Source organism: Hevea brasiliensis, chromosome 17 (genome assembly GCF_030052815.1).
Source record: "Hevea brasiliensis isolate MT/VB/25A 57/8 chromosome 17, ASM3005281v1, whole genome shotgun sequence".
NCBI lineage: Eukaryota > Viridiplantae > Streptophyta > Magnoliopsida > Malpighiales > Euphorbiaceae > Hevea > Hevea brasiliensis.
The window spans coordinates 55,075,362-55,147,450 of record NC_079509.1 but is presented as its reverse complement, the minus strand read 5'-3'; the positions used below and the strand labels follow the sequence as shown (position 1 = coordinate 55,147,450).

The 72,089-nt window shown below is 32.0% G+C and overlaps 3 protein-coding genes across 5 annotated transcripts; all 3 read left to right on the top strand.

Annotated features, from left to right (window-relative positions):
* The first annotated feature begins 22,740 nt into the window (after positions 1–22,740).
* On the top strand, positions 22,741–25,003 carry LOC110640917 (AAA-ATPase At5g57480). Its single transcript, XM_021792457.2, has one exon. The coding sequence runs from the start codon at positions 23,125–23,127 to the stop codon at positions 24,685–24,687; it is 1,563 nt and encodes a 520-aa protein (XP_021648149.2). The 5' UTR covers positions 22,741–23,124; the 3' UTR covers positions 24,688–25,003.
* Positions 25,004–34,272: 9,269 nt separating this feature from the next.
* Positions 34,273–56,969, top strand: LOC110640922 (uncharacterized). 2 transcript variants are annotated; one of them, XM_021792461.2, is made up of 12 exons: positions 34,273–34,435; positions 34,889–34,981; positions 36,136–36,264; positions 36,511–36,811; positions 37,027–37,145; positions 45,038–45,170; positions 47,886–47,962; positions 54,357–54,554; positions 55,251–55,440; positions 55,649–55,827; positions 56,054–56,154; positions 56,240–56,969. In XM_021792461.2, the coding sequence occupies exons 1-12, from the start codon at positions 34,421–34,423 to the stop codon at positions 56,379–56,381; spliced, it is 1,677 nt and encodes a 558-aa protein (XP_021648153.2). In that variant the 5' UTR covers positions 34,273–34,420; the 3' UTR covers positions 56,382–56,969. The 2 variants fall into 2 exon arrangements, with proteins under 2 accessions (XP_021648153.2, XP_057995233.1); XM_058139250.1 differs by lacking the exon at positions 56,240–56,969 and having other exon boundaries at positions 55,649–55,921.
* Positions 56,970–64,160: 7,191 nt separating this feature from the next.
* On the top strand, positions 64,161–69,924 carry LOC110652228 (uncharacterized). Of its 2 annotated transcripts, XM_058139182.1 has the most exons (7): positions 64,181–64,573; positions 65,299–65,410; positions 65,791–66,136; positions 66,203–66,462; positions 66,690–66,795; positions 68,623–68,680; positions 69,568–69,924. In XM_058139182.1, the coding sequence occupies exons 1-6, from the start codon at positions 64,491–64,493 to the stop codon at positions 68,646–68,648; spliced, it is 933 nt and encodes a 310-aa protein (XP_057995165.1). In that variant the 5' UTR covers positions 64,181–64,490; the 3' UTR covers positions 68,649–68,680; positions 69,568–69,924. The 2 variants fall into 2 exon arrangements, with proteins under 2 accessions (XP_057995164.1, XP_057995165.1); XM_058139181.1 differs by having other exon boundaries at positions 64,161–64,573; positions 65,791–66,462.
* Positions 69,925–72,089: the final 2,165 nt, after the last annotated feature.

Here is a 72,089-nt window from a genome sequence, read left to right as displayed (position 1 = left end):
TGATCCTCCAGCCGAATGACTTGTATAAATTTTAATTTAAAATGAAATGAAGCTCCCTTTTTGTTCAATGAGTGGATGGGATCGGAAAGTATCTGTATTGCATAAGCTCTTGATTGTCTGAACATATCACAACAACTAAAAGTGATTATTAATCTAAGTGTGAGAGGTCGGGAAATACTATAAGCATGAGATCGGCTGAGAACAAACGCTAAACGAGACTTGATTAAAATTGGAAATTTGATTTGAACACTTAAGATCGGAATCATCATTAAACCGGATTGGAACCTTAACTTTATTATTCCCAAACTTTTGAAAGGGAGATCGGCAATAAGACTGATAACATAAAGGTCTAGTGTTGGTTCAATTTCGTTTGACAAGAGAGATCGGGAATGTAATTGACTAGTCAGGAGACTTGACAATTGGTTTGAGAGATCGGTGAGGCTTTAAATGATAAGGGGACTTAGCATTGATTCGATTCCTTTTGAGGAGAGATCGGAAATGTGATTGACTGGTTAGGAGACTTGACAATTGGTGAGGCTTTAGACTTAGTATTGATTCGATTCCTTTTGAAGAGAGATCAGAAATGTGATTGACTGATTAGGAGACTTGATTCAGGGGATCGGTTTCAAAGTTTATTGATTTCGGGGATCGGCCAAAATATGGTGTCGACACTAGGTTTAAGGAGGAAGTGGATATTTTCGTCCCTTAGAGAGGGTTAAGGTTTTGAAGTATTTGACTAAATTAAACTTGTCTATTTATGTTACTTAAAGTGTATATATGAATAAAGTTGAAATTGAATGAACTTGCATGAGATTTGTAATTTTAACAAATTAGGGTTTGAACAAAATTAGGGTTTGCTCATACAATAGTGTATGAACATTTTAATGGTCAATTAGTGACCATTTGGTTGTGTTTGAGTAGGAAATGAAGTGAATTGTGCCATGAGAATTGAGATTGGGTGTGCTGCCTTGAGTACCCTGTAGGTTTGGATGTGAGTCCAGCATGTTTGAGCAGCTGTAACTTGGGTTGTGTAGGTTCAATTGGTGCAAGGCTAATTGGACATGAAATTAGACACATAATGGCACAACTTTGATGAAGGAACCCTATCCAGAAACTAAACTTAGGATGCCCTAAAAATTGACCAAATTCGGGTAGCACTAATTCTGCCCAGGCAAAATGACCGAATAAACAGTGTTCATTCATTTGGTCATAACTCAGTGTAGAAAGGTCCAATTGACCTGAAATTTATATCAATGGAAATCTGAGGCAATTTAGAACAACTTTCATATAGAATACAAACTCAAATTTTGGACTTAACTAAATGAAATTGCTAGCCAAAGTTGGACTACCAAATCTGGCAGAACCAAAAATTGCCTAGAAATTCTGGGTAAAGGCAACCTGACCAGTTATGGTGTAATAGCCATAACTTGAGCTAGATAACTCCAAATGGGGTTATTCAAAAAGTGAAATGTAACTAAACACAATGAGGAACAACTTTGTTGAAGAACATTTGGCCAAATTCTCACTATAGAATAGCCTAATGGAACAGTGATCTCTAACATCCAAAACTGAAATTTCTGATTTATTCTCCATTAGTTAGAAGTATGGATTGGCAACTAATACCAACACTTTTGGAAACCAAAATGTGGTAAATATATGTGAGTAGGACTCATATAGCTATTATGCATTGGAAAGTCAATAATTTGACCTAAATAGAAAAATGAATAGTAACCTTATATGTAAAGCATGAAAATTCAAACAATAACTTTGTAATGTACCGTAGTACACCTAGTAAGATTGGTTTGGATAGGTTAGCATGCCAATAGGGTTCAGTTAGCAGTACTACACATGACATTATGCCATTCTGTGATTTTATGGCTTTTAGCCATTCTGATATTATGGTGATACTTGGCCTTGTGCCTAAAAACTATTGCAGCTTCTTAGCTATTCTATTGCACACCGAGAGATACATACGTGACCAATGGTGTGACGGCCCGAGGTACTTGGTAGCCAGTGCCAGTTTACTCGTTTATCCAATCCAGTCATCCAGTATAGGTTACTTGGGCAACCAAAAATGGAAGTTGATAAATTTAATGAAATAATTGATATAACAAGTGCCAAATAAATAAACTACAAATATTTATAAAAAATTTGTCTTCATGAGACATCAATATATATACACTGCATATTTATTTTCTTTTAGTTCTTTTTATTTTATTATTGGCACCACTAAGCATTATTGCTTAGTGCGTTGCTTTTTGCAACGCGCAGATTTTGGAGAGACTGACAGAGAGTCCAGTGGACCACAGACTAGGTGAGGCCGTCCACAGTTCTGCATAGTATCCATGTCATCTCACATACTTCAACACATTGGTAGGACACTAGGTTCCATTTTGGTATTTTGTACTGTTTGTATTTTGTAATTAAACTTTTATTTTCTCATGTATAGTTGGAACTCATATAATATATTTTAGTATTAATGCAAATATTTGTAATCTGTGTTTATAAATGAAAATTGAGTATTTATTTATGATTTGTACATGATTATCATATGAAATGAATGAATGACTGACAAATAGAAGAATTTTTTGAGAAATGGTTGAGAAATATTGAGATTTTGTTGATATAATGGATTTTGAGAATGATTGAAAATGTATTTGAAGTGTTTTTCACAGGTTCCGAAGAACTATTTTATCTATTTTTAGTCGGTACTCTGCCGGATTTTCTATAAAATTTGCGGAACCTCAAATGAATATATAATTTCAATAAATGACTTAAATGAGTTAAGATTTCACAAATTACACTTCATAACTATGAAGAAATAAATTAAGAAAGGATAAAAATAATTGAGATAAAATATGGTGTTCCGGTACACTGTGTGGCATATCTTACTTGGCTATACAGTAGACGGGTAAGGGGTGTCACATTATCCCTCTAGCTTGTCCAAACTAAGATCACCAATGGGCAGCCCCCAAATTAGCTTCTCAATCCTTGCCAACCAATTATAATTTAGGTTTTTGCTTTTAGAGAGGTTATATATGTGTATAGGACACTAAAAATAATTTCTAGCAATTTTAATTCAAAGGAATTTGTGTTATTCTCTTTGAATTGATGAGAAAGCAAGAAGAGGAAGAGGGAAAAGTGTGCCGCCACCTTTAAGGAAGAGAGAATGTTATATCTTATTCTTCTTTCTTTTCCCTTTTATAATTAGGTCATTAAGTCACTTAAACCCTATGCCACATGTCACCACCACATTATATCTTATTATTAATTGACTTAATCACATTAAGCCAAGTGTCAAAACTAGACTTAATCTTGACTTTGATCACCTTGCATGATAGGAAGACAAACAGCAAACTTATATGATGCCATGTGTCACCATCTCATGGTGCCACATGTCACCATCTCATGGTGCCACATGTCACCATGTGAAATGATCAAATTACCCTTATGTTGTAATTTTGAATTCTCAACCCAAAATCATTATTTCTCCTATTCCAATCAATTTATATCAAATATAAATTAATTAATCTCTATTAATTAATTTATCACAATTAAATTCATATTTAAACATTTTAAATATAAATTTAACTTATACTATACATCCAATAACCTAGATTTGGTTTCAAGTCATGCTAGAGACCTTGCAATCTCATTGCAAATCAAACCTATTTAATTAATTAATTAAACTCTTTAATTGATCAATTAAATCACATTTTACTTGGTGATTATCTTGTGTATGTGTGTGACTTACTAAGCTCATCACTAATTGGCAATGAGATATGATATTAACTCTTAATATCATCACAACTCTTTCTTACCATAAATGATTTCTCTAAATCATTTTAGGCATCTCATAGACCATGGTTGACAACTAGCATAGCGTGCCATGGCCACCTAATCAGTAATAAGGAATACCTTAAATGAACCTATAATCATATATTACCATGCACTAGAATCTCTCTGTTACAAAATCTCAATTCGAGCCGAAGTCATGGTTAATGTCAAACCCCATTTGCTATGAACATTATGTTCTCTTTTAATTCTAGTTCTTGATTAATTAGATTTTCTTGTCAGAAACTCTTTTCTGACTAAATCTGTCTGTCCTGGCCAGGAACTTGAAACATCAAAAACAATTAAATGAATATAGGATTTTGTCCCTATTTACTTAGGGTAACAGATTCCATCTTGATCAACACCTATCTCCATATGCAACTAGTAGCAGCCAACACATGCCCATATACCCATACACAGTACAAATATGAAAGCAGTATCAAACTCAAATCACCTATATATAAGATAACTATGTTATCTCAGGTCTAAAGATTATATGCACTGATATGATATATGACAATGCATTGACAAAAGTAAACTCTATGTGCTTGTCATATGCATCACTAATTCGGCCTACTTATCATGTATAAGTGTCTATCATGTTTATTATATGGCATGAGACTCACCTTTTGATCTTATTTATATCTCATATAAATACCTTGGGAACAAACATGATTATAATCTTTCTAGATAAGTTATGTCCTGTGTGAAGTATCCTCGATTGTGAACCAATTTATGATACTTTGTGCTAGAAATCTTGTCACTCATATTCTTAATAACTTAATAATAGAATTTCTAACGAAATATCAAAGGACCTTTTCTATTACACATAAATATATTATGTAAACGGAAAAGTAAAATTGACTTTTATTAATAAAATATGTACAAGATAAATACTAAATGATATGCTCTAGGGCATACTACTAGCAATCTCTTACTAGCACTAGAGTCATTCATTACAATAACTTAGACCCATCTTCTCAAGATGTCAGTCTAACTGAGTTTGTGACATAGGCTTCATGAATGGATCAACTAGATTTTCAGCTGATGCTATTTTTTGTATGACTACATCCCCTCGCCCAACTATCTCTCTGATAATGTGATAGCGCTTTTCTATGTGTTTGGGTTCTTGGTGAGACCGAGGTTCCTTAGCCTGTATGACCGCTCCATTGTTGTCACAGTAGAGAGGAACTGCTGACTCAATGGAAGGAACCACTGTAAGTTCTGTCACGAACTTCTTTATCCAAATAGCCTCTTTTACAGCATCTGATGCAGCAATGTACTTGGCCTCTGTAGTGGAATCAGCAATCGTACTCTGTTTGGAACTCTTCCAACTAACTGCACCTCCATTACAAATGAACACAAACCCAAAGGTAGACTTTCTATCATTGATATCTGATTGGAAATCAGAATCAGTATAACCATCCAATTGTAAGTCACCACCTCCATAAATCAATAATAACTCCTTAGTTCTTCTCAAGTATTTAAGGATATTCTTGACAGCTATCCACTGTTCCAAACTTGGATTGGATTGAAACCTGTTAGTCAAACTAACAGCATGTGCGATATCCGGCCTAGTACACATCATTGCATACATCAAACTTTCAATAGCCGAAGCATATGGAATCCTAGCCATTTTATCTCTTTCTTCAGGTGTCTTTGGAGACATCTCTTTAGAAAGGTAGATACCATGTCCTACTGGTAACAATCCTCTCTTGGAATCAAGCATGTTAAATGTCTTTAATACCTTTTTCAAGTATAGATTTTGGGATAAACCAATTTTTCTTTTCACTCTATCTCTATAGATGCGAATTCCAAGAATATAGGTTGCGCCCCCCCCCCCCCCTAAGTCTTTCATGGAGAATGTATTTGATAACCATACTTTTACAGTTATCAACATACCTATGTCATTACCTATCAACAGAATATCATCCACATATAAGACAAGGAAAGTGATAGCACTATCACTAACCTTCTTATATACACATGGCTCATCCATATTTTTGATAAAACCAAATGACTTAATGGCTTCATCAAAATGGATATTCCAACTCCTCGAGGTTTGTTTCAACCCATAAATCGATCGCTTTAGCTTGCACACCTTGGAACTATCATGGGATTCAAAACCCCTAGGTTATTCCATGAAAATGTTTTCATCAATGTATCCATTGAGAAAAGCTGTTTTGACATCTATCTGCCAAATCTCATAATCATAGTATGCAGCTATTACTAATAGAATCCTAATTGATTTAAGCATGGCAACAGGCGAGAAAGTCTCCTCATAGTCGATTCCTTGCCTTGGGCGAAACCCTTTCGCAACTAGCCTTGCTTTATAGGTCTTTACCTTTCCATCAGAATCAATTTTCTTCTTGAAAACCCATTTATTCCCTATAGGTATAATACCTTAAGGTGGATCAACAAGGTCCCAAACTTAGTTCTTATGCATGGAATAAATTTCGGATTTTATAGCTTCAATCCACTTTGAAGAGTTTACATCTGATATAGCTTCTTCATAGGTAAGTGGATCATCTCCATGATCTATTTCTTCATGAGTAAACAACTCTTGTTCATCTTCAAGAAGAAAACCATATCTCATTGGTAGGTGGGATATCCTGATCGATCTGCGAGGAATTACTGTAGATGTTTCATCAATAGGTGTAGGTTGACTCTGTCCATTTGATCTGTTGGTTGGTCAGAATTCTCCAATTTTAACTCTATTTGCCTTCCTTTGCCTCATTCTTGAATAAACTGTTGTTCAAGAAATATGGCATCTCTGCTTACCACAAATCTTTGTAATGCAGGCAAATAAAAATAATATCCAAAACTTTCTTTTGGATACCCAACAAATCGACCCTTTTCTAATCTGATTTCTAATTTGTCAGTCTTCAGTTTTTTGATATAAGCTAGACAATCCCAAATCTTAACATGTTTAAGACTCGGTATTCTTCCATGCCATATCTCATAAGGTGTGGAAGAGACTGATTTATATGGAATCCTATTCAGAATATGCAAAGCTGATTCTAATGAAAATCTCCAAAAGGAAATTGACATATCAGTATAGCTCATCATACTGCGTACCATATCTAATAGGGTGCGATTTCTCCTTTTAGATACACCATTCAGTTGTGGCATTCCTAGAGGAGTCAGCTGGGAAACAATGCCATGCTCTTTCAAGTATTCATCAAATTCAGTACTTAAGTATTCACCTCCACGATCTGATCGAAGAGTTTTAATACTTTTTCCTGTTTGATTTTTTACTTCAGATTTAAATTCTTTGAACTTTTTAAAGGATTCATGTTTGTATTTCATCAAACACAAATACCCAAACCTTGATTTATCATCAGTAAAGGTAATAAAGTAATGAAAATCGCCTCTAGCCATTTCTTTAAATGGACCACATACATCACTATGTATCAATTCCAAAATATTTTTAGCGCTTAGCCCTTGTCCAACAAAAGGTGATCTAGTCATTTTGACTTGAAGGCAGGATTCATGAGTTGGAGTAGGTTCAGAACCTAATGAGGATAAAATCTCCATTTTCTCCAGCTTTGCAATCCTATCTTCTGCAACATGACCTAATCTTAAGTGCCAAATATATTTTAAACTTGAGTTGATTTTCATCATGGCATTACATTCATTTAGATTGCTTGCATTTAATTTATGTTTATCATTATTATCCAAATAATAAAGACCATCATGCATATGATTTGAGCCAACATATTTATTTCCAAAATAAATATTGCAAACATCATCTGTGAACTGAAATTCATAACTATTTCTAGTCAAACTAGATATTGAAATGATGTTATTAAAAGCATCAGGTACGTACAATATATTATTTAAACACAAAACATGTCCACACATGTAAAAAGATTTAGATCCTATGGCTAAAGCTTCAACAGTTGAGCCATTGCCAATCCGGAGTCTAACATTTCGAGCATGCAAACTGCTACTGTTTACTAGTTCCTGCATATCATAAGAAATGTGAGAACTGGCACCAGTATCTAAAACCCAAGCTATAGATGAACTATGAGCATCATCAGCATCTAAATAACAAGATATAGACTTACCTTCTGAAGGTGTGTCCTTCTTATCCTTCAAAGAAGCAAGATACTCTGAGCAGTTCCTTTTCCAGTGCCCATCCTTCAGGCAATGGAAACACTTTCCTTTACTTCCATCAGCTTTAGTTTTTGCTTTCTGTTTGGCTATCTTTTTGGAAGTTCCAGGAACCTAAGGTTTCCTTTTCTTATTGCCCTTCTTCTTGTTGGACTTTCCAGCAGAAGAAGATGCAATCAAAGCTACCTTTTTTCCTTTGTTGCCCGGCATATTCTTTTGGATAATAACCAGCATGTTAAGTAAACTAGCCAAGGTGTATTCCTGCTTAGTCATATGGAAATTTGTCACAAAATTTCCAAATGACTCGGGTAGGGACTGAAGGATCAAATCCATCTGTAATTGGAAATTCATGTTAAAGTCAAGATGTTCCAGCTGCTTTATAAGCCGAATCATCTTGTGGATATGATCCCCAATATTTTGTCCCTCAGATATCCTCATTCGAAATAGCTGCCTAGATATCTCATACCTAGCATTCCTGCTATCCTCACCATATAACTCTTGTAGGTGAAAGAGGATCTCACTCACACTCTGCATCTTTTCATGTTGCTTCTGTAACTCATTACTCATAGAAGCAAACATGTAACATTTAGCTCTTATATCATGCTCCTTCCACTTGTCCAAAGTGTCATGTTCCTCTTGAGTGGCCTCTGGAGGTAAGGGACCAGGAACCTTTGAGTCTAGTGAAGGAACGGAAGCGTGAAAAACACAAGATTATACCATTGAATTCAAAAATTTTCACCTAGGGTCACATGCACCATGCAAGATTTATTTTTATCTATTTGATTTCAATGATAAACAACATATTAAAACTCTTTTAATATGTTTTTGGATCTGTATTTGCCATTTAAGATTTTAAAATTAATCAGATTAATTTTAGAACCCTAGATTAAATCAAGAACGATTACACTAACCTCTTGATGTCTTTGCGATGTCTGCGCCTTTGGTCGTCTTGAGGACACGGATGTTGTCCCTCTAGCTTGTCCACACCAAGAACACCTATGGCAGCCCTTGAACAGCTTCTAAAGCCTTTTCTATTAATTAGAAATTCAAGTTCTGCCTTTTAAGAGATTAGAGATGTAAACAGGACACTAGAAACAATTTCTAGCGTTCTTAATTCAAGAGATTGATGGCTAATCTCTTTGAATTGATGAGAGATGAAGAGAAATAGCTGGAGAGGCTCAAAATGGCGTGACAATTGAGAGGAGAGGCTGCTGGTTATGTTTTCTTTTCATAACCACACTTAAATAGCTAGGTTAACACATTAAACCCTAGCCACATGTCACCTTTTGATTAGCTCTAGGTTTAAGTGACCCAATCACATTGTGCCAAGTGTCAAACCTATATTTAATCTTGATTTTAATCATCTTACATGATTAAAAACATTTGGCAAGCTTATGTGTTATGCCATGTGTCACCATCTCATGGTGCCACGTGTCACTGCAAAAATGACCAAAATGCCCTGTGTCTTAATTTTGAGTTCTTAACCCAAAATAATTATTTTCTTCTTCTAATTAATTTATATCAAATATAAATTAATTAATTAATCTCTATTAATTAATTTCTCATCAATTAAATTCATATTTAAACACTTTAAATATAAATTTAATTTATACTACACATCCAATAATCTAGATTTGGTTTCAAGTCATGCTAGGGACTTTGCAATTTAATTGCAAACCAAATCTATTTAATTAATCAATTAAACTCTTTAATTAATTAATTAAATCATATTTAAATAGGTGATAACTTGTGTATATGTGTGACTTACTAGGCTCATCACTAATTGGCAATGAGACATGATATCAACTCTTAATATCATCAGAACTCTTTCTTACCATAAATGATTTCTCTAAATCATTTTATGAACCTCATAGACCATGGTTAACACCTAGCATAGCATGCCATGGCCACCCAATTAGTAATAAGGTTTACCTTAAATGAACCTATAATCATATGTTACCATGCACTAGAATCTCTACATTACAAAATCCCAACTCAAGTTTGAGTCATGGTTTATGTCAAACTCCATTTGCTATGAATATTATGTTCTCTTTTAATTCCAGTTCTTGATTAAAAGATTTTCTCATCGAAACTCTTTTACGAATAAATCTATCTGTCCTGGCCAGGAACTTGAAACATCAAGAACAATTAAATGAACATAGGATTTTATCTCTATTTACTTAGAGGAACAGATTCCATCTTGATCAACACCTATCTCCATATATAACTAGTAAGAGCCAACACATGCCCATATACCCATACATAGTACAAGTATGAAAGCAGTATCAAACTCAAACTACCTATATACAAGATAACCGTGCTATCTCAGGTCTAAAGATTATATGCACTAATATGATTTATGACAAAACATTGACAAGAGTAAACTCCATGTGCTTGTCATAAGTGTCACTGGTTCGGCCTACTTATCATTTATAAGTGCCTATCATGTTTGTCATATGGCATGAGACTCACCATTCCATCTTATTTATATCTCATATAAATAACTTGGGAACAAATATGAATACAATCTTTCTGGATAAGTCATGTCCTTATTATGAAGTATCCTCGATTGTGAACCTATTTATGATACTTTGTGCTAGAAATATTGTCACTCATATTCTTAACAACTTAAAGTGTCACTGGTTTGGCCTACTTATCATTTATAAGTGCCTATCATGTTTGTCATATGGCATGAGACTCACCATTCCATCTTATTTATATCTCATATAAATAACTTGGGAACAAATATGAATACAATCTTTCTGGATAAGTCATGTCCTTATTATGAAGTATCCTCGATTGTGAACCTATTTATGATACTTTGTGCTAGAAATATTGTCACTCATATTCTTAACAACTTAAGAATAATATTTCTAACAAAATATCAATGGACCTTTTCTATTACACATAAATATATTATGTAAACGGAAAAGTGAAAATGCCTTTTATTAATAAAAATATGTACAAGATACATACTAAATGATATGCTCTAGGGCATATTACTAACATCTAGAACATATCCAATATGTTCTAGGTTCAGAAAAAGTTTTAAATTTCTTAGCCAATCAGAAAGATTAGGTCTCATCAACCTATTATGATCAAGTATGCTCGCAAGGATATTGGATAGTGGTGGTTGTTGTGTGCTCATTATTATCAGAAAATTAACTGCAGAAAATAACTAGATTAATTAGTAAATGTATCAAGTAATTAACCAAAATGATTATGGTCTTTTTATCAAATTGGTCCTCCCACTAACTTGGCTAACCCTACACTTCCAAAAGTAGGAAACGAAAATCCTAGTTGGATGGATTTCTAGTGGGTGATTGAATTCTTATAGTCTTATTAATCATCCTCAGGTACATCCATTATTGGAATTACAGTAAACTATAAGTGAGCAACTCCTTGCCCATCACATCTTATGTGAGGTTCAATCATTTATCTAGCCCCTAATGCTCAAAATCTCAGACACATCCATTATTGATTTATTTTGCATTAGTTAAGTTGATCCTATTGAGCCAGTAAACATGCAAATAATTTTAATATCCTCAGGCACATCCATTATTAGCCATCAACAATTTACATATTTACAACATCTCGTACTTAACAATTATTCTTAAGAAAATCTCTTAAATTAAATGCATCACATGCAAGTATTTAAAATTTCTTCAAATAATTGCCTCAATGGAGGGCCCATGATATAATTACTTTAATTATACCATTTCTAACTTAATCATTTATTTGGAAGATTTAGTGGTTGGCTTAATTACTATTATGGTCTCACTTTGCACATTTTCAAATTAGCATGCATATATCATATGCTTGCATACATTTCCATACATCTCATGCATACATGGATAAACAATTAATATGGTATGATCATGGACTTTCTAAGGGATTCAATTCTGAGCCACTAAGAATTGAATCAGGGCATTCCTAGGTATATTTCATTCATTCATTTTACAAGAGTTGCTGAAGGAGTACATAATCAACACTTGATCTTGATTTTCTCCCACTGGTCCCACTAATGCTCTTGACCTCCTTTATCTTCTTACTATCCAATTACATTGTAATCCTTGGGATACCAAGGTAAATTTACAAGAATATGGGCTTTAAAGTCCTCAAATAAATGAAATTACAACCCAAATTATTACAACACTTATAATACATGCCACTAAAATAAAATTAATTATTTTACAACCCAAAGAAAAATAAAAGAAATAAATCCAATTACATTGGTCTTTTATTGTCCATGATCATCCATCATGCATATTAAAATTTAACAATTAAATAAAATATACATACTAAAAAATTAAATTGAATATCACATATTCAACCAAAAAATTCAGATTTGAATCTCATTCAAACAAATTTAAATTTAGAAACTCTTTCCAAATTTAATACCTTGAAAATAATTTTCAAAAATTAATTGTGTGATTAAAATTCTTAATTTAATAATTTAATTAGATATGGGCCTAAAGATATAGAACAATTATATATTAAAGCCCAACAACCATGCGCATAAGTGAAACACACCCTTAGGGTGTTTATCAAATTCATGCCGCCACCATGGTGAATCCAAACAGCTTTGAATCATTCATAATTTGATCAAATCACACAATTAAATCTCATATTCAATCCTAATGGCAAATATAGTGGCTCTGATACCAATTGCAGGAGTAAAAGCATGGTGATTAGTTCATTGGAGCATTGAATTTAAAAATTTTCTTCTAGGGTTTCATGCATTATGCCACATTTCTTATGTGCCTAATTAATTTCAATGCTCAATTGTATATTAAAACACTTTTAATATGTATTAAAATCTATTTTTGCCAATCAAGATTGTGAATTAACAAATTAATTCAATTAAAATCTAGTTTAAAAGAGGAGTTTGAGCACTAACCTCTTTGATGCACTATGGATGCAATTGGCACCTTTATGAAGTACCTAGGACCCTAAGTGTTGTCTCTCTAGGTTGTCCACGCCAAGATCACCAATGGGCAACTCTCAAATCAACTTCTCTAGCTTTGCCAACCAATTATAATTTGGGTTTTTGCTTTTAGAAAGGTTGTATGTGTGTATAGGACACTATAAACAATTTCTAGCAATTTTAATTAAAAGGAATTTGTATTATTCTCTTTGAATTGATGAGAAAGTAAGAAGAGGGAGAGGGAAAAGTGTGCCGCCACCTTTGAGGAAGAGAGAATGTTATATCTTATTCTTCTTTCTTTTCCCTTTTATAAGTAGATCATTAAGTCACTTAAACCCTATACCACATGTCACCACCACATTGCATCTTATTATTAATTGACTTAATCACATTAAGCCAATTGTTAAAGCTAGACTTAATCTTGACTTTGATCACCTTGCATGATAGGAAGACAAATGGCAAACTTATATGATGCCATGTGTCACCATCTCATGGTGCTACATGTCACTATGTGAAATGACCAAATCACCCTTATGTTGTAATTTTGAGTTCTCAACCCAAAATTATTATTTCTCCTCTTCTAATCAATTTATATCAAATATAAACTAATTAATCTCTATTAATTAATTTCTCATAATTAAATTCATATTTAAACACTTTAAATATAAATTTAACTTATATTATATATCCAATAACCTAGATTTGATTTCAATCCATGCTAGGGACTTTGCAATCTCATTGCAAATCAAACCTATTTAATTAATTAATTAAACTCTTTAATTAATCAATTAAATCATATTTTACTTAGCGATTATCTTGTATATTTGTGTGACTCACAAGGCTCATCACTAATTGGCAATGAGATATGATATTAACTCTTAATATCATCAGAACTCTTTCTTACCATAAATGATTTCTCTAAATCATTTTAGGCATCTCATAGACCATGGTTGACACCTAGCATAGCGTACCATAGCCACCCAATCAGTAACACGAAATACCTTAAACGAACCTATAATCATATGTTACCATGCACTAGAATCTCTCTGTTACAAAATCCCAATTCGAGCTGGAATCATGGTTAATGTCAAACCCCATTTGCTATGAACATTATGTTCTCTTTTAATTCCACATCTTGATTAATTAGATTTTCTTGTCAGAAACTCTTTTCTGACTAAATCTGTCTGTCCTGGCCAGGAACTTGAAACATTAAGAATAATTAAATGAACATAGGATTTTATCCCTATTTGCTTAGGGTAACAGATTCCATCTTGATCAACATCTATCTTCATATACAACTAGTAGGAGCCAATACATGCCCATATACCCATACACAGTATAAGTATGAAAGCAGTATCAAACTCAAACCACCTATATACAAGATAACTGTGTTATCTCAGGTCTAAAGATTATATGCACTGATATGATATATGACAATGCATTGACAAGAGTAAACTCTATGTGCTTGTCATATGCATTACTGAATCAACCTACTTATCATGTATAAGTGCCTATCATGTTTGTTATATGGCATGAGATTCACTATTCCATCTTATTTATATCTCATATAAATACCTTGGGAACAAACATGATTACAATCTTTTTAGATAAGTCAAGTCCTGTGTGAAGTATCCTTGATTGTGAACCAATTTATGATACTTTGTGCTATAAATACTGTCACTCATATTCTTAATAACTTAAGAATAGAATTTCTAACAAAATATCAGAGGACCTTTTCTATTACACATAAATATATTATGTAAACGAAAAAGTGAAATTACCTTTTATTAATAAAATATGTACAAGATACATATTAAATTATATGTTTTAGGGCATACTACTAACAACATGATCCCGTAGTATACCTAATAAATTACCTTACTTCGCCTACCGATAATCTATTAAATATACTATAAGGGATTTTGGCAGAACGATTCCATTTAACAATTTGACGTGGTGATAAAAATTTAAACTAAGTGTTTTCAAATCAACTATATGTCATAAATCTTATTTAAGAATAATTAAGCATTTTCAAAATTTTGCAGAAAATCTGCGTGATTACGGCTAAAATTATATAAAAACAATTCTTCATAACCTGTTGAAAAAAAAAAAAACAATTTACAAAAATATATCATATCCAATTGAAACTCAATCAACTCATTCTCAATAAATCTTATAATAAAGAAAATAATTCATTATTGACAATACTCAGGAAGAAAGTTAAATGTTTGCATTCATTGAGATAACAAAATTAATATTACAAAAATTTACATTTGATTATAATCCCAAAATAATATTACAAGTGATTATGTACAACTGCTCGAATGCAGTTACATACATATAATTACATTATTACACCAAAACTTAATGTACAATGGTATACCTATCATATACCCGAAGATAGTCACAACTTCGAGTGATCTTACTCAGCTACTTTATATTTTTTTTCACTTGCAACAGTATACAAAGCTATCGCTGAGCGGTGAACTTAGTGGTGCACAAACTAATAATTTAAAACTTATTATAAATCATGCTTTGACAAATCATAACAAAAAGAAAAGCTTAAAATCTTTAAATTCTTCAAAATTCATAACGTCCAAAATCAATATTTTCAACCATACTAATCATTCGTTTGAATGACATTTTGATCAAATAATAACAATTTATCCACACTTCTCTTGAACTATGAAAATAATATAATATTTTCCAATCACTAACAAATATTTATTTCGATTGTGTTTTATCAAAGTATGCATAATTTAAGGGTGTTGCTAACAATTCACACAGTTAGACCCATGACACAAAATTTCACGATCAATGCTATGTTGTACACCACGATAAAGCAAACTCTCCCAATAACTGAGGCTAAAGAGAGGAACAAAGACTAGCTAGTATATATAAGTACTCATCCAAACTCTTCATCAACTGGCAAGCCATAGAGGAAGGAACTCAACCCCAAATAAGTGGAGGAGATATCTCACTAGACAAGCTAATGAGAAACACAAAGCATACTGCCATATCAACTTTGGTTTCAAAACATATTTAAAGAAATTTCATTCACAAAATACATTTATAAAATCAATAAACACATTCAAGTATAGTAAATTCATGTACAAGGTTGGCAACATATCAAGTTCACAAAACACTTCTAAAGACATTCAAATACCAGCCCACCCCTTGCTACATTGAAATTAAGGGCCAACAACCACCTTTCCATAATATAATTTCATTTCATAATTCATAATTTTTGAAACAATGTAAATAATTCTCTAGATGCATAGGAAAAATCATATTTAGTTCATACAAATTTCATTCAATAATTTAAAGCTCTCAATGCAATAAGAATCATAAAATATTTATATAAACATATTCAAATGCATTTCAAAGTAAAAAACAATTAAAAGAGTTAGTTGTGTACAAACCTTATTTGACTTATCTATTCTTGACTTAATCCTTCCCTTCCTTGGGAGGCTCCTTTCCAACTGAAACACATAATTAAAGTGTCTCAATACTCATCCTAGATGTTACCAATAACTAATCCAATAATTACTATCCATACTTAAGTTATTTATGAAGTGTCCTAAGGTTTGAGTTATTGTATTTGATAATATTGTTGTTACTATTCATATTACTATTCACTTTAACAGTTATGTAAAATGTTGACTTCTTTTTCATAAATAATAGGTATACCAATTTTAAACACATGGTTATACCATATTTTGGGTTACAAATTTATTGGCATTGGTTGCCAATTGCAATTCAAAGCTTATTAGGAGAAATTTCAAAATTTTAGATTTGGTTACTTAGGTTTACTGTTCTATTAGACTGATCTACAGTAGAAAATTGGCTAAACTTTTTTCATCAAAGTTGTTCCTTAATGTGTCTAGTTTAACTTCCCTTTTGAATTACTCCATTTAGAGTTTTGTAACTCAAGTTATGGCATTTTTACCATAACTGGCCGGATTGGTCATTTCCAGATTTTCTGGGCAAATTAGGTTTCTGGCAGTTTTAGTGACCTAAACTTTTTGTTAGTAATTTGATTAGGTTATTGTCAGAATTTGGGTTTGTGCTTTTCATAAAAGTTGTTCTTCTATGTCTAAGCTTTCCAATGGTTCAAAAATCAGGTCATTTGGACCTCTTTACACAAAGTTATGACCATTTGAACAAACATTGTTCATTTAGCTAATTCTGCCTAGAAACAGGGCACCAATTCCAAACCTAGTTTTAGACCAACTTATGGTCAGTTTTGGGCAAGGTTTCTTCATAAAAAAATGTAGCATTATGACCCTAATTTCATCTCCAATTGACCTCACACCAACTGGAGCAACACAATTCAACTTATGGCCTGTTAACCTAGTTGGACTCTTTAGTCCAGAATTCAACACTTCAACCATGACCAATTCTTTCTATTTCATTCATCAAATCACAATTATATACACACTAATTGACTAAAATTAAATATCAAAACATCAATTGGTCAATAATTCTCAAAATCCCCAATTTCATTCAAAATCTTAACCACTAAAAACCCTAATTTTTCTAATTGTCACAAATCATGCAATTCACTTCATCCATCACACATATAAGTTCACTTAAGTTCAAATTCATGTTCAATTTAAATTGAACACCTCAAAACCCTAATAGTTCATAGCTGGCCGAAATTCTAGGGGTCCTATATATGCATGATTTTCCAATTTATCATCTTAAAATCTCACAATTATACTCACTTTCAAAGAAAGAAGAAGAGAGAAGGCTTGAATACTACTTACCTCTAAGAAGCTCCTTCTCAATCTTCTAAATCTCCAAATTTCTTCTAATTTCTTGTTTCAATTCTTCTTTTTTAGGGTAAATTAGGAGTTTTCTATGGTTCAATGTTAGGGATTGAGGAAAGAATTCAAGTTTTGAAAGCTTGAACTCACTTATCAATGGAGGAAATTAGGTATAGAGAGAGAGAGAGAGAGAGAGAGAGAGAGAGGGATTTCGACAATTTTGGGGGAGGAAAACAATGATTTTAATTTTTTTTTATTCATTATCATATTTATACTTATCCAAAATTTAATTTAATTAAATTAAAATTCTTTATTGTGTCATGCTTACTTAAGAGTGATGTCATAATTCTATTAAATTTTGGAATTTCCTTTTTCCTTTTCTTTTCTTTCTCCATACCTCTTCATTTTTAATCTATTTTTCATAATTTTAATTTTCCATATTTTAATGGACATTTAGGCCAAGAGTCACCTCTAAGGGTGAATTGACCATATTGCCCTTTATCAGTCTGATCAAATTTTCTAGTAACACTGAGTTACTTCTTGAACTTTGATTCAATTATTTGAGCTTGTTCTCTATTCTTTTCTGTGGTTTTCATAATACCATTAGTTTCACAATTATCTTTAGGCCTAAGGTGTCACATGGTCCCACACGAAATTAGGGTAGCAACTGAGCTCACAGTCATTTCTCATTTTGGTCACCCATTGCCTGGACCTCAGCTCATTTAACTGATTATGCTTTGTTTTTCTTATTTTCATTTCACCTTCATATAATTTCTATTAATTTTTATTTATGGCTTTTCTAGATGGCTTAAATATGGTTCTAAACATCCTGACTGTCCAAACAGACACTAGTCACCGGAACAGTAGAATGTATGAAACTGTCCAATGTGAGGGTGTTACAAGATTCAAGTCCCTCTGCTGAAAAATATACTTTAGGCTTTTGTAGTTAGTGTATACCTCACATACTTCACCAAAGAGATAGTGCCTCTAAATCTTTAATGCAAACACTACAGCCGTTATCTCTAGATCATGAGGTAGTTCTGTTTGTGCCTCTTTAGTTGTCTGGAAGTATAGGCCACTACCTTTCTATGCTGCATTAAAACACACCCCAACCTAACTTTGAAAGCATCACAATACACTGTATATTCTTTTCCACTTACAATCATTCAAACGAGCTCTAAAATTTCTAAAATTTTGCCCTGTGGTCCTTAGCAATATTATAAAGTTAATGCAAAAGGAATTATAATTTTCTAGCTACCCATAAATATTTTATGGATTTTTATTCTAAACCTGGCACTATGTAAATAAAGAAACACAAGGTTTGGGTTTACCTATGCCAATTCTAAAGCTTGGAACACATCCGAGAAGTCTGCAAATGGTGGGGAGGACCTCAATTCCAATCTGATTATGAAATGATTCCAACAATCTGTCTGTCCAGCCTAAAATTACAAATAAGGATAACGGTCGAATTTCCATGAAACAAAGGTACCTACGCGAAGCCCACAATATCAGGGGGTTAGAATAAAATTATTATAAAATTAAATAAGCTCATTTGAAGCTTGAAAAAACACTGTGAAGTCTGTGGGACCCATCAAATTTCCGGTGTCAAAAAGTTTTAAAATTTATATTGCCGTAAAACTTTCATTGTGTGGAGCATATTGGTACTCTTGGAATTTTCGTGTGGAGCATAACAAACGCGTGCACGTGTAGGGGATTTCTAGCATATTTTTTCTGCATTTCACGAGGCGACCGGCAGTGAGGGAGGGCTCAAGCTGGTCGTCGGTGAGTGGAGAAGGGTAAGGAGGTGGTGGCCAGCAGTGGGGAGGGGAGAGGAGAGAGAAATCGAAAGGGAAAGGAGAGGAGGTCTACACACGGGAGAAAGAGGAGGGAGAATAAGAAGGCTGATCCGATTCGACTGATCTGATTCGATTCGGTCGATTCGATTTAAGATACTCAAAATTGAATTTTTACTTTGCCTGGGATTAAAAATGAGGCCCAAAATTCTAAAAAAAAATTATGAAAAACTCAAAAAAATTCATAAAGTCCAAATATATTTTTAGTTTTGCCATGTGATTTTTAAATTAATTTTAAAAAATCAATGAAATTTATTGTCTTAAGAAAATCAAACTCGATTTTTAAAATTCAGAAAAATTTCAAATAAATTTTCATAATATTTAATATAATAAAATAATAATATTTACATATAAAATAATTATTTAAAAATTGGAGGTGTTACATCGCTAAATCTCAAGAACTAATCTGTAGGTTTTATCAAATTTTATGGACTAAACTGTTTCAGATAGAAAATATAATAAAGATTATTTAGGTCATTTTTGCTAAATTTAACAACGACTTTACTATAATTCTAATGGTAGGACTAGTCTGTATGTTTACTAAAATATTAAGCACTAAATATGTGGATTTTAAAAATACAAAGATTAATATGTAAATTTTGTCAAACTTCAAGACTAAATTGTAATTTATCCAATATTTTTTCACTAATTCAATGTCTTGTTAAGGTGGTAATGTCAACAATAAAGATAATTAAAAGAAAAATGAGAGAATAAAAAAAAGTGATAAGTGATAGTAACATATGAAAGTCACACTTATTCTTTATAGAATAATATTAATAATTTTAGTACATAAAATATTTCTAATTTATATATTTTAAATTTAATATATCAAAATAAAATAATGTTTTAATTTTATTATTAATTATTTTTATTTTATTTTCATCATTTTTATGTAGGTTAAATGTAACACCCTAGGTAAATCCCACATCGACAAAACACGGGAGAGATGCTGGGTTTATAAGTTGGTAGTTCGTAACCTCTAGTGATGCGTTTTAAAACCCTGAGGGCTTCAGCCCAGAGCGGACAATATCACTAGTGGGCCGAGCCATTACATTTGTAGTATCAGAGCTGCTTTGCGTGCAACCTTGAACGATGGTGGGGCAAACCTCAACGAGGACGCTGAGTCCCATAAGGGGGGTGAATTGTAACACCCTAGGCAAATCCCACATCGACAAAACACGAGAGAGATGCTGGGTTTATAAGTTGGTAGTTCGTAACCCCTATTGACGCGTTTTAAAACCGTGAGGGCTTCGGCCCAGAGCGGACAATATCACTAGTGGGCAGGGCCATTACATTTGTGTCCACATCGACAAAACACGGGAGAGATGCTGGGTTTATAAGTTGGTAGTTCGTAACCCCTAGTGACGCGTTTTAAAACCATGAGGCCTTCAGTCCAAAGCGAACAATATCACTAGTGGGCCAGGCCATTACATTTGTGGTATCAGAGCCGCTCCGCGTGCAACCTTGAACGATGGTGAGGCAAATCTCAGCGAGGACGCTGAGTCCCATAAGGAGGGTGGATTGTAACACCCTAGGCAAATCCCACATCGACAAAACACGGGAGAGATGCTGAATTTATAAGTTGGTGGTTCGTAACCCCAATTGACACGTTTTAAAACCGTGAGGGCTTCGGCCCAGAGCGGACAATATCACTAGTGGGCCGGGCCATTACATTAAATTTTTTTTAATAAAGAGTTCATAATAAAAATAATAATAATAATATGATAAATAATATTCATTAAAGATATGGAGTAATTTGAGGTTAGTTAAATTATATGATTATTTTATATTTTATTTTTATGTAGGCTAAATATTTTTTATCTCTCAAATTTTTAATGAAGATTTCATAATAATAATAATAATAATAATAATAATAAATATTCATTAAAGATATGAGTAATTTGAGGTTGGTTAAATTATATGATTATTTTCATTGCTTTAACCTATCAAAAATTTATATCCTTTCAATAAATTGAAGAAATATAATATATTTAAATATTATATTTATTTAGTAATATTAATATTATTTAAAAGCTAATATTAATAATTTAAAAAGTACAAAGATAGTGCAGAAGGAAAAAAAAAGTATGTATGTATTTTATAAAATTATAGGTAGATAGCATTAATGTATATTAATATATTGTAACTAATCTAATAATAATATCTATATATTGTAATAATAAAAGAGTAATCATTAAATACTTTATAAATTATATATAAATAATTAAACAATTAATAACTTAATCAAGAATTAATAAAAAATAGAGTTCAATGAAATTATATATAAAATAATAAAAATTGAATATTAATATAAAATTCTAATTTACCATAACAACGTAATTAAAATTTTATTTTATTTTTTTTATAATTCAATATATATAATTAAAAATATGTATGTATTAACATTAAAGTAATTAAATTTTATTAAATATATAAAAAGGAGAGAATGGAAACTTTTAAGTATTCCATGTGACAATTTTTTAACATAATTTTAAATTATTCTATTAGTTATTGGATATATAATTTTAAATTTTCATAATTAATTGAAATATTAAAAATTTTAAAAATATTAAATAAAAATTTTATAAAAGGTTAACAATTAAATAAATATTAATTAAATATATCTATTATTTTCAATCATTTAACAATAAAAATTAAAATAAAAATACTTAAAAATAATAAAATTAAATTAAATTATAAAAATAAAATTAAATATTTAATATAAAGATAATAATTACTATAATAATATAACAAGACTATCCTTGTATAATAAAAAATTTCATGACAACTAAAATAGAAAATTATTTTTTCTGATAACAATAAAAAAACACTAACTGCTCATATATATGTAAAGTTTTCCAAGTTGATAGTGCCATTCAGGTTGGTTTGTTAAGTTGGAAAATGAAACGATTTTCCTTGGTTTTAATTCCTACTGGCAGCTCACATGCACAAATCTCCATCAACAAAGGAAAATTTTGACCCTATTATTATTATTATTATTAGCCTGGATTTTTTTCTTTCCTGTGGTTTTTGCTTGCAGCTACAGGTCTGCTGTCCAGCAGGAGCAGCAGAGTAAATCCATTTTTAACCATATTCATTGTCGTTTTCCTAGGTCTTGAAATATCATCATTCATCTCTCTCTCTCTCTCTCTCTCTTCACAATTTCCAGTTTTTTCGTGTCAGCAGCAATTAGCTTAATTCAAAATCTTTCATCATTTTGTACAAGAAAAATGAAAAAATCCCAACAAAACCTCCTGTAAGTCACTCAAAGTCCAACATCTCCTCCAAGCCCCAATAGGTCCCATCTCTGATCTTCTCCAACTCTAAACTCCAAAACCCGCTTTTTGTTTTTTTCCTCCTCCCCCTTGCTGTTTTCCTTGTACTCTCTCTCTCTCTCTCTCTCTCTCAAAGCTCCTTTTCCCTTTTTGTGCTTTTTTTCTTAAATATATTTTCTTTACTTTCCTTTCCTTTCTTTTTTTTCTCTCCACAGAATTTTCCTAGTTTCTACGGGGTCCCTCAAATTCCAATACCCATCAGTTTTCTCTATAAATTGAGCAAAGTTCCAGTGCCATAAGCAAAGCTTTTCCCTTCAAAAATCAGTTCTTGTTGATTCAAGAAAAGGAAAATGAGAGAATATTGGACCTCTTTTGCTTCTCTTCTTGGTGTTTTGGCCTTCTGCCAAACTCTCGTCCAAGTTATCTTCCCACCTGAGCTCCGTTTTGCCTTTATCAAACTCTTCAACCGGATCTTGAACACTTTCTCTTCTTATTTCTACTTCGATATCACTGAAATCGATGGTGTTAATACCAACGAGCTTTATAACGCCGTTCAGCTTTATCTCAGCTCCTCCGTCTCCATCTCCGGCACCCGCTTGAGCCTCACCCGGGCTCTTAACTCCAGCGCCATCACTTTTGGCCTCACAAATAATGACTCCATTTTTGATACTTTCAATGGTGTCACCGTCCACTGGGAGCACGTCGTCACTCAAAGGCAAGCTCAGACATTCTCTTGGCGGCCATTGCCTGAGGAGAAGAGAGGCTTCACTCTTCGAATCAAGAAAAAGGACAAGTCTTTGATTCTTGATTCGTATCTGGATTACATTATGGAGAGAGCGAATGATATCAGAAGGAGAAATCAAGACCGCTTGTTGTATACCAACTCGAGGGGTGGGTCGTTGGACTCCAGAGGCCATCCATGGGAATCTGTTCCTTTCAAGCATCCGAGCACTTTCGATACTTTGGCCATGGACCCAGTGAAGAAGCAGGAGATTATGGAAGATTTGAAAGATTTCGGTAATGGGCAAGCCTTCTATCAGAAAACTGGGAGGGCATGGAAGAGAGGTTATTTGCTTTATGGACCGCCTGGTACTGGCAAATCTAGTATGATTGCTGCCATGGCTAATTATCTTGGTTACGATATTTATGATCTTGAATTGACTGAGGTTCACACCAACTCAGAGCTTAGGAAACTTCTGATGAAGACAACTTCCAAATCCTTAATTGTTATTGAGGATATTGATTGTTCTATTAATTTGAGCAACAGAAAGAAGAGCAACAACAATGGCAATTCCATGGGAAGAAGCTACTATGACCCAGAAATGCGATCTGGGTCTGGTTGTAGCGGTGGTGCTGGTGGTGAAGAAGGTGGGAATTCAATAACTTTATCTGGGTTATTGAATTTCACAGATGGGTTGTGGTCATGTTGTGGAAGTGAAAGGATTTTTGTATTCACTACCAACCACATTGAGAAACTTGATCCTGCATTGCTAAGGAGTGGAAGGATGGACATGCATATTTTCATGAGTTACTGTTCATTTCCAGCACTGAAAATTTTATTGAAAAATTATTTGGGGAATAAAGAGAGTGATTTAGATGATAAGATTCTCAAGGAATTGGAAGACGTTATTGATAAGGCAGAGATGACTCCTGCTGATGTTAGTGAGGTTTTGATTAAGTACAGGCGAAACAAAGACAGGGCGGTGAGAGAATTGCTTGGAGCATTGAAGGAAAGAGCTGAGAAGAATTTAAAGAATGGAGGTCTCAGGGACAAGAATTTGAATGCTGTGGAAGAAGAAGAAGAAGAAGAGGAAGAGCAAGAGAAGAGAGCTTTAGAGAGTCCTAAAGAGGGTTGTGACTGTGAAAAGGAAAACTGCAAGAAAGAAGCAGAGGAAGAAGAGAAGATTAAGTGATAAAGAAATGAAGGTTTTAGCTCTTTCTTTCTTTTATTTATTTATTTTTCTTCTCTTTGCATTAAAATCCTTTTGTGCTTCAGAGAGATAAACATGAAAAAAAAAAGAGCAGATTGGTTCTTGGGAGTATTAAATCTTGAAAAAAATTTTGTTGGCTGAGGGGGGATGGTGACTAGTGGAGAATGGAAACTGGAAGTGAAGTGGAAACTGGAAGTGAAGTGAAAACTGTAATGGATAATTTGAGGTCTCCAATTTTTCTCAATGTTTAATATTATATTATGTTAATTAAATAATATAAGTAGCATTATATGATCAACAGATAAGCTTCTATGAGGCATGTGGTGTGGTTGGCCATGTGGGATTTTCTTATATGCCGCTTTAGGGGTCTGCAACGACACATACATTTTCCTTCCAATCCCTTAAACATGCTTCCATTATATATATTCTATTGAAGCTCTAATGGTCCTAATGCAATAATGAGCAATAGCAAACAATGGGTTTGGCTGCTTGCCATGTCTATGGTTCACATGGGAAGGAATTGCAATGTTACCTACAGAATTAGGGACATAAATGGATTTCTTGTCCCTTATTTTTCCCCCTTCTCTAACCCTCTACAATTTGATGATGATTTGAGAGTCTAAATGCCCTTAGTTTTGTTTAGTAAGGGATCGAGATAGTGGGATTCGAATTTGACTATGTCAAATGAGTAATATATCATCAGATTAAACCTGATTAGGCCTAAGTAGCCTTAGGGTCACTATTATGCATTATTGAAGGAGAACATAGGTGACATGAGATGGGAAAGAAAAGAAGTGCAAAATGATGGCTGAAAGAAGTTTCAACATGCAAGAACTTCTCCAGGCTAAGTGTTTGATAGTATATTTGACAAATTTTCTTAAAAATTTTAATTTATGAACTTTTGTTTTGGTAGCACAAAAATCAACAGAATTTGTCAAAGTTCCATAATTATGTCAAAATTTTTTGTAATTTTTTTTTTAAATAAAAAACTATAAATTTTATTTTAAAATTATAAATATTTTGAAAGGGTAAAGTATTTTGTAATTCATCAATTAAATTATTTCTAAAATAATAACAAATATTTATCGTTATACAATCTAATTAATATAATTCAAAATTATCACAATTTTTTTGTACTTTAAAAATTTTAAAGAGATTGAAATTGCCAAAATTTTTATGTGTGAAAACTTTTATTGAATACCATAATATATAAACATATAGAATTTACTATGATCTATTTTAATGAAAAATTAATAAATAATTATTTAAAATATAATTACTATGTAACTGCCACCTTTAAAATCCTAGGTTAGAAGTTAAAAATTTTCAAGTTAAACATGATTAATATGAACAAAAAAAAAAATAGAAGGGAATATTAATAATTGAGGTGATAGAACTCAAAAACAGAGGAATCAACATCAAATCTAACATCCTTTCTAGTGTTAACAATGCAGAGAAAAAAAAGTTCAATTTAGCCCTTTGCACTTATCAGTGAAGTTTAATTTTATTCATTTTAATTTTTTATCTAAATTAATAAAGAAATTTTTAATTTAACGAAAAAATTAAAATTTATGAGTTAAATTTTTTTATTTAAATAAAAAAAATAAAAATATTCAATTTTTTAGTTTCAGGACTAAATTTCTTAATTTTTTTTATTTAAACTCAAAAATTAAAAGACTTAATTTTTTGATTTTTTTTATTTTTGGGCTAAATTAAATTTTTTTTACTAAATTAAACAAAAAGTATAAATGGGCTAAATTGAACTTTTTCAATAAATATAAGGATGTAAATGAGTTTAAGGCCTAAAAGAAAAACTGTTCTTGTGAAGTTGATATGTTCATTTACTAAATTTTTGGGTAAAAAACTATAATTGTAGAAATTAATTATAAAGATTAAAGTGCAACAGATTTTAGATAATGAATAAATAAAATAAATAAAATTAACTGGTGATTGGATAAGTGAAAATAAATTATAAATTTACTTGTAAGTTAGAGTTTAAATCTTATCACTATGTTTGGATAAGAAGAAAGAAAACAATGAAAGTAAAATAAAAGAATGTAATGATTGGGGAGGAAAATAACTTTCTTATTTTATGTTTGGATTATGAGAGAAAATATTGAGAGAAAAAATTATTTTTTTAAAGAGTAAAATTACAATATTATCCATAGATATTAAAAAAATATAAAAAATATAGAAATATTTTTATAATTTCAAACATTTTTCTTTGAGAAAATTCTCTCACCTTCTTTCTAATTTAGAGAAAAAATAGAAGCAGAATCTAACTATTATTTTCCTTTCAAAAATTTTTTTCTTCTTTATTTTCTTCTTTAACTAAACATAAGTAAATAAAAAATAAATTATTTTTCTCTCAAAATTTTTTTTTCTCACTTATTTTCTTTCTTAAAAAAAAAAATTTTACCTAACTATCACTTTCGATCCGAATGTGTAAGTCTTAATCACATAAATAGATGGGGACACAACATCAGCAAAATTACAAAAAAAAAAAAAAAAAAAAAAACAGTATTTATTTAGTTGTGGATAGGATTGGAGGTGTTAAAACAGAAAAATGAAAAGGGAAGAAGCAAGTGAACAAGGGAAAGATTTCATGTTGGCGAAAATATGGATTTAGAGAAGCAAAAGTAACTAAGAAAGTCTTCTCATACAATGAGGAAAAGTTAGACCCAAAAAATAATTTTCTTCCTGTTTGATTTTGATACTGAGTTGGAAAGGCATTTTGGGTGTAAAGCCTTGGCCTAGATATAGGCCCACGTGGTGACAAGTGACAACCTACAACTTCATTTTCCATGTAAATCATGCCTTTTCTATCAATTTAAAGTTCCTTGGCAATTTACCAACTTTTCCTGCTATAAATACAGGAGCAATGGAGCTGGCATTGTCACTGCCACTGCCCCCGTTTCGGTTGGCTTTTAGGCTAAATATTGACAGTTTCAATTTTTTGGATTCCCCTTGTTTTCAGTTTTAATTTTGGTTTAATTTTAATTTAATATAATTTTAATCATTTCATTAATTAAATATTTTTAATAAATATTTTATTTTTTTATAAAAATAATAATTTAATTTAAAATTATTAAAATTTATAAAATAAATTAGTGTTTCCTTTAATCACGAAAATATTTTTTACAAAATAAACGAAGCTTATGTTTTATTTTCAGGCAATCTTAAGGGTACACTTCTCCACCTTAACATATGATGCATTTAGGATAAAAAATCAACACCAATTTGACGTATTCAAATTAAATAATTTTAAAATGCTCTTAAAAAAAATTAAACCCTAATTAATAAGAAAAGAGAGCTCTCATCTTTATTAATCGGGTTAATCTTGTTAGATTCATAACTTTTTTATTTTTAGTAAAAAAGTAATTGCAAAAAACAAACATTTATATGAATACATAAATTAAGTTATATAATAATTTTGATTTGACTCATTATTAGTGAAATCAATTTAAGAATAATGAAGTTATAACTTTAATAAGAACACAATAAAAGGTATATACGTATGAAATGAAAAGACACCTTGATAATCATAGACAATGAAGCAAGAAAATATTTGAGAAAGCAAAACTCCACTCACACGTATCGCTATCCATGCATATGCTAAAAACCAAAAAATAATTTAATTAATAATGTCAAAGTCTATCATCTCGTTGGTGTGAATACAACATCCACTCTTTTATTCCTATGGTTTCCCATTCATGCATTTCTATGTCCCACAATAACAAAGAACAAATTGACTACTTGCCTTTGGCTTGCTCTACTAAAACACCTTTGCCGTACTACTTTCCATCTTGAGAACATATTCAACGGTGCCGGTTTAGCTTCCTTATTATTATTATTATTATTATTATGATATTGGGTTGGTGCAGCTCTATGCAGGCTGAATTGCAAGCTTTAATCCATAGGTTGGAGTTGGCTTGGAGGAGTGGCTTAGGAAAGCGTAGGTGGAGATTGACTCTAAGGTCTCTACTGGTGTGCTGCATGGTATAGCATAGGTTCCGATAGGCCCTGGTTTGCCAGCTTGATTTCTCATTATTGTGAGTTGCTGCAACAACCTTGGCAAGTGATCGATGTTCATCATATAGCTTGGCCTAGGCTTGATACTCATGGTGGTTGAGTTTGTTTCTTTTGGGTCTCCCCTTCTTCAAAAAAAAAAAACTCCTATCATTAATTAAAAAAATCATAAATTAAATTTTGATTGTTCAATTATTCATTTCTGATTATTTATATTTAATTATTGATAATTAATTGCCATCTTATTAAATAAAACAATTCTATAATAATAACTAAATTTTAATTTTAAATTAATTGATATCGATTATAAATTATTTTTTATTATTTAATTTTATTTAAAATCAATTCTATATTAATATTTAAAATTTGTTAATTAAACTTTAAGATCTAACAAAACATCTTAAAATATTATAAACAAAATCTGACATTAACTTCATTATTATTATTATTATTATTATTATTATTACTCTAAGTGATAGAATCTTGGACTAACTATTGGTGTATTGTTATAATGTTAGCCTTAATCGTAGGTCTAAGATTTTTTGGAACCTAAAATATCAACAAGAGAGTGCTAAAATTGCTACCATTTATTCCAAGATATTGTCAAATAAAGAATCTAATTCTTTCTCACCATTTCTAACGTCCAGCCCTTCCAACCATGGAATCCTTATTTGTTCCATATGTGTTTTCTTATTATCCTATCTAATTAATGTTGCAAATTACTAATAATTTTGTTAATTATGGATAGTCTAATTGATTTTCTTCCACCTTTAAGCTAAAGAAATAGGAAGTCTCGAATTCGGGTTTCTCCATCTATCTATTATAGGACATGTGAAAGAAAGAAAGTTACATTCTGTTATAAATTTATCACTAATCAATATTTTTACGATGAAATTTTAATCCATTGATAAATTCGTATATGATACTTATGTTTTCTCATAGTGATTATACCTGGTTTGCAGTATCTTCATTGAAACTAAAAAAATACCAATAATTTATAATATTTTAAAATCAAATAAGAAATTATAAAGTTAATTTTATAAAAATTGAATTTATTAATTTAATTTGATTCAATCGATTTAAATTTTTTTTTTAAATATAATATTATTATAACATTATAATTATGATTTATTTAAAAAAAGGTAACATAAGGGACTCAATTTTATTAATTTAATTTGATTTAATCCATTTAATTCAATTTTTCAATAATATGATATTATAATTATGATATTATCTTTAGAAAAAAGGTAGCATATTTAGTCCACTATTTATATATAAGGGTCTTGCAAAATGTATTTTTATTAATGATAATTTTAATTTTATAAAACTCAATTATATATTAATTTAATCCAATATAGCCAATTTTATTTTCTGATTGTTATTCAATCAATAAGAGTTTTGTAAAATGAAGTAAGTTGCATTTTGAATCGTAGTAATTTAGAATGTATTTGGTTTGACTTATAAATCAGTCAAACTTGCTTATAAGTAAAAAATTACAAGTAAATTTGTATTTAATTTAACTTATAAGTTAGAAAATTACTTAAAATACGTTAAAAGTTATACCTTACTTGCGACTTATCTTCTTATTTTAAAATTATATTTTGATCAAGTAAAAAAATTATATTATTTTAATAAAATTTTAAAATATGAATATTATTCCCATTTTAAAAATCACAACACTCAATGATATATATTTTTTTATTATTTTGATAAATTAAATTACTTTTGAGCGTTTTTTAATCAAATATTTAGAGAGTATTTGGATTGACTACTAACTTTTAACTTTTGACTTAAAATATATTTTCTAACTTATAAGTTAATATAACTTCTGATTTATTTTAAGTAGTTTTTTTAATTTATAAGTCAAATTAAATATTAATCTACTTATAATTTTTTTATTTATAAGTAAATTTGATCAATTTATAAGTCAAATTAAACACCCTTTTAACTTTTTAAAAATTAATTTTAAATAATTTTATTAAATAAATTACTAATTTTTAAATTAATTTATAAATTAAAAAATACAATTTAATTTAAAAGTTCAAAGTCCTCTTAGTCATCTATATTATATAAAAAATAATTAAATCGTGGAATAATAGGTGAAATAATATTCAATGTAAAATTAATTCACGAAAAAAAAAAGTCATCTATGAAAAAAAAATATGCTTTGTACATAAAGTGAGATAATAAAGATAAAATAAATAAATAATAAAAAGAAAAGAATTTTGATGGATCCAACGAACATGGTATGCTTGCGCCCATGGAAATCCTTAAAATAAAGTTGTTAATATTAGGTTGGATTAATTTTAAATATTTAAAATTTGTCATTTGAAATCTCTTTACTTAAAATTTATTATTTTCGTTTAATTAAAGATGAAAATTTAAAATCTAAAAATCTTGCATTTAAAATTTAAAATTAATTTTTTTAATAAAAAATATAAATTACTTTGAAATTGTGATTTTGAAATTTAAAGAGGAAGGATGATCTTGAGGCTAATTATCAGATATATCGAGAGAATTAAGAAATAATATTACGTCTCTCACAGAAAAGTGAGCTTCTCCCTATAATATAGAGAGTGAGTCCCACGTAAGAGATGGTGTATGTACATCGAATCGAATGCACCTAATAATTTTTCTCATTTTAAAATCAAAATCTAACTATAATCGATTTGTTAAATTCACAACCGATTAATGATTCATAGTTTTGAATTAAATAATAATCATACAATTAAATTTTTAGATGATATCCACAAGTGATTTGATCAAACGTGGGAATTCAATTAAGAACCATCAATTTTTATTTTTTTTATTTTTTTATGATTGAAGCTGTAAAAGATTAATTATTGGATTCTTAGGAGGTTGTTTTTGATACAATTAATGTGATCCAACCTTTTAGCATATGCTAATATGCTTACTTTTTCTCAAACTATGACCAAAATTTATGGGCATCTTCCCACCTTCCTTTTGTTTCTCTATTTCCTTTTTTTTTATATATATATTTTTTTAATATTTAAAAAATCTCTGTAGTTGTGGACTTCCTGCAGGAAGTTTATGATTCCCACTTAAAAGGGGGGAAAAAAAAGGAATATAATGCTTTCCAGATGAAATTTCACAAGAAAATCACATCATTTTTTTTTAAATAAAAAGTAGTCAAAATAGAAATAGTTGGTCCATTAATTCTGGAGAATCTGATTGATTGGAAGATGTTGTGAGGAATTTTGAAAAGAAATAATGAAAAGAATGAAGGCATTTTGATTTTTTTTTTTCATGATTTAAATTGGGAACTCATGTCTAACCCTACAATTTAGGTCAATAAAATGAAATTTAAAAAAATATAGGTCATTAATTTTTTAATTTAATTAATTTGATAACTTTTTTATTTAAACTTTAGAATATATATATATTTATTTATTTATTTATTTTTTTAATTAGATATATATACACATACATAAAGCAGGTAAAGACTGACATGTGATATTATTATCAATAAATTGTATTAAATGAGTATTAAATTGTAATTTATGACTAATATTTTATAAAAGTGATAAAATAATATAATAAAAAATTAAATTAAATATATAAAAATTAAAAATGAAATATTAAATGAGAGTATTATAATTATAGGTTATAAATTTTAATAATTAAATTTAAAAAATATAAAAATTATTTTTAATAAAAAGTAAAATATTAAAATTTAAATTAAATATAAAATTTAATTTTTATTAAAATTATACATAATACAAGTATTTACCAAGCATATATATAAAATTTGGAATGAGCAGCAAACTCCAAAATATCTATCGCATCACCTCCCCACTTGAAACTTCTTTCTAAATTCACCTAAATTCCCATTAAAAATGACAATAATAATAAAAAAAAAATCACCAATCAGGACGGGACGTTTTGACACCCAAGGGAACAAGAAAAATTGCCATCTTATTTGTTGTCTAATAAACCAAGACATGAATCCCACTAATAAGAATGGCATTATCCACTAGGGTTATTTCAACTGATATTGATATTATTGGACAAATAACACGTACAGATTATTTATCTTAAATCACCAACAGTTCATCCTTAAAATTACTTATTTTGTGTGTGTGCGTGTGTGTGTGTGGGGTGGGGGGGTGGGCGGGGCGGATCAAGCCTAGCTAGCATTGCTAAGCCCAAAATGTGTGCTGAGCCAGCACAAAAACGCCTTCGTTTTATTAATAAATTAAGCAATGTGCATTAACATGCCTCGCGTGCGTGATAGCACAAAAACGACGTATAGTAGAGCTTAGTGTTCCTCTTCTCCTTGATTGCCGTGCTGCCTCTACCACTGAATCGTGTTTTGCTCTTCCGGTTAGACCTTTTCGAGCTTATAAATATCCTTCCTCAGCCCAGAGACTATCGCACCACCAAGAAACCAGAGAAATAGAGAGAGAAACTTGTTGTGTGCGTTTTATGTTTATTAATCATTGGTGGTAGACTCATCTATCCAAAGTTATGCAAGTAAGGTAGTATTCTACCTCTGCTCTCTTTATTTCTATATATATATATATATATATATTTTTTTTTTTCTTTCTAGTGTTAGTTTATAACACTCAAAAAATAGTTAATAAAAAATATTTTTTTAATTAAAAAAATAAGTTATTTTTTAGATATTAATAATTTTATTAAAATTTTAAAATTTTTACACACATATGAGATAAATATATATTATTAATTTAATATTATAATTAAATAATAAAAAATATTTTATTAAAAAATAATTTTCATGAAAATATTTTTTATATATAAATTATTTTTTGTGTAACAAACATGGTTTTAGTGTGTGAATAATTAAAATATTTATTTCTGAAATTTTTTTATGAAGGGAAGTTGAGAAATTATTAAAGTTATGCTCCAAGTGTGTCAATGTTATAAGGTTTACTATTATTATTATTATTATTATTATTATTATTATTATTATTATTATTATTATTATTATTATTATTATATACAATAAATATAGTTAAAAATATAGAAAAACTCAAATTCTCATTAAAATTTTAAATATTAAAAAGAATAAAATAATAAAATAATAAAATATAATAAATATGATTAATATAGTTATATTTCTAATGTCATAATTAATAATTACGTAAAAATATTAATTTTAAAATTAAAAATATATTAATTAGTAAGGAATATAATTAATATAATTATATTTCTAATATCATAATTAATAATTATATAAAAATATTAATTTTTAAATTTTAAAAATATATTAATTGATCTAATTAAAATGTAAAAAAATAAAAAAAAATAAAAATTCATTAAAAAATAAATAAGAATTAAAAAAAACCACTGCTGCCAATTTGGCACGATTGGACAAGTCCAATGTTCATACTGGGTGGCCCAATCTTTGAGCATGTGAGATTGTGGTGGAAATTGCACTTTGCTTTGCTTGCAGATCTCTCTCTTCAAGACCATCAACAATTTGGTGTTGAGTGATTCAATAGTAGCCCAAGAAGCCATGGAGTTGGGCCAGTTATCGTGTTTAATCTGCCCAGTGATGGAGTCTCAAAATTGCAAAACCAGCCCCTGAAATTTATCTTTCCCCTTACCCGCAGCTCCCAGCCTTCTTCAATTGCCGCTTAAACTTCTCCTCCGTTTCTCTCTGCAACAGTCTTTTGTCTGCTACTTAAATTTGAGTCTATCGATGGAGGATTCTAAGGTAAATCCATTTCTTCTTATATGCTCATATTTTTTGTTCCCATTTCTTGGACTATAATGTTTTTGTTTGCTGTCTTCAGTTTTAGTTTTACGAATCAAAGTTTGATTTTCTTGCTGTTTCTTGACCATCCAAATCTACAACACCATTGCCACCATTCTTTTCTGCCTTCTATGTTGGGGTAAATTGGCTTTTGATATCTCTTTGTGTTCTTCATTTAAATCACCTTTCCAGTCATCTCTATGTGGTAAGCTTTGGTGGTGTCATTTTTGTTTCAGTGTGCATAGTCATAGTTTAGGGTTTGCAGTTGCAGTATGTGTAATATGCTATTACTTTTGATAACTGATATTGTTTTCCTGATTTGCTTCCCTTTCCTACCATAGAAAAGGAAACTGAAAGTCACATTACTGATTATGAGTTGTTTTATTTGTTTATTTATTATTTTTCTTATCGCAGCTGTGTTCTTCAAGCGAGATCATAGAGACAGATGAGAGCTGTACAATAGTCCTTGAACTTCCTGAAAATGACCCTTTTTTTGATAAAAAGAAGGTGAGAAATAAAGGAAATGATGATATTCTTTTTGTTCTTTTACATTTATTGCTCAAAATTTGCTGGGGATTTATTTTATGTTTCAGAAACGTTAATGCTATTTGATTATATCTTTTTGGTTTTTGACAGAAAGTTGTTCTTTAATTTTCTATTGTTTGGAATTAATGAACAAATAATTCATCTCATTTTCAAATGAATTTTATTAGAATTCAATTGTATAAATGAATTCCACAGAAAATGCAAATGAATTATACTAAAAATTCCAAGGGTTAATAACAGCAACTGAGCAAAAAAAAAAAAGCTCAAATCTTTTGCATTAAATTAGTCTTATTGGATAAATACTAATTTTAATGGCTAAACTATTACTTGAAATAAGATTTGGACATGATAAAAACTCCATTTGATGAAAAAGGGACTATCTCACTTCATAAATACTATTATCTTGATATCCATGTCGTTTCCTTGAATTGAATATTTGACTTTGGCAGTTTGACTACAACTGTAATTGATATATATAAAATATATGCTATAATACATTTTGAAAGAATTGGGCACAACTATAAATTTGGTGAAAAAAATTCGTGACTTTTTCTGTCTTTAATCCAATATTCAGTTGTAAATGAATTTTGATATTTGATACATAATATACTAGGGTCTAGGATTTCAATAATTTTTATTTGGGGAGAGGTGGGGAAAGGGGAGAGTGAGAGAGGGAGCACCAATTATTTGTAAATTCCATCAATTTTCATGGATTTTTTAATTTAAGTTTATAAAAAAAAATAAAAAATGTGGAATCCTAGATGACACCCTCATTAAGTTTCAAATATAACAGGTGTCAAATTGTAGTTGAATTTCATAAAATTTTAAGTTCTAAACTTGATAAGTATAAAATTATAAATGAATTGTATACAAGTTTATTGATTTCTTTTGTTCGAAACACAGTCATAGAGAACTTGAAAGTGCAAAAGTTGCATTTCTCTATGATAAGATGGGGAGCTTACTTTTTTAGTATACATTAATATTGACTTTATTTTGATTCAGCAATAGCAACTTTAGATTCTATTAAGGGTCAGTCAAGCAAAACATATTTGACTGAGTTGTTAATTTTCTATCTCTATAGTTTGTTCCGATAATGTTTCCTATTTTTTTGACAGAATTTACTGCATAATAAGGGTTTTGATGTCCGGGAACATGTACAGCTCCAGAGCATTACATGTCCTGATTCAATTGCTACCATGTTGGAAAAAATTCTTGAGATAGCAAGAATTACACACTTGGATGAGGTAAACTGCAATTTTCCCTGCATAATCTACATGTTTTTCACTTTAAAAACATGCTTGAATGCAAGTAAGTGGGTCTCATTTACCAAATAGATTGATACATGGGCTATTGTACCCATCTTTAGCATAGTGGCAGTAATTTACCTTTAGCTCCTTGATTCTGGTAGTTACATTATCTTCCTTGTTTTTCATAGCATTCCTTGATCTTAATGTGGAATTATAAAGTAATGTGGGCTCACTGAGTTGCAGGTAGAACTTTATTTTTGTAAAGTTGATGAATGTTCATCAGTGGAATATTGTAGCCCCAGAAATGAGGTGGAAGCTCTTAATTCAATCCTAGCACTCGTTGACAGCTTGCTGTCTCGTCAAACACGCACGGAAATGAATGCCTTGCAAGCCTTTCAAGATGCAATTGTTGATAGGTTGGAGAAATTTGTGGACAAGAACAGAGAGGAGAGTAGAATAGATAAAAGCTACAGTTGTGACAAAGAAAAAAGGATAGCAGAATGGGGTGAAATCAATGGCATAAAATCAAGATTGGAGATTGTCTGTAAGTATTAATTAATAGGATAAACACTTTATGCATGGCATGCTACTATAAAAGATACAGAGTTCTTTTTTTTCCCCCTGCCTTTGTTGTCGACTATCTTGTAGTCCTGAATTGTCGCTTGAAAAGGAAGATAATAGGATAGCTTATGTCTGGAAGAGGAATTGAAATCTGTTTGTTAACATATCATATTTCTCTTGCCTTATTTCTTCGTGTAGATGTTGAAGGAGCTGGTAGAGGAGGCATTGCAACAAAAGATCTGAAAGTTGGGGATATTGCCTTGGAGATTCCTGTGTCTATTATAATTTCTGAGGATCTTGTGCATCAATCTGACATGGTCTGCTTCGTTATCTGTAAACACATATAAATACTTTCAACTTATGTTTGGTTTTACATACATTTTTTTAGCAATCTTTTTAGGAAAACGTTGAAAAAACAGAATTCTGAGGATTTAACCCAAAATCGTTCAGAGTGGAAAAAGCGAATCCATATAGCCGACCCCAAATTTTTGGGATAAAGGCTTAGTTGAGTTGAGTTGAGTTGAGTTGTTGAAAAAACAGAATGAGGAGGTAAAATAGACCTTCAAACTTCTGAAGAAATTGGATGCTATTTTGATTGTTCAATATGATGAGTTCAAATGCTTTGTAGCCAAGTTTTGAGTGATAGTTGAAGGCATAAATGTTGAAAATAACCCTTGCAGAAAGAGTGGGAAAAAAGACACAAGGAACTTTGAGTGATTAGGCAATGTGCCTACATCTATAGAGCCACCTGCAATTTTTTCACTAGGGAGAAGCTTAAAAGAGCCTATATATAGATGCTAGAGGTTTTTATTTTGAAAGTAAAATAAAAGAAACTCAAGATCACAAATACACGCCAACAGATTTGAATTCACCCATCCTTGTGAGAGCCCCTTTTTCCCAGAGCTTTAAGTGTATAATTTCTCTGAATATAAGCCACAATCTCAACACTAGGCACACCCATTCCCTATATCACGCATCTTGGGTTGTCTCAAGCGGGTTTCATTCCTGTGGTGCAGGCCTAGGTGCTGAGAGATGCACCTTTTCAGCCTTAGGGCATGGACCCAAAGAGTTCTGTTAAATTTACTCTTTATTAATTAGTTTTTATCAAATTTGGATTTTTTACATTTTCCCTTTGTAATATCACTATCAATATGGTTAGTACAATTACATAGAATGAACTCTTAAAAGGTAAGTATGACAATATGATCTGGTGCTTCAATTCCAAATTAAACTTGTCTCCCTCCCTCTTAGTCAACTCAACTGTCTTGAATGACAACAAACACTGGTATTTGTAGGTCTAGGGCCACCCTTGAGAAATTATAGATGAGAATGGAACTCCCTTAGTGGAGAACGTCAAAGAGGAAGAAGGCACTAAGGATCATAACTCAAATGAAGGGAAGAAGAAGATATCTTGATGATGATGACGAGAATTACTACTAGTTTTTTTGAGGAATGAATTGGAGAATAGAATTAGGTGTTTGCTTTTGTGATCTTTTCCATATGCGGCAGGCTTAGTGATGGCTCATGTATACGGCTTTCTTTTCGCTTTTATACGCACTTGGTTTTTGTTGAACTAATCATTTTATTGGTGTAGCTTGGGGAGAGATACCACTATTCTATTCTTGTGTGTTTGTATTGCTTTGCATTTCAATTTGAACATGAATTCCATTGAATCTTTCTCAATAATGAACTTTGTAGGAAGTAAGAGTGCTGTTTTATTACGAATTTTCGAATTATTTACATTCACTTGTAACTATTTGTAAACTAAATTGTTATTTAGGATTTTATACTCATTTGCTTCACATCCCTCAAGCATGCCGAAGCTCCCTTTAGCTTGTGTGCCTTTGTCTACTTGGCACCATTGACAACTATGTGGTCAATTGTGATCAAGAATGTCGCAAGGGGTTTTGTGGTCGCTTGGACGAGCATTCACCGAAGTGGGAAAGAGTGAGGAGTCGCCACTTTAATTTTGAGGGAAATTAAAGAAAACCATTTGTGAAAATAAATTAAAATGAAATCACTTCAAAAACAGAGATTCTAGGTTCGGGGTCCGTGAACGGGTGGGGAAGGTGTTAGGCACCCCACCTCGTCCCTCAATGAGGTTGAGCAGATTTAACTTTAAGCTCTTTATAAATTAAAATCAATAGTTAGGAGGTTCGAACGAAGATGTTAATCCTTTTGGTAAAAGGGAATATTTGATTTTTCACTAATTCGGGTTGCCCAGATACATAAATAAATGAGACGACCCTTAGTGAGTTGGTATTGCGCATCAGTTTTGTTTAGGGGGTTATTTTGCATATTTGTTAAAATTTGATTTGAAAATCGGATAAGAACTCTCCTCCGATCTCTTTTAGATTAAAATTTCAATTGGAGATCGGATAAAAACTCTCCTCCGATCTCTTTCAGATATTCCTTAAAATTTTGATTGAGAATCGGATAAGAACTCTCCTCCGATCTCTTTTAGATATTCATTAGAGTTTTTGATTGAGAATCGGATAAGAACTCTCCTCCGATCCCTTTTAGATATTTATTAAAAATTTTGATTGAGAATCGGATAAGAATTCTCCTCCGATCTCTTTTAGATATTAGAGTTTTTGATTAAAAATCGGATAAGAACTCTCCTCCGATCCCTTTTAGATATTCATTAGAGTTTTGATTGAGAATCGGATAAGAACTCTCCTCCGATCTCTTTTACTTGAATGGGAGTCGGATAAGGACTTTTCCGACCTCTCGAAATCTGATTACATCTACACATCATAAGAGCCTAAGACTAAGGGTTCTGGCATTCAAAGATGCCGGGGACCTGAATAAGGCTTCTTTTAACTCATTGGTACCTCGTGACTAGATAGGGGATACCAGACAGAATTTTACCGACCTCCTATGTGATCACCTTACCAATACCTTTCGACAGGCAACATTTGTTCATTTGCTATTCCGAAACTCAATTTTACTCCGACCTCCCCCACCTTTACCCAGTCATATTCTCGAGCTAGTCTAGTGGTTCGACTTCATAATTCTCTGATTTATTATCCGAACGTTTATTTAAAAAAACTCTTATGTTAAGACACTGCTACCAACGTTTTATCAAACTACCTGTACGTTACCTGTAAATAGAACACCTACATTAGGAGATAATAAAAGACTAAGAACAAATAAATAGCATGAACTGATATCAAAGATAAATTCAAGAATAACCACCCACGTGGGGCCTTCTAACATAAAACAAACTTTAACGAAAATTACGAGCGTAAAAAGAAGATAAAGACGAACACTGGATGAGGCAACGGTTCAAACACTCACCTGCAAGAAGTTGAACCTATTGAACTAACTATGGAGTCACGAATGTTGCAGAGTTTCGGGCTAATAGTCTGGGGAGTAACGCTTGCCTTGAAATGACGAATGCCTAGTTAGCATGTAATCGAACCGGAATGATAATGAATGAGATTGAACTCAGAAAATAAAAGTGGATATTAAGGTGGTGAAAACAGAACTGAAACTTAAGAAAGGGTATCACAGAGCAATGAACAAACTGAAAATCAGGAGTTTCAGTGTCCAACACTTCTTCAAAGAAAATACTTTAGAAAACTGGTTTCTAAAGTCTTTCTAACTTAAAAATAGCAGAGTAGCAAAACTGAATTAATTTTCAGAGCCTTTCCACTATAATCACCACCCTTTTTTCGTCCTCCCTATCAACAGTTTTCATGCAGATATTTATAGGGAACGTGTGCTCCCAATGAAGGGTTAGGATTCCCCTCAAAGGAGATGGACGGTTTGGATCTTAAAGGACATGATCTGATGTTTGAGAATCAAAGAAAATCAAAATGAACGGCCGAGATCCTTTTCAGAATAATTGTCCTTTCTCTCTTCTAATCTGACGGCCCAAAATTTCTTGTCAAGGGCGATCCGAAGGCTGAGAATAAAGAGCGCCGGTCTTGTCGTCTTGTTCTTTGATCCAAGGGCTCTGGACTTGTCCTTACAAGTAGGATCAATGGTGGAGATTGGGATGTACAGCACTGTCATGACATACTCTGGCACCTGTCAGTAATGTGGGCGATTCTGAGGCGTGCGGTGGAGATTTCGTTTGCAACGCTTTAACTACCTCGGCTCTGATTATGACGACAGTTAGCGGAAGTTATCTTATTCTCTTTGTTTTCCGACCTCCCCTCCCTTCCGATCTTTCTAACACGATCCTTTTCCGATCTCTCATGCCGGGCTCCCCTCTTCCGACCTCCCCTCTTCCGGTCTTCTCCTTTATCCGGTCCGATTCAGTCAAAGCATTTATTCCTTCGATTTCCGAGGCATCCGCTTCGTTTTCTACTCGCAATAAATGCTCAGACTTTCCCTATATATATACCTTCAACGGGAAATCCCTCCGCATTTGATTTTCTCCTCTTTCCCTCTCACATTTCCTGTTCTAACCGCTCCGGCAATAATCCCGGCCATGATAATTGGTTTTGATCTATTTCCAATTGTCCTCTTTATTCCTCGACTGAAAATTTACAATCCCGGTGATCGGAGAATTATGATAACCTCATTTGATGACAGTGAGAGAACCGGACTAATTTGCCGACCTGGATCGAGGACCTCGATCGTGTCGATCTCGAATCGTTCGATCGATATAATCGGCGAACTGATTTCGGACGAGAAGACTGCTAATATTCCTCTTAACATCGGTGACTGCCCCTTGAAGTTCATTTGGCTCCTCACCACATTGGGCGTCCCGACTACTGGCTGCTCAGTCGATGATAGTGGAGATGACTCTCCATCCTCATGAGAGTCATAATCACCCCATCTGAGCTGTACGTCTATCTGTTGTCTATGGCTGGACAAATCTTTTGATTCAGCCACGAGACTAGAGAATAGGCTTTGACATAGGCCTTTATTAGATAGGATGTTCCACCAATCTCTAAAGATCACCCCTATGATGTAATCAGACCTTTAATATAATTCGATCTCTAGAGATTGCCCAAATGATGTAATCCGATTTTTAATGTAATCCGATCTCTAGAGATTGCCCAAATGATGTAATTCGATTTTTCGGAAATAAAATTTTATTTTGACAACTATTATTGCATTGATTATTTTTCGATCTCTGATGTGTTTATCCGATCCGGTTCCTAACTGAACAGCCCTTAACCGATCCGCACTTCCAAACATCCGCCTTAATTCACCGATCTCTAACTAGCCGATCTCTCCTTATTATGGAATTTCTGGAATATTCGTGAGACGTGTTAGAAAAAGCTGGCGAATCCCGCTAACCGATGCGCCGCTTGGGACACCGTGAGCATTAAATGCTCAAACTAGTATAAATAGGGGATGAGTCCGCTAGTTGTCCCCTTATGTCATTTTCAGCCTCTCGCGAGTGATTGAAAAATTCTCTCGTTTTTTCAAGTTCTTCCGACACCGATCACACTCCGGTAAGGGTTTTGATCTTTCTTTCAGTTTAAATTTTCTCTTTTCTTTGAAAATGAGCGGCGCCGAGGGTCAGAGAGCGGCAAGCCACCCTTCCGTTCAGATCTCGTGGTCGTCAGATGAGGTAGAAGTGGTCGGACCGAGCGGGCGACCTGAACCTCCTAGGACCTCTATTCCAGCCCGCAGTCAAGCAGCACCCTCGAGGCAAACACATTCTTCAGGGAGAGAAACCTCCCCATGGATGAGCTGCCATCAATTCTTCAAGAAACCGACTGCGATGCTCACCAAGAGTATAACATTCACCCAATTGCATTTAACTCATTAAGTGTCACGGCAATCTTCGAGCTGATCACTTCTTCGAAGAGAATGATATGATCATGGTATACGAAGAGCAATTAAAAGCCGGGCTGCGGTTCCCTCTTGACGACTTCTTCAAGGAAGTTTTAAAATTTCACCAAGTGTGCATAGCCCAAGTTCACCTGAACTCATGGCGGATCCTAGTAGCCTTCAGAGGCCTTTGTCGAGCCAAAGGACTTAATCCTACAGCTAAGGTGTTCGCCGAACTGCATAGGCTAACTCCTCAAAAGGACGACGAGTATTGGTTCTTCCAGGCGAAGCCACATTGTGGGCTTTTTACCGATCTGCCCTCCTCCCTGAAGAATTGGAAAAATCGCTTCTTTATCCTAAGGAGCAAATTTCCGAACGGCTTTGAGGGTTCCCCACGCAGCTGGCTGCATCAGGGTCCGTTAATTCCGAAGCGCATCACCCTGAATAGGGAAGAAGGTCTAATGGTGATGGAATTGACTCTTGTTTAGATGCAGTGATGGCCGAACTGCATCATTAGACAATGGAGTTGATTACTGGCGAAGAACGCGGGCTTCAGCTCTCTGACCTCGGCCTCAGTACTTTCTATATCTCTGATCTTTGGGCCTTAGCGATCTCACTGACCTTTTCTTTGTGCAGGTATGGCGAGCAGCGAGGCTTTCAAGGAGAGCCGGAAGCGGAAAAGAGAGGTTTCCCGGAAAGTGCGGGAGATGAAGCGGGCTGAGGCCCTTCAGACGCCCAGGCATGATCCCGGGGAAATGCAAGGAGGCTCGTCTCAACCCTCGGGATCGCCGATCCCTGACATAGAACTGGTCCGGTCCCCTCCTCGTCAAGAAGAGCCGCCACCACCTCCTCCGGTTGCTTCAAGCGCGGAAGGGGGTCCTTCCCAACCACCTGTGAGGACCCTTTCCCGCGGCGCTCAAATCCTGATCCACTCGCTGGAGAAGAATCGCACGGTTCAAGAGAATCCGAGCTTTGTTAAGGTCTTGGGGTCCTCCATCTGCCTTCGGGAGGATCGTGATAGGCTAACCCCGAACAACCTCGATGATATCCTGATCCAAACCATGAGCCTGAGCGTGGAGAGTTTGGTGAACCAACACATTGTCCGGGAGAAGGCTCACCGCTTGAGGCAGGAGGTCAAGAAGGTGGGTCAGGAAGCTGCTTCCCTTCGATCTCAACTTTCGTCCGCTCAAAACTACATATCTGAAATTGAGGGGCGGATGAAATTCTACGAGGATAAGCTGGCCGAGCAGGCTCATGTTCTTGAAGAGGTTCGGGCGCTCCGAGCTGCTGAAGTCGCTCGCCTCACTGAGGAGCTCAAAGCAAAAGAAGAAGAGGCAGTGACAAGGGAGGCCGGTGCTTATGTGAACGCTCATGGGGATCTCTTGGCCGACCTCAGGAAGTGGTACCCCGAGGAGGACTTCTCCTGAACGGTGGATCTGGCTCCCCATGACGAAAAGGATAGCGAGGAGGAGGTCGAAGATGATAGAGGGGGTGAACAAAATGTAGAACAGGCTGGAGGTGATTCTCCAACCGAATGACTTGTATATATATGAAATGAAATGAAATTCCTTTTTTTTTTTGTTCAATGCTTGGATGAGATCGGAAAGTATCTAAGTTGCATAAGCACTTGATTGTCTGAACATATTAGAACAACAGCTAAAAGTGATTATTAATCTAAGTGTAAGAGGTCGGAAAACATTGTAAGCAAGAGATCGGCAAACGCCAAATGGGACTTGATTAAAATTGGAAACTTGATTTGAACACTTAAGATCGGAATCATCCTTAAACCGGATTGGAACCTTAACTTTATCAGACGATTATCCCCAAACTTTTAAAAGGGAGATCGGCAATAAGACTGGTGGCATGAAGGCCTAATGTTGGTTCAATTTCGTTTGACAAGAGAGATCGGAAATGTAATTGACTGGTCAGGAGACTTGACAACTGGTTTGAGAGATCGGTGAGGCTTTAAATGATATGGGGACTTAGAATTGATTTGATTCCTTTTGAGGAGAATCAGAAATGTAATTGGCTGGCAAAGGGAGACTCAGTGCTGGGGATCGGTTTCAAAGTTTATTGATTTCGGGGATCGGCCAAAATATGGTGTCGACAAAGAAAACTACACGGATGTACATAAAATATAATTTCATAATTTGATATAGTGATATGATGGGCAAGTTTATAGTTACCTGGCCATTTTAGCCTACATAAGTTCAATTGTGATAAATGATAAAGGAATCTTCATGCGCATTTCATGCATAAATCCTTTGAGATATCGTTTGCTTCACATCCAAAGATGTGCTTTACTTAGTTATGCTACATATACTGGTATATAGTCATGTTACATCATGTTTATGGGTAAGGCAGAGGGATTCATGTCTCTGTCCCCCACTTTGTTAGTTTGCTCATGAAATCCCAAAATATCAACACAGTGGTTTGATACGGTAAGGTGTATTCCTCAATTTGCTTGCAGTTTCATATATTGGGGAAGATTGATGGGATCTCATCTGAGACTATGTTGTTGCTATGGAGCATGAAAGAGAGGCATCATTGTAATTCAAAATTCAAGATTTACTTTGATACACTGCCAAAAGAATTTAATACAGGTGTGTCCTATTCTGTCTATTTTGGTCAATGAAATTGTGTATATTTGCTTGCAAGTAGCAACTAAACTAGAAAGAGAAATTTGTTTGATAAAAAGGTGAAATATTATATTAATCTATAGTGTTCAGTTCTTCGTTTTGAATATGAATTTTTTTCAATTTAATGTTGAAACATGTTATCTAATACTATCTTATTCTTAATTTTAAATTTAATTTTAAAATTTAAAGTTTCTGAATGAATAGCTAATGGTCCTTATATATAAGGTAATCCTAAAATCTGGCTAAAATGCATTGTTGGTCACTGAATTTCGCTTTAATTCAACCTCAATAAATAAATATTAATTTGTTTGAATTTCATTACAGAACCTTTATTTCATCTACATTTTTGTCATTGTTGCTGGAAGTGCTAACATTTCAATGAATAATCTCATAGAAGTTCAATAAATCCTTTGGAATGCATGTAATACTAAAGTATAGATCATAGGGGAAAGTACACAAAAGTACCCTATTGTTTGACCCCTTTCAAAAAATTTTTTTATTCAGGCTTCGTGGTTCAATTTTTGTCACTTTAATACCCTGAGGTTTTCTTAGTTAATCAGATGATGGGTAACTTGAGTAATGCCATCAGGTTTGCTGATATGGCACTCGCACGTGGACCCTTTTATTTGAGGCTAAAAATGGGTCTCACTTGGCCACATAATTTATAGAAATTTTAATTAAGAAACTTAAAAATAAAAAAGCTAATGACACTGTTGACAGCCATAGCGTGCCAGAGCTAGAATCATAATGGTGTCATTAAGGTCACCAACAATGTTGCTTGGTTCAAATTACTTGCAACTTCTTTTCCTGTTCTGGAGAAGGTTTTCTTCCTATGTCGGGTATGTATGTGAAGAAGTGTCAACTTATGGAAACTTTTTAATTTGTTCGAAAATAAATGCATTCTTAGTTCACTTATCAACAAGTACAAGGTATTGAGTTCTTATTGTGCAGTCAGCTTTGGCCTTATTCTGGTTGATGGACAATAAAATAGAGGGTAAAAAGATTAGGGAATAGTCTATAAAAGATAGACAATAGGAATAGAGCAAAGAGTAGTGATTAAGAAGGAAATGGAAGATCAAAGGAGCTTGATTGGGGATGTATTTATGTAAGAGAGAATGCAAACTGTTTTTGGAGTTAGCACACAAAGGCCAATGCAGAAGTCCTTGTTGCTTTTAATTGTGTTTATACATACTATATTGATAATGTTTGAAAAACCTTGTTTCTTTGGGGATGTTCACATCATCACATGTAGAAACACAAGTTTTTCACAGTTCTAATTCAAAGATCAATTGCTTTATATTTATCCTGATGTTTTATATTTATCCTGATGTTTTATATTTCTCAGTTGTAACACAGAACATAGGAAGAGAACAACTAAACTCAACTCAACTTAATTCAACTAAGCCTTTATCCTAAAAATTTATTGGGGTCGGCAATATGGATTCACTTTCTCCACTCAACATAGGAAGAGAATGTTCTCTGAAAAAGGAAAAGAAAGGAAAAATAATTGAAAGTTTCTGCAAAGTAATTTGAACATAGGGGCACCATTGGTGACCTTAATGCCACCATTAGCAACCACTACAGTCTTCAATGTAGCTGTGAACTTATTATTTTTTAAAATATTTTAAATTTTTTTATAAATTATGTGGATATTTTAGAATTTTTTTATAAATTATGTGGTCAAGTGGGATTCACTTTTAGCTCGTGCCAAAAAAGTCCATATATGTGTGCCACATCAGTGAACTTGACAGTGTTACATGGATTGGCCCTTATTTAATTAACAAAGAAATCCTCAGGGTTATACAGTGACACAAATTGAATCATAGGACCTAATTAAGAACAAAAATACAAAACAACATGGTACTTTTCCATACTTCCCATAAGATCATTTGTCATTTGAATGTAACCCAAAAGTCATTAATAACATCTCTATATACAAAAGCATATATAAATATTAGCAATCCATGATGGAACTTGACAGTGTTACATGGATTGCCCCTTATTTAATTAACAAAGAAATCCTCAGGGTTATACAGTGACACAAATTGAATCATAGGACCTAATTAAGAACAAAAATACAAAAGAACATGGTACTTTTCCATACTTCCCCTAAGGTCATTTGTCATTTGAATGTAACCCAAAAGTCATTAATAACATCTCTATATACAAAAGCATATATAAATATTAGCAATCCATGATGGAAATTAGCAAGGATGATCAAATTTTATAAAACATGAAAATTGAATGATGAAGTTGGAACAAATTGATATTTATTGACTGAGATGAAATTAAGGCTGACATTGGTGACTAGTGATGCAATTTACAAACACCTTATCTTTTTTTCGTTTCTTTTTTCTTTTTTCATTTTTCTTTTGCTTGTATTTATGCATGCTCTAAAATAATTTCATTTTTAATATTCTAATTTTAAGGGGTCACAGTTTGGACAGTACAGAATTCTGGGCTTGCAAGCAACCTAAAGGTTGCAATTTAGAACTTCAAGTGAAATCACTTAATGGAAATTTCTGAATGATTTAAATTGTCTCCAAAGTTCCTTCCTTTGAACCCTTTACTCCAAGACCATAATTGGATAATGGCCATTGGCCATTTTCTTATGTGTTAACATTCATTTTCCTAGTTTGATTGGCTTTAATAAGGTTCCCCTTTTCTAACCATTGACAGGGCTGAGCTTTGGAGTTGCTGCAATTATGGCTTTGGATGGAACTTTGTTATTAGAGGAGATAATGCAAGCAAAAGAGGTTATTAGACTTTGTTATTTTGTTTTTATGCATATTGAACCTGGCATCTTAGGAGGTCACTAGAATTGTGGGAAAAGCAATTTGATTTTGTTACATTACTTTTGCGTTTTAAGGTTTTTTATTGTGATTTGCTATGTTGTGGTGCATTAAAAGCCACAAACCAATGCTGTGGATTAGTGCATTGTTCTTGTAGACACGGGAGCTACTGATAATTTCGTGGCAGATAAGATTGCATCTCGGTTCAAGTTAAACATACATGAAGATGCAGGAAAGATTAACGTTGTTAACTCTAAAGCATTGAACACCATAGGCATTGCTCGTGGAGCATCTTGCCAGATGAGGCGTTGGAAAGGTGAGATAGATTTCACAGTAAGCCCTCTTGATGATTTTGATGTAGTAATTGGAATGGAGTTCCTCAAGAAGGCGTGAGTTGTTCTAGTTCCAGCTACAAATTGCCTTCTTTTGATGGGGCACAAACCGTGTGTAGTTTCCACAACTTTTAGCCTCATTAGCGAAAAGAAACTGATATCGGCTCTTCAATTCGAAAAGGCAGTGAAGTGTAGAGAGCCGACATATGTAGTAGTCTTGATGGTTAAGGAAGTTGGGGAAATGTTTTAACATTCACCATAGATTCGGGACATAATGCGGGAGTACAAGGATGTCATGCCTGACCGGCTACTTTTTGTACTCTTATGAATTAGGTATTCCTTGATTACCTTGATAAATTTGTGATGGTCTATCTTGATGACATTGTGATGTATAGTTCTACACTGAAAGAACACAGGAACAGATCACTTTGTCTTCGAGAAGTTGAGGGAGAACAAACTCTTTTTGAAAAAGGTGAAATGTACTTTCGCTCAAACTCGAATCAAGATCTTAGGCCATGTGATTGAAAAGGGCTAATTCTGCATGGACCAGGCCACGGTGAAAGCAATCCAGGAATGGGCAGTACCTAAGAGCACAACTAAATTAAGATCCTTCTTGGGATTGACAAATTATTATAAGCGGTTTGTCTGGGGCTACTCTCAAAATATATGCTCCCTTACATAATTGTTGAAAAGGGAAACTAGTGGCAATGGACTAATGAGTGTCAAGTAACCTTTAATAATTTAAAGCAAGCGATGGTAGCCGAGTCGATGCTAGCTCTCCCAGACATGATGGAACCCTTTGAGGTACAAACTAATGCCTCTGATTTAGCATTGGGAGGAGTCTTGATGCAAAAAAATCACCTGATTGCTTTTAAAAGCCAGAAGTTGAAAGAGGCAGAGATTCAATATATAGCTCAAGAGAAAGAGTTGCTAGCAGTAGTGCATTGCCTCCGTACCTGGAGACATTACTTATTGGAGTCAAGGTTTGTAGCGAAGATTGATAATACAACAGTCAATCACTTTTTGTCCTAGCCGAAATTGACACCTAAACAATCAAGATGGGAAGAATGTCTAGTCAAGTTTGACTTCGAATTTGAGTATAAACTAGGGAGCTCGAATTGAATTGTAGATGCTTTAAGTAGGAAGTCAAATGTGTCAACTTATTAACAGACAACACAATTTTCAAGTAATAGGGCAGCTACCACATTGCGAGAATAAATTCGAGACAACTTGAAGAATGACCCCCCAGGCCATGGCTCTAATGAAGTTAGCAGAAGAGTGGAAGACTAGACAGTTTTGGCTAGAGGACAATCTTCTAATGACTCGAAAAAATAGAGTGTATGTTCCAAAAGGGGGAAACTTAAGGAAACTATTACTTTCAGAATGCCATGACAGTTTATGAACGGGTCACCTAGGCTGGCAACGCACACTAGCTTTGTTAAAATATGGTTATCATTGGCCTCAAATGGAAGATGATGTGAGGGAGTATATAAAAACTTGTCTAGTGTGTCAGCAAGATAAGATGGAACGGCAGAAACCTGTAGGATTGTTATAATCATTACCAGTACTAAGTAGACCATGGGAAAGTGTTTCTCTAGACTTCGTTGCTGGGTTGCCAAGAGTGGGAGAATATGACCACATCTTGGTGATAATTGACAGATTCTCCAAATATAGGACCTGTGTGCCGATGTCTAAATATTGTTTAGCAGAAGATACTGCTCGTGCCTTTTTCAAACATGCAGATAAGTATTGGGGTATCCAAAAGAGCATTATAAGTGATCGAAATGGTTGATTTGTGGGATCATTTTGATCAAAGTTGTTCCGTCTGTTGGGTTCTAGATTTGATGTCTCAACGAGTTTCCATCCCCAAAAAGATGGTCAAATCGAGAGATTTAATGGGTTGCTTGAAGAATATTTGAGGCATTTTGTTAATGCTAGTCAAAAGAATTGGGCTTTCTTACTTAACGTGACACAATTTTGTTTTAATTCTTTAAAGAGTTCTACTACTATTAAGAGTCCTTTTGAGATTGTTACTGGTTAATAACTTTTGGTGTCTCATACTCTGGATGGTTTTGAGAAATCCCAAAGCATGCCACTTCACAAAGGAGTGGAAGTAAAACACAGAGATTGCAAGGGCCCAATTAGAGAAAGCATCGAGACACATGAAGAGATGGACAGATGAGAATCAAAGACCACAGGAGTTTGCAGTTGGAGACCTAGTGATGGTAAAGTTGTTGTCTAATCAACTATGATTCCTTCGTAACCGAGACAAGAGATTAGTTCGCAAATACGAAGGACCAGTACCAATTGTTGCTAGAGTTGGCCAACTTGCTTACAAAGTAGATCCACCTGAATGGACGAAGATTCACGCTGTTTTTCATGTCAACAGATTAAAGCTATATCATGCAGATGAGACAAATCCGAGCCACAGCAGACCATCTAGACCAGCTTTCACCCCCACATCACCAATCAACCAAGGAGTAGAAGAGTCCTGGCAGAGCGAGTTGTTTAAACCACCAAGTATCAGCTACATAAGGAGTACCTCGTCAAATGGAAGGGTTTGACTGCAGAAGAGACTGGTTGGGAGAAGGAAACAAACCTCCAGCCACATAAGCAGAAGATTGACGAGTTCTCACAAGCTCAATCACAGCTGTAAATATGGACTGCATTCTTTTCCCTTCACCAAGGTTTTTTCCCACTGGGTTTTACTTGATAAAGGTTTTTTAATGAGACAGTACTTCATCACTTATTCTACAACACATGTACAAGAGACTGAGGCAATGGTATAATATCAATCGACAAGAACGTCGACCATTGTGAGTGAGGGAGAATGTCAAGGGGTAAGCAGTTTGGGTAGTAAAATGTAAATTTCAGGGATTAAAGGGGATATTTTGTATTTATTTTCTATTTATATAATTTTAGGGTGTGATAGCTCAAGCATAGTGATGTTTCCTCTTGCCACACCCCATTGTATTCCTATCGCTCTTTGGGGGGGAGTGACTAGTAGGCTAGTGCTGAGCCTGACTGTCACCAATTGTTGAGTCCTTGTCCCTTTACTCTTTGTAGGTTTCCCTCTTGCCTATAAGTGATGTGAGGATTGCTTATCTCCTTGTATTTATTATATTATTCAAATGAAAGAAGTAGCATGTTCACTGATCTTTTGTCTCATTATTTGATGTGACGGTTATGCTTGTGATGCTTGTTTATATGAGATGCATGTGATATTTTTGCCAATTGGTTTGCAAAAGCCCCATGCTAATGTGATATTCATTTTGATCCACAGATTATTGTGAGACTCTCCTTATTTTTTTTCTTCACTAAGTTTTAAACCTGTTGTATTATATATCAACAAAAAGTTGTAGCTGTATTGTGACATAATTAGTTTGGTCCCGTGTTAAGTTGTCCTTGATATTACACATTCTTTTTCAAGATGTTCAATAATAACTTAAAATGTGAAAATGTTTTATATTTTGCTTTCTTATGAATGGAGACGGACATATTGTTCTTTAAATATATGTTTTCTTTCAAAGGTCTGAAATTTTGTAAAATAAAATTGCCAACTTGTTTTTGTTAGAATTTCATCAATTGTAGCTTCCTTGCACTTACATGTATATTGATGCAACGTAAAACTCGAATAGAAACACACTCCATAAACAATAGTGAAAAAAATAGAGAAAATTCACTCACAAACATGCACGTGAGACAAAGAATTTAAGAGTAAAATCTCTGCTAGAAATTTATTAATTGAAATTTATGTCTAAATTACATGTTAATAAGGGTATTTATAGTGTTTTTAGACTCTTAAACCTAATAGGAATACAAATCTACTTTTTAAGATATTTAGATAAACTAAAACACAATAAAAAGATATAAACTAAATCGAAAAACAAAATTCTAGATAAAGTAGGAAACAAATAAATGTTAAATTGAATAGGAAACTTCCTAATTAATTCTAATTTAATTTATACAGTTGCTGGAATTCTTCACTAGATGTCGTAGGTGAAATTTGCTACCCAGAAAAATCAACTTTGTCCAAACTTGCTAAAATTGTTGCTTTCCCTCTTTTCACATCAGCATACTTCCATTGTTGTTTGACTTGCTACTTCACTCAAAAATGCTCCGCATCATACTCCCCCACTTGAATCCTCGAGTTGAAATAATTTGCAACAATCCAAAAACACAGCCATAACAACTATAGCACCATTCTCCCCTACTTGCGATAAATCCTCCATCGAAATTTGAAGCGGAAGAGAATGAGAATTTTCATTGAAGATGTACACCATATAACTTTCAAGGATGGAATCAATAAGATTGACATGAACAAAGTAGAACCGAGGATCTTCATTTTTTTTTTGTATCTATGAGAATACCTGGACAAATAAAATCAACAAAAACCATTGGAATTAAAGAGTTAGATAAATCTTCAACTTCCATCAACTTCATGATTTGAGTTTCTTTGATCTCCGCTATTGTATCCATAGATTGTTTTTCCTCAAATACCATTGAAATTTTCATGGCATGATCTTCGTCGTTCTCTAGAACGTATTCTTCAGGGTCTTTATCTTCAACCATAGTAAAAGGAAATTCAATTAAAGTTTCGGATTTCAATTCTTCAAATTTAGGCTCATCCACTTCAAGTTGCATTTTTGAATCTTGAAGCTCCTTTTGTTCTTCACTTTCTTGTTTCACAACCAAGAAAGGCTTTGGTTGGATCTCTCTTTGGCAAAGTTTTTGTTGAAATAAAATCTACTCTTTATCTAGAGGTAAAAATTCATGTTCCAACAAATACTTCATTATAAACTTTGTACAAATTGATCCTTTCCCTTCTCGCTTTCTTTTAGATTGTAGCAATTCCCTCCAAGCAAATGTACCATCTTTCAAGTTTCAACTGATAAGCCATCAATTGGATTTGTTTTTCAAGTGCTTTATTCATATGATTGAAGAATGTATCCGCATTCACGATCTAATCTAAAAATTCCCTATATTGAGATCCCCATAGAAATTAGAAATATCAAGATAACTCACACTTCTTCTCCTATCACTATTATAACATTGATGCCTATTGAACTTGATTGGTTCATAGTCATTTGTCTCCTCTAAATCATTATAGTAGCCATATTGCCTACGTGCAAAAATTAGTCAATAAATAGGATCACCAGGAGATGCACGGCATTCTTTTGTCAACCTAATTCATGTTAATTTTATTTCCCAAAGCACCAAGATGATCTACAATTTATTCGAAGCATTGTTCGATACGCTCAAATTTGAGGTCCATCTGTCGCTCGGGACGTTGCTCCCATCATTGCAACTTTTTGTCTCTATGGTAAAGGGATCTAGTTCCTCGATTATTGTCGCAAGAACCACTATAATTGCCGCCTCCATCAAGGTAATTCATCTCGATTGGAGCGATTTCTCTCTCTGATACTACTTGACGCAGCGTGAAACGTAAATAGAAACACACTTCATACACAAGAGTGAAAAAAATAGAGAAAATTCACTCACACACACGCACGCACACACGTGAGAGAAAGAATTTGAGAGTAAAATCGATGCTGGAAATTTATTAATTGAAATATGTCTCTAAATTACATATAAATAAGCGTATTTATAGTGTTTTTAGACTCATAATCCTAATAAGAGTATAAATCTACTTTCTAAAAAATTTAGATAAACTAAAACACAATAAGCAGATATAAACTAAATAGAAAAACTAAATTCTAGATAAAGTAGGAAACAAATAAATCCTAAATAGAATAGAAAATTTCTTAATTAATTCTAATCTAATGCTACAGCTGTTGGAATTCTTCAAAAGATGTCCTACGTGAAATTTGCTACCTAGAAAAATCAACTTTGCCCAATCTTGTTAAAATTGCTACTTTTCTCCCTTTGCATACCAGCATGCTTCCATTATTGTTTGACTTGCTTCTTCACCCAAAAATGCTTTGCATCATATATATTATTTCAGGTTTCAGGAACAGAAAGCTAGTTTCTGAATGTGGCATAATTTTTTCTTTAAATTTTCACAGCATTTGCGCAATCATTATGATGAGTTGGTTCCTGCACTATGCCATAATTATCCAGACGTATTTCCACCAGAGCTCTATACATGGGAGCAGTTCTTATGGGCTTGTGAACTCTGGTACTCCAATAGCATGAAAGTCATGTTTCTTGATGGAAAGCTAAGGACTTGCTTGATTCCTATTGCAGGCTTTCTTAACCATTCAGTATGTCACTCTTCCTTTGTCCTTGACATTTTGTCTGCTCAGCCATTCATTTTTACGCGTAGACTAGATGGTTAAATTAAATTTGTGGCTTCAAATGGTAATGATATTTGCTACTGAATGTTTTTAAACTGAGGTTATTTTGGTTGGGCAATAATGTCTCAGCCATTAGCAAGTCTGAGGATGCTTGCATATGTCCTGGACTAGATCAACCATTACAGCTCTCCATTTGATGTTCCTTACCTTTAAATTTAAATTTTGTGTGCTCAGCCAGTCATTTTTATGTGTAGACTTGATGGCTAAATAAAACTTGTGGCTTTAAGCGGTAATGATATTTACTACTGAATGGTTTTAAACTGAGGTTATTTTGGTTGGGCAATAATGTCTCAACCGTTAGCATGTCTGAAGATGCTTGCATATGTCCTGGACTGGATCAACCATTACGGCTCTCCAGTTGATTTTCCTTAACTTTAAATTGATGTTGCCACTTAATTATTTGTCCAATCAAATGGACTGTGATGAACTGTTCATCCCTGTTTGCTTCCTAAAATCTGAGTTCTGTTGCTCATGATCATTTTACCATTGTTGTCTGTCTTTTGTTGCGGCCTCTGGCCTAACTCTATTATTGTTCATATGCAAAATATATTGCAGTTTGTTTTTATTATTCACAACTTGCTCTCATCAAACTTTGATCTGCAGCTCCACCCACATATCATTCACTATGGCAAAGTAGATTCTATAACAAATACATTGAAATTCCCACTGTCAAGGCCTTGCCGTATTGGACAACAATGCTGTCTTAGCTATGGGAACTTCTCTAGTTCACATCTACTTGCATTCTATGGCTTCATACCACAAGGAGACAATCCATATGATGTAATTCCATTAGGTAATTTCTAGCTGTATCACCCTGGGGGCTGGGGATTGTGGAAGGGAAATCTAATCTATTGCCAAGAGATATGCCTGGCACGTATTCTCATTCAGGGTTTTATTGCATCGCTAAATGAATAGAAACATTCAGTACTTGCACAATGTGTGTGCTTATGTATGCATGTGTATATGCTTTTGATATTGTATGAATCCTTGTTTTGGTGCAGATTTTGATGCTGGTGAGCTGGACCCTATAGAGGATTGCCCGGTGTCTAGCCAAACTACTCACATGGTCCGGGGTACATGGCTCTCAAAGAACCATAATCTATTCCATTATGGTTTGCCATGTCCATTGCTAAATTTTCTACGGAGAGCTCGGAGTCCTACACTGCACACTAAGACCATTGTAATTTTCTCTGTATCGTGTTCTATACTGTCCCTATGCAAATATTTTCCCAGCAATTGGTGTCAATATGGGTGGATTGTTTGTTGTTATGCCTGTGAGCTTTATCATTATTTGTTTTTCCAGTTTTCCTGTATTTCTTGAATCATCAATTTCTTGACTTGATTTTTCAATCAATTTATACAATTCATACTCATGGTCTAGTGCTTTTTTCTTTAATAATTTGTAGACGCAATCAAACTTGGAAATAGAAATAGAAATTCTGGAAGTCCTGCAGTCCACTTTCAATAATATGATGGAAAATCTTGGTGACACTGACCCCGTTGACAGGTAAGATTTCTGTATCAGAAAAATGTCCTTTTGAGAAGCAAACAAGTTCCGTTTTATGAAGAGAGGTATTATGTTATCATTACAGAGAAAATGCTACTTGGGATGTTAAGCTGGCATTAGAATTCAAAGATCTGCAAAGACGAATCGTCTCCTCGATTTTAACTTCATGTGATTCTGGTCTCAAGTTGGTGCAAAATGAATTTTCCAGGTCTGTAGTCGAGGAGTGAGCACCGAGTACAACTTTTAGCTGTGGATTAGATGCGCTTGCTTGAAGCATCATATCTGTCTGCATACCAGAAAACTGAAAAATATGGTATGTACAGCAGACTCAGATAAATTTTGTGTTAGGACTACGCTGCAAGGTTAATTACCTATCAGAATCTCTACTGTTTGGAAAGTCTAAAAACGAAAGAATTAAATTCAATTTGACCATTTATAATCAATTTATCTCAAAAGTAATATGATATTGCAAGAATTCAATTTATTTAATGAACTATCCTGTTAAAGTCTCCAAAATGCCCCCATTAATATTTGTTTCTTTGTAAATAAGGATAAATGATATGGGACACATCTTGCCCAACATGCATGTCTAGCCTAGCAAGCAAACTTAGCCAACGAGGAGTATTAATTTGTATTTAGTTTTCCAAGGAGTATTTATTGGAATATTAATTTTCCTACTTATTAGCTAAGTATACTCTTCAAGTATTTGGTAATTTATGTAATAGTTGTTGAAAAAGTAGAACTCTATTATAAATGTATAGCCTTGGAGGCATCATGAATCATACATCAATATAATTTCAGAGGTTTTTTCCTAAGTTTTTGTGTGCCGAACTTGTTGAGTTAATCCGTGCTAAGTTGTTTTTGAATTCTCGCTGCGAGCTGTGAGCTTGAATTCTGTTGGAATTGATGATATTTTTTCTTACTGCTTGTTATACATCTCATTGAAGAATCCCATAATTATGAGAAAATCATGTGATTGAATAATCATAGGAGTGATTTATGATTTATTGATAACATTCCATATATATTATGCATCTTCCATTATATATATTGAGTTCTATGTATTATGTACGACACTCAATACAAGTGAATAAAAGTAGCCCTTTTGAGATTTTGTGTTCGAGCTCTTCATAATTGGACCACCTAAATCCTTCTTTTGCTACTTTTCTCCCATTGTTTCTATCCTCCTAAATTTCAACATGCCATCAAAGCTTGGGTTGGAGCTTTTACTTTGTTTTTCTTCCTCGGAGCCAAGAGTTTTGAGTCCCCATTCTGTTTCTTCTATTTTTGTCCTCTATTTCTCAAGAAAAGAAATAGACCCAAGAAAAAAAAAGTGAGGCTTTTTTTTTTTGAAAGAGAACTAAAAAAAAAAAATCATATTTTAAAACAAGGAAGAGGGAAAAGATTAAAAAAAATAAAGCTTGATAATGAATCCATAACTTTAGGAAAAATCTCATCAAGAAGGAGTATTGGAATTGATGAGATTTTTCCCTAATGCATGGGATATGTCTCACTGAAGAATTCCATGATTATGAGAAGATGAAGGGATTGATTACAAAAAATCTTTAAGAATAAATTATGATTTATTGATAGCATTTTATATATCTTATGTATCTTTCATTATAATATGAAGTTTTATGTATTATATAAGACACACAATACAAGTGAACAAAATGCAAGCCCTTTCAAGATTTTGTATCCGTCGATGTATGCTCTCTATAGCAAACCATGTAAAAGCTTCTCTTTTTGTTTTTCCCTTATTTTTTCTATTCTTCTAAATTTCAACAAATCCTTTGTTATCCACTAGGTTAATAAAATATAAATATAAGCATATTCATTCAATTTTTTTAATTACTCCTAAGAGTGGCATTTAAATGAAACTATCATTTTAAAATTTATTCCAAAATCATGAATTAAATTAAATTCTATCATAGGAATCATTTCAAATGGGATGTTAGAATTTTGTTCTAAGTGGGCATGAAGCATAAGGAATTTGGCTTTTGTGAACACACATTTTATTCTTAATGCTATTCTGTGGTGCTTCATGATATTTTCCTTATTAGAATATGATAATAGACCATAATCTTTGTATTTATTGAAAAGATTGAAAAGAAGGAAGGACCAATGAGTGGCCTCAGGAAAGGCATGGCCATTATTGCTCTTAAATGTGTGGCCATGAGCCCCTACCTATCCTATTTTTTATATATGAAAAATCTTCAATGTTGGAGATAAGATTCAGATGCCATTATTTGACTTCACAAACAATTGGCCTTTCTATTATGCTAAAGCATCATTTATCATTTTCTTTCTGTGGTGGATTATGCACTTTGACTCTGCTTGTATTGCTGCTCAAGGGGATTTTCTTTTTTTTTTTTTTTAATACACATACAAATGTCTACATGATAATTGTAATTCTTTTTTTTTTTTTAAAGAACTTTTTCTAAATATTTTGGCCTAATGCTTTTTTTACACTATAAGTATATATCATTAGTTTAATATTATAACTAAATAAAAAATATATATTTTTATAAAAAAATATTTTTCATATATAAGTTATTTTTTAAAAAATAAATAAAGCTTTTAAGGTAAAATCCCTAGTTATAAAACAAAGGCTGGATTGTTGGATTCTTCTTCTGCTTTCAATCTTCCAGCAGCTTGATGCGGTCTTCAATAATCTTGTTGTTTCTGGATCCACAAGATGAAAAACTCTTAAGAACTCAAACTTGAAAGGCAAACAAAATTTTGGTCTCTTCTTTACGCAGAAGTTCCTTTTCACATTGATTGCAACTTTTCTTTTGAAACAGTTGGTTTACCACAATTATGCTTATACGTCTAAATTTTGCTGGTTCTTTGTTTAATTCAATATTAAGATGCTGGAAATGGGCATTTCCTCGGTCCAGTTCTGGATAAATTTAATTCCTTGACGATGGTTGGTCAGAAGGTTTCCATTGCTGTGATGGAATCTCAGTTGTCCGAAGCTGTGACAATGGTGGGGATGACTATTATTCCTGAAACCACTTCAATTTCCACAACCTGCCCTGATAAAATGTAATGTTATTTTTATTAAAAATTAATTTTTTTTATACTTTTAAATATTTAAATATTATGAAGATTTTTAAATATTTTTCAATATTTATATTATGAAGATTATGTTTAAATTTTAATAAATACATTTATATTATATAATGTAAATTAAATAAAAAAAATTTCCGTGAAAAATTCATTTCGCCGCCAGGAATGGAGCAACAAATTGAGTAAATAAGGTTAAAAAAATTATTTTAAAAGAAAATATTATATAGAATAATAAGCTATCTACTGAGAAAAAAAATATAATAATATATGAAAACATGTAACAATAATAATTGAATAAAAAATAATTTCATAAAATAATTACAATAAGTAATATCAACGCTAATTTGACAAGCTAACAAAATAATAGATGCACTAAATTTTTCATACATTATATGTTAATTATTAAATAATAAATATAATAATTATTAATTCAAATGATTATTATTATTATTAATAAATAAGTACAATAATTATCAAAATAATACATCAAAATTTATTAAATATAATAACATTTTAAATATTATAATGAGATAAAAATTATTTTAATGGGTTATTTGAGTAATTCAATAATATATACAAGAATTTTATTTAAAAAAAAAAATTGATTGAGGTCAATTAGCCCCACACAATGTGAAGTAGATTTACCACTTGCTTGCTGCTCTCCAATGAAGAAATTTTCATCTCAATCTCAATCTTTTGTGAAGTAGAGAGAGGCAGAATAATTTATACTTTCGACTTATCTCATTGTCATTCCTAAATGAAGATGGTCACGAGGGTGTTTATAAAGCTTGTGTCAATGACAAACTCTTTGCAGAAGAAAAAAAAAATTGGAGGGCGTAGGACAGGATGTGAAAAGCGAATTTGGGATAATGTCATACTGAAATTAAGGGTCAGCATTCGGTTCAAATCGAATCGAATTAAATTAAATTATAAAAATTGAATTATATATTTTAAAAATCAAACTAAATCGAAATGGATAAAAAATCAAATCAAATTAAATAATTCTATTTCATTTCGGTTCAGTTTAAATCAATTGGTTTTGATTTTTTATTAATTTTTTAATTTAGACTTAATTTTCAAATTATTTAGTCTAATTTTGATTTTAGTTTGAACATAATAATCATTAATCAATAAAAATTAAACAATTTATATATATAAAAAATTAAATATAATTCATAAATTTCCCATAAAAATAAATCAATTCAAAAATCAATTCGATTCGATTTGGTTTGATTTGAATATATAAAATTACTATTCAATTCGGTTCGGTGTAACCATTTTTTTTTTCAAAACTGAACCGAACTGAAATAATCGAAATTTTTATAATATAAAATCAAACCGAACTGATTAAAATTTAAAATCGAACCGATTGAATCGAATTAATTCAATTTAGTTCGATTTTTCAGTTTAAACCAAAATCTACTCACCCGTAACTGAAATTGGTTTGCATGTCTATGGCCGAGTGTATGAATTCTCATTAGGTTATTTCTTCTATTTCCAAGTGAAGAATTAGATGAAGTGGTTGACGAAAATTCAGCATCAGAACATAATTTCTTTGTTAGGTTACTGCATTCATGATGAACCCAAGTTTCTTGTATATGAAATAATGCAAAATTTTCTCACCTTCCTAATAAAAAATAATCTCACACACATATGAAGGTGTTTTTTCTCACTCGCTTATCACCTGTCAGAACATAGCCTTGCCTCATTTTTGAAGGAAAGCTCTACTAGAAAATGGATTTAATTAGATTAAAATTTTATTTTAATTTTAAATAATTGAAATTAAGTGAATTTTGCAATACTAATTAATATTAAAATTAAATAAAAAATAAAATTAGTTAAGGGTATCAATATTTTTTTAATAAAGGTTAAAAGTTGATTTATATATTTGAAATAAAATATTTTTAAAATTAAAAGTGCAGCTAAATTTTTTTATAAAAATAAAAAAAAATTAATTTATTAATCCAACCAATTAAATTAAATCCAAAATTATCATAAAAAAAACTGCCAATAAAATACTAATGGTGGTTGAAAGTGGTGGTTAGTGAGGTTCTGACTCACTAAGCCCATGTTATGTGTGTTTTTTTTTTTAATATAATTATTTTAATTTTATGATATAATTTAAAAAAATATTAAACAATAATAATAAATTATACATTAATTTAAAATAGAAATGTTATACCAAAAATTACATATTAATAAATCACATTCAAGATTGAAACATATATAAATTTTATAAAATAATTTATATAAAAAAATAGATAAATTATAAATATAATACCTCAATTTAGGATATACAATAATAAGATATTTAAACTTTAATTTATAATATAAAATTAAAACCTCTGTGACCTTCAACGGCTGATTTTTAGATTTTTTTTTGATGTGATATTTGTTAAATAAAAAATATATTTTTACTCTATTAATTTGACTCTTATTAGAAAAAAAAAATTAAATGTTCTCTCTCCATCCACAATTCAATATAACCTAAAATCTGTTTATCCAACGCTACAAATCCATGAAAATATAATTTTTTTAATTTGATAAATGACAAGTTAATATGAATAACTTAGAAACCAGCTACTGAAGGTTACAAGGAGTTTTATGTTACTTAAATTAAAGATTATGAGGTTTTATGTTATAAATTAAAGTTTAGGTATTTTACTGTTACATACTCCTAAGTTGAGGTACTATTTATATAATTTACCTTAAAAAATAATAAAAATAATGAAAATTTTTTTAGAACATAAATATATAAAATAAACAAAACTCTATGCAAATGTGATTAGTTATACCATTTTATTATATTTTAGTAATATTAATTATTTTCCTTCTTTTTTTCATATGAATAACTTTATTATTGTTTTTGAACATGCAGATATTGTATTCCCATGGCTCAAAAGGATAGGATTATATGAGGGTGATTACAAGAAATCGAGACCTAAAATTAGCTCAACCTAATCCTAAACTCAGTGATAATCTATTGTACCACGGAAAACTGCCTAAACCCTTCAGACACAAAAACTCAAGATTGCCATAGCTACCAAATAGCAACGCCGATGGTCTGGAAGCGCACATGCAGCTGAGCCATCGAAGCCAACATAGTGGCATTGCTGAGCTTCCCGAGGTCAGAAATTGGTGTAGGGATTGAGGAAACAAGAGAACAAGAGCATTTAGCATTAGGAATGGCCACCGGCTCAAATTTTTGTGAGTATACAATCTGATCGAATTTTAATAGAATAAGTTTAAGTATTATATAATTATATTTAAGACGAATTTAAATTTAAAAATAATATTCATGACAAGTTTAGGTCGAATTTGAATTTTATATTATCCGAACTCGTTTTATATAAATATTTAATTAAATATAAAATATATATTTTTTATAATAATATTTATAAATTTTTATATATTTTATTTTATTTTATATAAAATAATATTTAAATATTTTATGAAATTATTAAAATTATAAAATATAAATTATTAATCAAAATAATTTTTAATACAAAATATTAATTAAAATATGTAAAATTAAACGAATTTGAGTTTTTTTCGGATAATAATAATCGGGTTTGAGACGAGTTTTGATAGTTAAGAATAAATTTTAATAGAGCTTGAGATGAGTTTAAGTTTTGATAATATTAATCAAATTTGAGTTCGGATAGGATAATTTTCACATGTGCCCAACCCGCTTTCATCTCTATTTAGCATCCTATGACCAAAGAAGCAAAAACCTTAGCCTTTCTGCTGGACCTTGCAGACTGCAAACTCACCAACAACAGGAAAAGGTGGCTTGACACAATAAGGTCCAAGGCATTCCAGTCTAGAATAGTCTTAGGTCAGCCAAAAGGCATCCTTGCTGATGGACTCCTCTACATGCCTCTCTTTCCCCATAAAACCTGAAACACCATGCCAAACTCACTACCAATCCAGGTTCTTATTTAGTTGATACATGATATTTGAAACAAATCTAAATTTATTTTTATTTAGAATACTCAAACAATATACTTAGTCTAAATTCAAATTCGCATAGCTAAATCCCACAATCTAAACATAATATTAGTGTACTCAATTTGAACAGAATAAATTGAATCAAATCACTTTAATTTAATTTATTTTTTAAGGTAAATTAATTTAATTTTATTTTAAATTTTAAAAATTTGATTATTTTAATTTAATTTGATTTGAAAATAAAAAATCAATTAAATCGAATCAAATCAATTACTTTATTGTTATAAAAAATTTATATGTTATATATATTTGTGTGTATATATATATATATATATATATATATATATATATATATAAACTGTTTGATTTTATTGTTAAATGATTATTAAATTTAAATTAAGATTAAAAATAAAATAAATAATTTAAAAATTAAATTTAACTAAAAAATTTATCAAAATTTAAAAATTAATTAATTAAATTAAATTAAATTAAAACAAATCAAATCAATTTAATCTTTTATCACTTAATTTTTAAATATAATAATTTAATTAATTTAATTTTTATTAGGTTAAATTTTAACGAGCCTTACTTTTTATGGTGGATTTTATCAGTGCACAGATAATATGGTGGCTAATGAGTAAACGACAAATCATGCACTTACCTCCAGCCCACCACCGCCTCCTCTTCTTTTGTCCTTTCCTAAGTTTTCTCAGTTCCACTTGAAATAGCATTATAAGACATCATCTAGTGCGGCCAATATTACAATATATCCATATAAAAAACATTGACAACTCTCCACATCACTCAAAAAACAGCTATAAATGTTGCGGCAAGCTGTGATTGGTCATTTCTCAAAGGTAAAATAGAAAACGGTAACAGGATATGGAACCACCTAGTTAGGAACGAGAAAAATTGGAAAAATAAATAAATAATGGCAATATTCGCTAGAACACGCCCCAAAAGAAAAATAAAATAATTATTAAAATAAAAAAAATGATTTTTTCTTTAAAAAAAAAGAAAAGGAGAAAGAGAGAAGGAGAGCAGAATCGCTTGTCCGTCTCTATCATTTCTTGTCTCTCTGTTTGCGCTCTCTCTTTCATCCTTTGCTTCTCTTCAACAAAGAAGTGAAGAGGAGAAAGGAAACGAATAGAGGAGAACGGAAAGGAAAGGAAATCCTTCCAAGCAGCACCAGACACGCTTATTTTGTTCTGCCAATTTTATCTTATATCTGGTTTTTTGTGCTTGGACGGATTTGATCTCCAATTCTATTTCTTTTTTGGCTTTGATTTATTGAGAAGGCGAGGAAAGAGAAGATGATGGTAGCTAACAGTTTCGATCTGTGGCAAAAAGATGCCTTCTTTTCTGCAGCTGAAGAGGTTCAGGAATCTGCTGATGTGTATGTTTCATTTCTTCTTCAATTCATATGTATTTGGTTTTTTCATTTCTCGTCGTTTAATGGTTGATGTTTTGCAATATATGATTTGAAGTTTGGTGGACAAATTTGGATATGGGTTTTGTTTAATTCCTTATTTCATGGGGTGTGGTGATGTGGGTATCAGGTATGGTACCGCGGATTGTTTTGCAATGAATTTTTTGTTATTTGAACTTTTATTGTGTATTGGCTTCTGGGTTTGCTGGGAAATGTGTTTTTTACTTTGTTGCCAAGACTTTTGTCATTAGGGTTTGGGTTGATTTTTGGTCAGATATTAAATTGAATTACTGGGTAAATTTTGGATGAACATGTTGTGTGTTTGTTTTCTTAAGTCATTCATTTCAGAGGTTCCTGAGAAAACAAGTTGCAGATGTGTGCCTTGGTGGCTTGTAATAAAATAGAATGGATAATATGTGGTGTTGGATATGTTTAAAAAAATCAAAGCATCCTATTTATTTCACTAGGTTCAAAGAACCTGCTTTCTTTATCTTCAAGGGTCTGCTATTCAATTTCATTTATTTTTCATAAGATGAAGCTGCTTTTTTGTGTTCAGGTGTTTTGATGCAATTTCCTTATTAATGTGTTGCTTTATAGCAAATCAATCACAAACACCATTAGAACCTTTTAGGATTTTAGACTTTTTATTTACTTAATTCTTAAGTCAATCTTCTATTCATCTATTTTTTCAGAATGCAATCAGCATATAGGATGTGGATAAGAGAGAAGAAAGAGGGATCACTGGAGTATCTAGATGAACTGTCCAGAGACCTCCAAACTGCATTAGGTACTGCAAAGTGGCAGGTACGTCTCTGTTTTTTATTTTTATTTTAGTAGATGTTAGTTTCAGCCCTTTTTTTTTATTGATCTTCATTTTATGTCTGGTTTCTAAGAAAAATATGAGAAATTACTTATTCCACGCTCATCTGGCAAAGAAAACTTGTATTATCTCATCTGCCTTTAGTCTTTTGCTTGTGGAAAGGATATATGTGCTCCCTCCCTTCTTCTCCCACTTTTCATTTATCTACAAGCTCTTTTTCCCTTTTTTTTTTTCTGCAAGAACTCTACCAACGGGAGATAAAGAATCCCTTTTGGTACTGCCTTCAATATTTCTGGTTGACCTATTGGCTTTTGCATTTTTTCCCCCTCTGCATCACTGAAGATGAACTGTGGTTGTGAAACAGTTGGAGGAGTTTGAGAGAGCTGTCAGGTTGAGCCATGGACATCGCAGTGATGATATTGCAGCATCTAGGCATAAACAATTTGTTGCTGCTATTCAAAGTCAAATATCAGATGTTGAAGCAGCATTAAGGGAAGCTTTCACTGAGGAAGGAAAGCAACCTCTTCAATGGGTGACTCTGAATAAAGAAGAATGTGATGATTTGGCCTTATTTCTATCAGGAACTCCCCAAACTCCACAAATTGTAAAAGATAATTGCACTGCACATAGACTTTTGGAATGTCCTTTCATGGATATTCATCATACGAGAAAAGATGCAGATCATAATCTTAAGGCTACCTGTAGTACAGGTACTTACAATGAAAAGGATTTTAATGATGTGGTTACTAGTAACAAGCACGATGAATTTATTATAGATATAGAGGGAAGAGAAACTTCTAGAATGAAAGATGATATAATCTGTCAATCTGATAAAACAAATGGGGCAAGAAAAACATGGAGTTCACCAAATTTTGGTGCTTTGAAGATCGTAATTGCTGATGAAAGTGAACATCGAAATGGATCAATTCCAAGAATTGAGATCACACCTAAAGAAAAAGGGTCCAAACATCTCTTCTGGAAGCCAAGATCTGGAGAATATTCTCGAGGAAAGGGATCATGTAATATGTTCAATCAGGTAAGAAATTTTGCATCTAGGAAATGCAATATTGATGATTTATATTCTGAAAATGCAATGTGTTATCCATTTTATAGAAGATAAATTAATAGCATGGTTTGTTTTGCTATGGTCAATCAAAATGGGTAATTTGAGTAAAATCTTTGAGATGTATAGTTGTGATGTTTTGTGCATGATTATTTTTGGGTCCATTCCCAGGGTGCTTATAAAATTTCTATCTTTTGCAGCTTTTTGGTCAGGTTGGTGGGTTCCAAAGGCAAGCACCATCTAACCTACAGTTCAGTTGTTCTGTTCAACTTACATTAGCTTTGATGCTAAGTATTTTTTTGATTGGTAAGTTATTTATTCATTTTAACACGTGTTCTTTTGTTCAAGAAATGTATAGCAATCACTGCTGTGTTGCCTCTTCTTGTCTTCCTAGTATAATCTAGTAAGAGATAAGGCCATTTGTTGCAGTTGGACTTCAAACGGTATTTATGTCTGCGAATTGAATTGATCTAATATTAAGGACAATTAATTATGTTGTTCAGAATATAAGTAAATAAAAGAACAAGGTATTTTCAACAACATATGTTGACTAATGATAGTGTGATGTCAAATAGAACTAAGCAGTCATTCCGTGCCATGCTGTTGTGTGGATTTATCATTCAGAATATGTAACTTCATTGACTTTTAGTTGTAAACTGTTTTCAGAAATTTTCCTTATTAACTCTTTTCAAACTATCATTTGGGCTATGGCTAAATTGTTTGAAAATTTACAGCCACCAGAATGGTGTAGGATGTATTAAATTGCTGTTACGCCACTCACAGTATGCCTTTGTTATAAACTGTAAAATTACTAAAATTTTTTAGGATAATCTGTTATGACTATGGAGTAGAGTAGTTAGTTAATTAGTCCAGCAGTAGAATAAGAAGATTCTATAGTAGTTAGTCAATTGTAATTACTCTCCTTAGTCAGTTGTAACTGTAGGAAGCAGTTATAGGATCCAAAGAAGCATAAGTAGGGACTTACCTGTAAAGAGGAAATTATGCAAGATCATTAATAATCAAAGATATTTCTTTTTCTCTTCTTGCTCTTCTTCTTTCTCTTCTCTCTATTTCTTCTCTTTCTAACTCTCCTCTCTAATTCTCTCTAAATTTTCTCCCAATTCTGTTTCTTTTCTCAGCCAAGTCTCTTTTTATTTCTTTCTAATGTCTAATTCTTTGTTTCTAAAAGCTGTTCAGATCTGACACATAACATAATCATAAGTATATTTCTGGTTACAAGATAGTGCTTGGGTAACTTCTCTAACATCTCTAGAAATCAAAGTGTCGATTTTTTCGAAGAAATGTTTCAATTAGCATCTTCAATCCAAAATTTACTTGCACATGGCATGCATACTAATCCTGTAGATATTAGAGCTTTGCTTCTTCATTTTGTTTCCACCGCACATTACCAATCTTTTTGTTTCATCTTGGCAACTCCGGCTTTCTTCCGTCAACAGATGAGTATGAACTTTATGCATAGCTTCATATATATATATATAGGCAACATTTGCACTTGTTGTTTTCGATTTCACTTTCTGAGTGCTTGGCTAGGGTTGCTTGTGGCTTTCGAGGCCTATGTCATTCTTTGGGGAGTCATCTCAGTGGGCAATTTATTACTGCTTATTCCATTTTACATTTCTTTGAGATGACTAAAAGTAATGTTTTAGATGTATTTTAACTGCTGATTTGAATCCTGAGTGATAGTGTTTTTGTGTTCCCTAAATGTGCATGCACATCAGTTTGGGTGTAGAAATATTTTTTGGTGTAAATAAGCATGTTAAATGACCTGATATGTTTGCAAATTTTGAGTGGAAAACATTACAAATTTTGGATAGGCAGCCATGCAAGCTTTCTGAATGAGCAGGGCTGAGAAAATCCATTCAGTTGACTTTAAGTTTTGGATCATATTACTACTGTTCCTCTTTTGGAACTCAAATCTATCTGTTTAGCACAGAGCATCCTTTTCTATTATCATCACTTTTAGCTTTAACCACATTCAGTTTTTTTGAACCATGGTGGAAATAGGCCTGGAGAAGGCTACAGTAAATTGAAAAGGCCTTAAACTTGTTTATGTTGTTCTGTTACCCAATCATTGATTTTTATTTTATTTTATTTTATTTATTTATTTTGCAGTGCCTTTCCTGCTTTATTCAGCTTGAGAGGAAGTGGTAACTTATTGCTCCTGATTAAGGTGAGAGTTTCATTTCCTTTTACTCTAAAACCTTTTCTTTTCCATTATAGTAACCATACAAACTCAAATTTGATGAATGAAACATAAAGCGAGGCAATAGAGCCTTTGCTTCTTTGCAAATGGTAGGATTTGATCCTACATTTCTAGCTTTATGGTGATTAAAATTTATTACTAGACGAAGACACAGCAGTGATCAAGTATTGACTTACAGTTTATATGTTAAATCCAAAACGAAGTTTTTATGAATATTTTTACTTTTCTTGTGTGGCTTCTAATGCTTTCATCACATCACAATGATTACAGATTCAGCCTAAAACTTGAAATTGAAAATGTTTTGCCAGAAAATAAGTGAATCCTTGCCCACCCTTCTTTTCCACATCAACTTGATTCCAGATTTCAGCCTGAAACTTGAAGAGATTTTTTTTTTCCCTCCTATCTTTATGGCACTATTGGCACTGAATTTCATGTTATAATAGATTCCCATGAAGTTGATTTCTTTATTTCTTCTCACTTGTTTGTTTTGGTTGATAAAGATTTGAATTACATTCCACATTCAACAATCAAAGAAGTTTGTTAAATTTCCATTTCAGCATGTTAATGTGGATATGAAGGGTGAGAATCATACTTAAGGTCTGTTTAGCATTGCCATTAGAGTTGCTGTTGAAAATAGCATTTTCTTAAATATATTAGTTAAAGAATTTATAAATTGATTAAACATTAAATTTGATATGTTTTGGCCATAAGAACACAAACAACAGAACAATTTTTTTTTTGAAATTGCTTTTCTCAACAGCATTATTATGGAAAACTTTTTTTGAAAAACACTTTTTTGACTTTGAAACTCAATGCCAAATGGGGCCTTAATGGTAATGGTGTTTTATATGCAGGTGCTGAAGATATTTCTGGATAAGGGAAAGCGTGTGTAAAGGAGGATGCAAACGATTACGAACATCTTCCAGTCTACTCTTACCGTTAGGGATAAGGCTAGCCTAGCTCTGTGAACCACAGTAGTGAAACTAGCAACAGGAATATGGGGTATTGTATTCCCTACTCCCTAACCACACAAAGTGTACATGTATTCATGTAGTCTCAAAACGTATTTGGTAGTGTACAAAAATCCCATTTGAGTTGAACTTCAAATTTAAGATCAAAAGTTTGAGGGCTAAATTGTAATAATGGAGCTTTTGTTTGCTTGCACTAAATAATCATTTGTGTTCATTAATCAATATTAAAAATTACCAGTATGAATGCTTGGGAAATAAATAGCATTAGATTGTAGTCAATGACCTACTTTTGTCTGGGTATTTAACAAAATGCTCAGTGTGGTCTGGCAAACTTCATTGGCACGGCCTGGTATTTTTAATTTTTAACACTTTACTCCTATTTCGTTATTGTGAGTTATTATACCCTTTGTGAATAAAATTCCTAAAATTCAAAGTTTGTATGGTTGGAAATGAATTTATAAGCCCATTGCTATCCTTTATTCTTCAGTCCTCACTTAATTTTTGAAAATCAATGTTCTTTTGTACTCGCTTGCTCCTTTCACTCATTTAAGAGTTTGAAGATAGTTTCAACTTTCATGAAGACACTCCCTTTAGAAGGAATGGAACGTAAGATTCATCCATTAACCTAGCAAAGATAAACTGAGAAATTTTAACCACAAATAAGTTTGTAAGGATAATATTTTTTTATTGAAGTTGCCAAAAGTCCTTATAAAACACAAGGAAATTAAAGGCAATAGATATGCATATAGAAATCAAGATTAATCCAAACCAGCATAACTATTAAATATAAACATGAACTTTTATGGATCTCCACTTAGAAATAGCCTATCTTGATGATACATTATCTTGAATTTCAACAATATTGCCAGTGAAACTGTAATTTGATAAACATAATTATTTAAAAAAAAATGTTTTTAGCTTTTAGAACAAAATATTCAGTCTATTTGAATATTTAATTTCTAATGCAAAACTTTACATTTCACTAATTATCTTTGCCTAAATTACTAAAATCCTCATTTTAATAGCTTTGAGGTTTTTCTAATGGGATAAATGGCATTGTGTTTTTGCTTCTTGTATTGCTAAAAGTATGCATTTTTACTATAGATTATTGTTTTAGTTTAGTAATCTTCTTTTTAATATGAAATTCTTTTTGTTATTTATTTTAAAGGGAATTTTGTTAATTTTTTCCCTTTTATTCTCGATTTGTTTCATGAAAAACAGTGCTTTGAAAAAATATTTTTTTCATATTTTCTATTTTTTGGGAGAAAAAAATAAAAACACTAAAAAAATTCACTTTTTAAGAAAATATTCTTCAAGTTTAGAAAAATGACTTCTTATTTCAAGACCAGAAAGTCAAATAAGAAGTCATTTTTAGTCAATATTTACTTGATTATTATTGCTTTTTTTTAGAAAGGCTGGAGGCCCACTTAGACTTTTGAATCACAAACTAATATCCAATTAGGAAATTTAATTGTTAAATACAATCGGTTGCTATTAGCTAGTAGCTGTTACTATTAGCTGATAGCTAATAACAACTTATTTATATTAAGTATTTGATAAAATTATATTTAATTATTGTTATATGTAAAATCACTAATAAAGGTATATATCATACAATTTATTTTATTATTAAAATAAATATAAAATTATAAATTTATTATATTATACTATTTATTTTTTTAATATTAAATTAAATATATAATTATTAAATTAATATATTATATCATTTATTATGTTATTAAAATAAATATATAAATATTAATATATTATATTATATCATTTATTTTATTATTGAAATAATAAAATATTTAAATTCTTTAAAAAAATAATTAAATAACTTTAAAAATATAAATAAAATAATTATTATGATTGGCGAAGAAAAAACTTATAATTAATTTTACATTTTTAGATGTAAATAAATATTTTATATTTTATGTTATAAATAAAAAATATTTTAATAAAGTTGAAATGTGTTAATTAAAATATTAAAATTATAAATAAAAAAGATAAAAGTATTAATAATATTAATTTTGTAGTTATATGAAAAGGATAATATAGTCAAAATAAAAATAAAATAAAATCAGCTATCAGCTGATAAAAAATATTTTTAAAAATGGAGCTGATGCAAACTGCAGCTGATTAGTAACATATTAGTTAATCATCAGCTATTAGCGTTATTTGTTTAAACTTATTAAATACACTAGTTCATCTATTTGAGTGTCTATCAGCTATCAATTATACTCAATAGCTGAATCAAATAGTCTCTTAGTATTTTTTTTTTATTTTTTTTCTTTTTTACTTAATTTTGACAATAAATTTAATTATTTTTAACTAATTTTTGATATTATATCAAATAATAAAAAATAAATTATTTAAAAAAAATTACATAAATATTCTTTACAAAT

Coding starts and splice junctions, on each gene's coding strand:
- LOC110640917 (XM_021792457.2), top strand. CDS start 23,125: ATGAGAGAATATTGGACCTCTTTTGCTTCTCTTCTTGGTGTTTTGGCC.
- LOC110640922 (XM_021792461.2), top strand. Junction 36,812..37,026: donor ATCAAGATTGGAGATTGTCT/GTAAGTATTAAT, acceptor TTCTTCGTGTAG/ATGTTGAAGGAGCTGGTAGA. Junction 55,828..56,053: donor CACTGCACACTAAGACCATT/GTAATTTTCTCT, acceptor AATAATTTGTAG/ACGCAATCAAACTTGGAAAT.
- LOC110652228 (XM_058139181.1), top strand. CDS start 64,491: ATGATGGTAGCTAACAGTTTCGATCTGTGGCAAAAAGATGCCTTCTTT. Junction 65,411..65,790: donor TAGGTACTGCAAAGTGGCAG/GTACGTCTCTGT, acceptor GTTGTGAAACAG/TTGGAGGAGTTTGAGAGAGC. Junction 66,463..66,689: donor CATGTAATATGTTCAATCAG/GTAAGAAATTTT, acceptor TATCTTTTGCAG/CTTTTTGGTCAGGTTGGTGG.